Here is a 60,948-nt window from a genome sequence, read left to right as displayed (position 1 = left end):
ATAAGATAAGATAACCTTTATTAGTCCCACACGTGGGAAATTTGTTTTGTCACAGCAGGAAGTGGACAGTGCAAAAGTTATGACGCAAAAATTAGAATACAATAAGAATACAGTACACAGCTGTACAGAATAGAATAAAATAATATACTATATACAGTAGAATAAAATAGAATAAAAATATACAATAAGATAAAAATAGAATACGAATGCTATATACAACTGAGTAAAAATACAACGATGCCAGAAAGGATTATTGCACATGTGTGGATGTGTGTGTTTGTTCAGTTAAAGTCTTTGTTGTGGAGTCTGACAGCAGTGGGGAGGAAAGACCTGCGAAATCTCTCCGTCCCACACAGTGGGTGCCGCAGTCTCCCACTGAAGGAGCTGCTCAGTGCTGTCACAGTCTGCTGCATGGGGTGGGAGACGTTGTCCAACAGGGATGACAGCTTAGCCGCCATTCTCCTGTCACTCACCACCTCCACTGGGTCCAGAGGGCATCCTAGAACAGAGCTGGCCCTTCGGATCACCCTGTTCAGTCTCTTCCTGTCCCCAGCAGAGATGCTGCCGCCCCAGCAGACCACACCATAAAAGATAGCAGAAGCCACCACAGAGTCATAGAAGGTCTTCAGGAGTGGGCCCTCCACCCCAAACAACCTGAGTCTCCGCAGCAGGTACAACCTGCTCTGCCCTTTCCTGTAGAGGGCGTCTGAGTTATGAGTCCAGTCCAGTCTGTTGTTCAGATGAACACCAAGGTACCTGTAGCTGTCCACAGCCTCAATGTCCATACCTTGGATGTTCAGTGGTTGCAGTGGAGAATGCTTGTGCCTGCGGAAGTCTACCACCAGCTCCTTGGTTTTACTGGCGTTGATCTGGAGGTAGTTCAGCTGGCACCAGTCCACAAAGTCTTGAGTCAGTCCTCTGTACTCCTTGTCGTCCCCATCAGTGATGAGGCCGACTATTGCAGAGTCATCAGAGAACTTCTGCAGGAAGCACTGGGTGGAATTGTGGGAGAAGTCTGCAGTGTAGATGGTGAAGAGGAACGGAGCCAGAACCGTTCCCTGTGGGGCCCCCGTACTGCAGACGACCCTGTCCGACACACAGCCCTGAGTCCTCACATACTGTGGTCGGTCGGTGAGGTAGTCCAAAATCCAGGTAGTGAGGTGATGGTCCACTCCAGAGTTCTCCAGCTTGTCCTTCAGAACCGAGGGAAGAATAGTGTTGAAGGCACTGGAGAAATCAAAGAACATGATTCTCACAGTGCTTCCAGCGGTCTCCAGGTGAGCGAGGGAACGATGTAGGAGGTGAATGACGGCATCATCCGCTCCAATGCCAGGCTGGTAGGCAAACTGAAGTGGGTCCAGTGATGAGCTTGTTAGGCGCCGAAGCTGAGCCAGGACCAACCGCTCCAGGGTCTTCATCAGGTGGGATGTCAGAGCCACCGGCCTGTAGCTGTTGAGGTCCTTGGGGCGTGAAGTCTTTGGCACTGGTACAACACAGGAGGTTTTCCAGAGCTGTGGGACTCTTCCCAACCTCAGGCTCAGGTTGAAGAGGTGCTCCATCACCCCACACAGTTGGTCCGCGCAGGACCTGACGACCCTCGAGCTGATGCCATCTGGGCTTGCTGCCTTCTTGCCATTAATCCTCCTCAGTTCCCTCCTAACCTGGGTGGTTGAGAGACAGGCTGGAGCCTTGTGTTGAGTGTGTATTGGATGCCGTTGTTGGGGGTGGGGAGGAGTGTCTTGTCTGCCTTAAGAAATGTTTAGGAATATTACAAATTGGGTGATATGCCTAATAGCTTCTCATGTGTTCAGCATTGTCAAAGGTTACATTTTAATTAAAACCACAATCTAGTAATGTTCTGTCTTTAACCTTCCTAATTTGTTTTTTGTCCTAACCTAACACTAAATTGCCAGTGAAAACAAAAATTACATAAATAAAGAAAAGTAAAGAAAATTACGGTCTCACGCAGGAGTCAAACCCTAGTTTCTAAATGATGTCAGTAATAGGAAATTCACCACTTTGTCAGCCTCGCTGGCGTCAAGAATCATTAGTATTACTCCTATGCTAAAGCTTTAGTAGAAGTTGCACATCAGTTGGTGTCCCCGCCCCTTATCCCCCTTAAAATCCTAACTTGAAGATGCAGAATTTTCTTCCTATTAATATGGATGTCATTCATGAAGGTAATACCCAAGCAAATAGCAATTTTATTATGATCTGTGCTGCAGTTGTAAGACCTGGCACTCGAATCCTTCCTAAAACCCTCTCCCCAGTCCCTACTGACATTGTCGTGATGTTACTGCTTTCTCACTGCAGTCATGCAATTTATTCTGTAAAAAGCTCTTAATGTTTTGCTTTTATTCCCCTTGTTTTTTAGTGTATTGCATTTATAAAATGAGGTTGCTGTTGTAAAATGTGTGACTTTGGGATATCCTTTAAGTGTGTGAGCTCTCATAAAAAGAAAAAAGAGATTTGTGGGATTAAAATATAATTGCATTTTATCATAAGAATCAAGAATCGCACTAACTGTACCATGACATAAAACATGTGGCATTTTACCCAGCTAACTATTTTAATTGGAATTATGTTTTGTAAAATATATTTTTTGTTTTTATTTTTTGTTTTTGAAGGCTCTGATAGGATGAATTTCTTAGACAACCAAGAAATTGAGGCACTAGTAGCTAACACTGTATTTTAAGCGAAAGCATAATTCTGGCAACCACTACCAATCAGCAATCAGAAAACAAAAATAAAAATAATGATGAGGAAAATGCAAATAGTTCATCCAATCTGGGAATCACATCAGCTTTAAGTAAATCATGCTAGCTCACTGCATGTGACAATCCCACCACCTCCTAACAACAGTATGTTGCTGTCATTAGAAGGACTACATTGTGTGATTATTTCAACAAGTGTCTGAATAAAATTTGACCAACTAATTTAGTTTGTGTGGCTATTTCTGTGTGTATAGATTAATAAAATGATTAGGTTCCATTCAGTAATCCAAATCAAGTGAGTAAACTTTGGAAATAAATCAAGAGAGGATACATACACGTAATTCGGTAGTAGAACGACTTTTAGCAGCTATATCTTGAAGTAATCATTTTCTGTATGGCTTTATCATCTCACATAACTGTGGAGGACATTAGGCCCCTCTTTTAACAAAAGAAACTGTTTATTGGGCTTGATTGCTATTTAAAAGTCGGTGCTATTGTTCAGATATTTTTTCTTTTTTTTACAGCCCATTTTTTGTGCTTGTTGCATTACAGTTTTACTAAAGTAAATGACTCATTGTCTTGATACATGCTCAATCATCCAGGTAAGTACATCCCCAAAAGTGGATTTTGTTCATCTGGACATAGCGTTTTCAGTGGGAAGAACCTTTTTGTCACTCAGCCAAGTGACTCCTGCAGTGCAAAAAACCGACTCATTAAAATATACTAATTACAACAGCTAATATTCATGCTTTAACATTCCCACATCTTAACATACCTATCTTAAAATATAAGTAAAGTTATTTTTATTTATAGCATTAAACATAACTGACATTTTGGTGCATAGCAAAACTGTCAGTCATACAGTCATAGAGTCATAGAGCATGGTTAGCACCCTCATGACTTACCATATTTGCAATGGGCAATTAAAATTGGTACACTCATACTTTGAGGTATAGTAAATATGTTTCAATTGATAGTCATTAATTAAGTATGAGATTTCTGATTATTTGGCAGTCATTGAACGTGCCACAATGCCGTGAGCATAGCAGCCACCCAGCCCAGCTCTAGAATTTTCTTTTCCTCCCTTGATCTGATGAGGAGTGTTGTTCTTGTGCCCACTGCCAGCTGGAAACTTGGGTACATTTAATATGAGTCGCTGTAGATAAGTTTATGAAACATTTGTACTTGAAACTGATGTTTTAATGTGTTGTTAGACAGAGAAGTCATGAGCCGAATCCGACAGGCATTGGCCATTGCATGAACTCCTCTGGGGAGTTAGCTTGCAGCACATGTTCAAATTGAATGTTCTGGGTCTTATTATGCTGCAGCGAGATTCAAATCCACAACTGCGATGTTTTTGTTAAGGAAGAAAGCTAAATGTTGTAAAAAATGTTAATGAAGTTATTACCGGGCTGGATAGCAGACTGTTAGCAAGCTAGCAGCTAAGGAAACCTGGCTACCTTTCCAATATGGCGGCTGATACAAGGTCAAATATCAAGATTATGTGTTTTTGCCTAAGAAAATTTGGTTAACAGCATTTATTTTTTCTGTTAATATTTTTTATATGGACCAGCCTGTATCCTTATGATGTTAAGACTGCTAGATGAGCTGTTAGTGACACTGAGTTAGTCATGACTATGCTTTCTGTGTTTTTTCTCTCTCCTTTTGGTATCCTGTTCCTGCTGGATGAACCACTTCATGATAATCCTCATCTGATGACTCCGCTGTGCTATCCTGCCTGGTAGATTCTCCTTGCTGCAGGTGTATGCTTCTGCCAGCTGGATGCTGTTACTGGATAGTACACCGTTCCAATGGCGCGGTAGGAACAAATTGAAACACACTAAAAGAAAAGGGTTATTGCTTAAAATTGTGTTTTAATAAATGTGTTAATGTTAATTAAGTGTTCATTGTGTGCTGGAGGTCCTACTGGTCCTATGGTGGAGCAGCTATTACCTCTCCTTTAAGAAACTTGCCTCTGATGGGATACAGATATTTGGGACACATTTCAATTCTTGTAAGGGTTTAAAAAATACACAAACTTGGAAGAGTTGGCTGGATTTGTACAAAATGAGATGGCTGGCAATGGAAAGATGCAATTCGATTGTTACATGTTTAACCCTTTAAAGCCGGTCGGAGCAGGCACGCTCTGTTTTGCGTAACTATTTTTAAATCCCTGTAGAACCGGGAACCGCGTAAGCTAGCGCAATAATTTTTTTTTGCATATGAAACCAGAGTTGTACGTACATCTTATGCCATCAGCTTGTCCTAAGTCACGGTTTCCTTCCACATAAAGCTTTGCAAAAATTGCATGAAAAGAGCTTGCGGGAACAAAAACATAATATTCTAGAAACAGGCTTTGCCGATCTGATCAGCTGTTCGTAACACTTCCCACATTGAAACAGATGTCAGTGCGAACGATTGCATGTCCACCATTTCCTGCCCGAAACCGGAAGTGACGTCATTTTCGCGGAAAATGTAGTTTTTTACTTGTAGGCCTTAAGAGCCTATACTGGTGTTTTTATAAGTCATGTTTGACTTTATGCTTTTCTGAATAGTTGCTGGGATGCTTAGAACTCGAAATGCACTGCTTAAAATAGTTTATTTTGATGCACATGCTGTTTTCTTTGCAAATTTGCATCATAGGATTGTTTGTCGTTTTTCCTACAGTATATAAAAATTGGTGTATCTCAAAAATAAAACTATGAAGACACTCAAAATAAATTTCCTGTTGTTGTAAACTATTTTTTGCAACTTTTTTGTATTTAAAGTTTTGAGGGATAAGCCTCTTAAATTTCTCCAAGTAGAAATATATTTAAAAAAACCAAAAACGATTTTCAATTTTTTTTGTAGTTTGTTGCACTTTTTTGCAATTAATGTAGTTACTATGGACTTAATGCATACATATTATTAAAATATGGGCGTCCTGTTGTCGTGCTCGACACTCCTGGACTCTTTGACTCGACTTTTGCTGGATACTGATCTGAAACGCTTTTTTTGCTGCGTCACGACTGACTTTTTAGCTAACGTAGGCTAAAGTGGCAGTTTCTATTTTTGTTTTTGACGCTGTCGCCGGTACGAGATTCCGGAATGGCACCACTTACCTCAACATCCAGCTGTGAAAGCTGCATCAACCTGAGCCAAAAAGTGATCGAGCTGGAACAAAGGATATCCACGCTATACCAAATCCAGGGGGCTGAATGCGAACTTGACACGATCCTCCTTGGCAAAGCTCAAACCACCGCTACTAGCGCTGAGCTAGCCGACACAGTGCACCATCCAGCTGCTGTGTCCCAAGATCCCGCCAACAGTCAACACAGGCTCTCAACTTGCGTCGCTGGTGCTTCTGCCAAGGATGAGAACTCCTGGTTTCAGCTAGGGGCCAGACACAAGGCTCTGGTCAGCTCCACTCCACTCCAACCAGCGCCATGGACCGTGGCTGAGACGCGTGGTGGCTGCAGAGGGGGCAGGAGGATCCGTCTCTCGCACCCTCACCCCTCCGGCGCGGTAGTACTGGAGAATAAATTCAATGTCCTGGATCCTGTGGACTTTCCTCCTCTGACCGCTAGCCCTCGCCATCCCGCTGTGTCGCTGAGGTCTGCGCCATCTCCACCACTACGCCCCCGGAGTCGCGGCGGGCAACCCGACGCTGTGGTGCAAACTCACCGCGGAGAGCTGTGCTTTACCCCGGCTCCTCGGAGAAGAGGACCCACGGCGCGGCTACCTGGGAGTCACTCACGCAGTCCGGCTGGCGCATTTCCATCTGAACACCCCCGGTGTCGCGGCGCGGGCGTCTCAGATGGCCAACAGCCCCTGGTGGCACCTCCTCTCTCCACGCTGGTCCTCGGGGATTCCATCGTCAGGAACGTGCGGATGAGGGGGGCGCTCACGCTGTCGTTCCCGGGAGCCACTGTTGTTGACATAGTGGACAGAATTCCCAACATTCTGGCATCCCACCCACAGGTTAACCGGCTCATCATCCACATCGGCACCAATGACATCCCCAAACAGCAATCTGAGCTGCTGAAGTTGGACTTCCTCCAACTCTTCAGCCTCCTTGGTCAGTTGCAGGTGAGTGCTTTTATCTCCGGGCCCACCCCCACCTGTGGCAGAGGGATAGGCCGTTTCAGCCGGCTGCTCAGCCTTAACACCTGGCTTTCCTCCGCCTGTGTCTCCCACGGCGTGGGTTTTATTAACAACTTTGATGCCTTCTGGGAGAGGAGGCATCTTTTTGGGGCAGACGGGCTCCACCTCAACGCCTGGGGACGCCGTTTGCTGTCCGCCAATTTGGCATTTGGCGTACAGCACTCCCGCACATCGCCCTGTCACTACCCCAAACTGACATTACCTGCTGATCCGTCTGCCACTGACTGATGTCCCCTTGGTCCCAGCTCCTATATTTGTTCCACTTTTAACAGTAATACACAAAACTCTGGACTAGGACCTCTCTCTCCCACAGTCAACACAATACCCGTCATAATCACAAACAGAGAGCAACAGAATTATCATAAATCCAGTTACTCCAAAAACATTAATAACCTCCGGCCTCTTCAAAAATATCAACATCCATCCAACTCTATTGTCAAAAATCCACCAGTCTCAATCAGCATGGCACTTTTAAATGTACGCTCTCTGTCGAACAAGTCTTTTATTATTAATGATTTAATTTTAGATAATAAACTTGACTGTTTATTTTTAACTGAAACATGGCTGGGCTCGGATGCACCAGTTGTTCTCACTGAGGCCTCCCCACCAAATTTTAATTTCTCTTTTTCTATTAGAAGTGGTAAGAGAGGTGGTGAGACTGCATCTTTAACCAACAACACACTCTCCTCCAAACAAATTTTATTTGATCATTTTACCACTTTTGAATTCCATGCTATTGTTTTCAGCAGCCCTCCAGTTTTATCTGTCACAATTTATAGACCACCTAAAGACAGCGCTGCTTTTGTCAAGGAATTCTCAGAATCTTTAACAAACATACATTCAAACTATAATATGATAATTTTAACCGGTGATTTTAACCTGCACATAGATAATCCTTCTGACCCTGCAGCAAAAGAATTCTTAAACATTCTTCACTGTTTGGATTTTACCCAGCACGTCACGCAGCCGACTCACAACAGAGGACACACTCTGGACCTGGTCATCACCCATGGGCTGTCCACCAGCGTGTCCTCTGTTGTTGACTTGGCTGTCTCTGACCACTACTGTGTGTTTTTTTAACATCACCGGTTTTATTCAGCGGGAGACCTCGGTGCGAACTGTGAGGAGGCGCTATCTAACCTCTGAAGTGGCTGCAAATTTTACCAGGGTTTTAGACGAATGCCCCCCTGTGATTTTACCTGCACCCTGCGATCTGATTTTTAATCATTTCAACAGCAAACTGAAGAAAAGCCTTGACTCCGTTGCTCCACTCACCACCAAAAAGATTAACGTAAAACATGTATCACCCTGGAGAAACGAAGAAGTCAAAAAACTCAAAAGAAATTGCAGGGCAGCAGAAAGGAGGTGGAGGAAAAATAAAAATACTATCAACCATCAAATATTTTGCGAGCAACTTAAAATGTACAATAATACATTAAGGAACTCAAGAAATTCATACTTCGCCAAAATAATCAGTAATAACAAAAATAATCCCAAGGTCCTCTTTTCCACCATAGATCATTTATTTAACCCTGATTTTAACAGCTCCTAAAGAACCCCCACAGACTCACTCTGCGAGCAGTTTGCAGACCACTTCAGGGGAAAAAATCAGCGCCATCAGATCTGATATTTTATCTAATCGCGATATGTTTGTAAACACATCTGATGGCTCGATTGTACCTGAGGAGACACTGGACAGCTTTGTCCTGGTTAATGCTGAGAACCTTCAGAAAGTTTTCTCCACAGTGAGACCCACCACATGTCTTTTAAAGAGTGAAGAAGGGATTGGATCTAAAACACTTTATGGATTTTGAGGCTGAGCTTTTATACATGATGAATTGCTCTCTTCAGTTGGGTGTCTTCCCTGCTGCCTTTAAAACGGCGGTGGTGAGGCCCCTTCTGAAGAAGAGCAATTTGGATTGTAATGATTTTAATAACTACAGACCTGTATCCAACTTACCATTTTTAAGTAAAATCTTAGAAAAACTTTTTACTCAGATTACTGATTTTCTCAATGATAGACAGATCCTGGAGATATTCCAGTCTGGATTTAGGGTGAACCACAGCACAGAGATGGCTCTCCTAAAGGTTTTAAATGATCTTAGATGTAACTGGGACTCCCAAAAGCTCTCAGTCCTGGTGCTACTGGATCTAAGCGCAGCCTTTGATACAGTAGACCACGCTATTCTTTTAAACAGACTGAAACACATGGTGGGCCTCTCTGGTGCTGTACATAACTGGTTCACTTCCTCTCTCTCTAACAGAACTTTTATGGTGAGTATGGATACATGCTCCTCTAAGATCCATAGAATGACATGTGGTGTGCCTCAAGGGTCGGTTTTAGGCCCTGTACTTTTTAATTTGTATATGCTCCCTCTCGGCAGTGTCATCAGGAGGCATGGAGTGAACTTCCACAGTTACGCTGATGACACGCAGCTGTACATCTCCGTGTCTCCTGATGACACCAGACCAATGGATGCCCTTTTTAACTGTATCTTAGATATACGATCTTGGATGGCAGAAAACTTTTTACAGCTTAACCAGGACAAAACTGAAGTTTTAATCGTCGGTCCCGAGGCTCAGAGAGAGAAACTCTTGTCTAAATTACAGGCATTTTCACGATGTCCTTCGCTACAAGTGAAAAACCTGGGTGTTATTTTTGACTGAGCTTGGTTTTATCCCACATGTTAAACATGTAACCAAAATTGGATTTTATCATCTAAAAAAATATAGCCAGAGTCCGCCCTATTCTCTCTCGGGCCAACACGGAGATGCTGATGCATGCTTTTATTACCAGTCGCATTGATTACTGTAATGCCCTGCTCTCTGGTCTTCCTAAGAAGAATATTTCAACTTTACAACTTTTGCAAAACTCGGCAGCTCGTGTGCTGACGAAGACCAGAGGGCGGGCCCACATTACACCGGTTTTAGAATCGCTGCATTGGCTCCCCGTGTGTTTCAGGATCGATTTTAAAGTTCTTTTATTGGTTTTTAAATGTCTTAATGGTCTTGGGCCTTCTTATCTCTCAGATCTGCTTTTACCATACGAACCCTCGCGGACCCTGAGGTCCTCTGGTGCTGGCCTTTTGATTGTCCCTAAAGTCAGGACACATACTCACGGAGAGGCAGCTTTTCAGTGGTATGGTCCTCGTCTGTGGAACAGCCTGCCGGAGGAGCTCAGGGCCGCAGAGAACGTACATATTTTTAAGAACAGGCTCAAGACCCACCTTTTTAATTTAGCTTTTACTTAGCGTTTATTTATTTTATGCTTATTTATTCTATCCTGTTATTCTATTATTAATTTAGACTTTACCTAATATTTATTGATTTTATTCTTATTCATTTTTTAACCTTCTTACTCTATTTATATTTATATTGTATCCTGTTCTTATTTTATCATTTTACCCTGTATATATCCTATTGTGTCATATCTCCAGTGTTTCCTCAGAGGGCGCTCTCTGCACTGGGGCTGTGATCGACTGTGGCTGCTGGGTCTCTGGGGGTCCTCTCAGCCTGGCTGGGGGGCTCCTTGGCCTCCCTCCTGCTGTGTGCCCAGCCTGGAGGTGTCACAGTCCGCTGTGACGGACCGAGTGGAGAATGCGTGTAATGGACCCAGGTGCGTACACAAGTGAACAGACGGGAGTGAGCTTTAACAGAAGGCGAGCCTTTAATATGGCTGAAAACAAGGTGTGCAAATACAGCAGGGATGGCGTGGCTAAACAAAAACCTAAACTGGGAACAAACTATGGTGAGGCTATTGATTGATTGGTAATTTATTTCAACATGTGAACAATATACAAGTACATTTAGAAAAGAAATGAGAGAAAAAAAATATACTATACAAATTACATACAAAAAAACATTCTGATTAATTTACATGTTGAAAGGGAGTGGGAAGAAGTATACACTTATTTAATCCCACCCCTGTCCCATAAATTATCAGTGAATATTTAGTCAGCTTCCTTACTGATATAATTTGTAATAAAAATAGTGAACAGATTTCTGATATACTATATACTATAATATCACATCATGAATTTTTTGTTTGTTTGTTTTTAAATAGAGACATTCACTTAATTTAAATATTTTCCTTTTCTTTATAGATCGAGAAGATCATATTTTTATAACTCTTTTTGAACAGTTTTATGTTTGGACATTGCTTTAATTCCATATTCAGTTTGTTCCATAGTTTCACTCCTTGAACAGAAACACAAAAGCCTTTTCTTGTAGTACGTACCTTCATTGTTTTGAAGTTACAAAAACCCCTTAAATTATAACTTCCTTCTTTCAAAAAAACAAAAAAAAAAAAAACAAAAAAAAAAAACAAAAAAAAAAAAACCCCCCACCATACTCTGGATATTACCTGGCAGTTCTTTATTTTTTGCTTTGAATAGAATTTGTGCTGTTTGGAATTTCACTATATCGTCAATTTTCAATATTTCAGACTGCAAAAATAGTGAGTTTGTATGTTCCCTATAACCTGCATTGTGGATGATTTGAATTGCTTTCTTTTGAAGAGTAAAAAGTGAATGTAATGTGGTTTTATAGTTATTGCCCCAGACCTCTGCACAATAGCTTAAGTATGGTGAAACCAGTGAACAGTAGAGAATATGAAGTGATGTTCTGTCGAATACCTGTTTTGCCTTGTTTAGTACTGCAATGCTTCGTGATACTTTGGAATGAATATATCTTACGTGAGCTCTCCAGTTAAGTTTTTCATCTATTATTACCCCCAGAAATTTATTTTCACTGACTCTTTCAATATCAACACCATTTATTTGAATCTTTGCATTTGTATTTAAACTACTATTTCCAAATAACATAAGTTTAGATTTATTCAAATTTAATGATAATTTGTTTTTATCAAGCCAGAACTTCACTTTACTTATTTCATTAGTCATATCCTCCAATAAATTCTGCAGATCATCACCAGAGCAAAAAATGTTTGTATCGTCAGCAAAGAGAACCATTTTTAATACTTTGGACACTTTACAGATGTCGTTAATGTACAAGTTGAAGAATTTTGGACCCAAAACTGACCCTTGGGGTACACCACAAGCAATGTCCATACATAAGGAGCAACCACCATTTATTTTCACAAACTGCTTTCTGTCACTTAAATAACTCCGGACCCAATCTAAAACTACCCCTCTGACACCATAACGTTCCAGTTTTCTTATTAATATATCATGATCTATAGTGTCAAATGCCTTTGTCAAGTCTATGAATAACCCAGCCACATATTGCTTTTTGTCTATGGAATTTGTGACGTATTCTATTGAATCTAATAGTGCCGATGATGTTGATCTGCTTGATCTGAATCCGTACTGACTCTCAGTGAGTAGTTTATGTTTATCTATAAATTTTTCCAGTCTGTTTTTAAACAGTTTTTCAAGAACTTTTGAGAATTGAGGTAGTAAAGAGACAGGCCTGTAGTTTGTGAAATGGTGTTTGTTTCCAGATTTGTATAGAGGTATAACTTTTGCTATTTTCATTCTGTCTGGAAATCGACCAGTTTGAAATGATAAATTACAGATGTATGTAAATGGTTTTATAATAGCCTCAATGACTCTTTTAACCACTATCATATCAATATCATTACAATCCAAAGATTTGTGATTTTTACATTTTTTGACAATTTCAAGAACTTCATTTTCATCAACGGCTGTGAGAAACATAGAATATGGATTTCTGTCAATCAGTGTATCGGGTTTTTCCTGTGCTTTCCCAGGATGAGTGATTGTTCTTGCTAAATTTGGTCCAGCAGTTACAAAGAATTCATTGAGACTATTTGCCACAACATCCATATTGTATTCTTCATGGTCATTACAAATGAAATACTTGGGATAGTTCTTTTGTCCAGTCCCACATTTTATAACACTGTTCAGGATTTCCCATAATCTTTTATTATTATTTCTATTTATATCTAATTGCTTCTTATAGTATTCCTTTTTACTAAATCTAAGTATATTAGTTAACCTATTTTTATATCTTTTGTATCTGATTTCAGCATCTTTAGTTCTCGTTCTTAAGAACTCTCTGTATAGAGCATTTTTCTTTATACATGCATTTTGCAGACCTTTTGTTATCCATGGACAGTCCATATATTTCTGTTTCCTACTATATTGCTTTATTGGACAGTTGGTATTGTACAGCAATGTAAATATTCTAAGGAATTTATTATAAGCACTATTAACGTCCTGTTCCTGATATACTTCACCCCAGTTTTCCTTCAATAAATCTTTTTTAAATGCATTCATTCTTTCTTCTGTTCTTACTCGTCTGTACTCTTTTTTACTGTCCATTTTATTGATCTTGTAATTCCTATCATAGATTGTAAAAATTGGAAGATGGTCACTTATGTCGTTAATCAGGAGTCGACTTAGTCTTATTTTCAATGTCATTTGCAAAAATGTTGTCTATGAGAGTTGCACAATGTGATGTAATCCTGGTAGGTCTAGTAATTTTAGGGAATAGATTCATACAGTGCATTGTGTTTATAAATTCCTCAGTGGTTTTATGTTTATTTGGGTTTAGCAAATCAATATTGAAGTCTCCACAAATGAAGACTTTTTTGCGAGCTATTTCAATAAATGTTTCTTCTATCCAGTCTTTGAATGTCTCAATACTACTACCTGGAGCTCTGTATATACAGCTAATGATTACATTTTTACTTTTTTCTTTACAAATTTCAACTGTAATACATTATCAATCACCATCGTCATCTTTTCCACCACATTAAATTTCAAGGATTTGTCCACATACAAGGCCACTCCTCCTCCTTTGTTTCACCTAGTTATAAATGTGAATTCATAACCCTCCAGTTCAAAGTCTGTTCCTTTTTCCATATTGATCCAAGTTTCTGATAAGGCAATGACACTAAATGGATGTGAAAACTGGTTAAGATATTCTTTGATATGACTAAAATTAGCATAGAGACTTCTACAGTTAAAGTGGATAATTGATAATTTATTCTCAGTTTTAATCCTCTGATTGTAGTCTTTATTTGTATAGTAGCAGCAATTGTTAGATGAGAAAAAGTTGTTGTCTGGATCTATTTCATATTCCAAGTCGTGTGTATTGTGATCCATATAGTTAAATGTTTTCAGTTCCAATTGATCATATTCTGCAACTGTCTGACTGATGCAGCTGATTCTTCCAGATGTATCTGAGTTCTTCCTTCCAGTGTGTGTCATAAGTGAGTGTGTGGTTGTCTGTTACCTTGTTTGCCGTCCAGATCGTGTTGCTCACTGATATTTTTCGAGATCCGCCATATTTTTAATGGTCAGAACTTTGGCTTCCTCTGGTGATCCGTTTAGTTTAATGAATATTTTGCAGTTCGTCGTCCAAGTGCCTTGGATTTTTCCCAGCTTCTTAAGGTGTCGCGCTTTTTTGGCTATTTCAGCGTTGTGTTTGGTTAGATGTTCATTGATAAAGACATTAGATCCTTTTAATTTTCTTCCTTGTTTCAGCAGCGTAATCTTGTGCTTTCGATTTACAAACCTTAATATAATAGCCGGTATGTTGCCGTTCCTCCTGGGAAGAGGGTGGCATGCTTCGACAGAGTTACAGTCCAGGACAATCCCTTTGGACCGCAGGAAAGCAGCCACCTGTTGTTCCGTGGAGCTAATGTCAAGCTCTCCAGGTTCCTCGTTGCTGTCAGCGGTCACCGCCTGAGCGTATGACCGGGGTTTAATATGGAGCCCAGTGATGATGACGTCGTTTATCCTGGAGTATTGTTCCAGGTCAGCGACCTTACTTTCCAGGTATGCAATCTTTTTATCTTTTTCGGCATTTTGGATGCGGAGGAGCTTTACCTCCTCCACAATTTCAATGATATTTTTCTGCTGCAACCTGATAGTAGAAATTTCCTCCATTATGAAGTCAAGGGACTTTCCCATACGGTAAAAAAATAAATTTTTCCTGGCCAAAATATATTTCAAATATATGGTAAATATATTTTGTATTTGTGATGCTCCAAAAAAATATATTTTTGAAATTGAAAATGTATTTCTTTCAAACCAAAATACATTTCAAAACATATTTTAGGGTGAAGAAAATACATTTCCAACCTTACAGTAGAATGTATATCAAAGTATCCTTTACTTAAAATATATTTAGTGCAATAATGATGATAATGATAACAATACTAAAAGTAACATGTTTTATGCACATCTGCAAAAAACAGTTGGATTCAAACAAAACAGAGTCAAAGGTCTATCACGAATTAGGTTGTTTATTCATTTGCTTACAGTATTTCACATTACACAATATCTCACTATAATGTAGCGTTCATTGACTTTGAAATTATCTGTCAGTGATACAGTAAACAAGATACAACAACTGCTATGTACACTTTAGTTTTTGACAATATATACAATTTAGTATTTAAAGGAACACACTCCACTGTTTTGGAAATAGGCTCATTCTCCATCTCCCTCAGAGTTAAAAATGCAGCGTCTTCTTTCTAGATCCGTACGTTAATAGGGCTCTGGAGCGTGATCTTACGGGATGGGGCGTAGCCACGATTTTTGGTCAAGGCGCCATATTAGCAGGCCAAACAAATGCTTGCTGTGTGGTCGGTTGTAATGTTAGATTGCACTACCGACAAAGGAATAAGCTTGAAAACAGGCTCTCTTTTCATTGTTTCCTCACCTGGAAACATCATGAGGGAGCTTATGTGTTGGATGTTACCAAAAGAAGGCGTCTAGCCTGGATAGCAGCTGCGAGACGAGCTGATATTCAGTTCTCTACCAGCCACAGATATCTGTTGGTGTGCTCCAGTATTTTCATTCAGGTAAGTTCTAAATAAGTTCATATTATTATTTATAGCCTGTTAATTTTATTTTCAATAGCACAAACTTAGAACAAACATGCAGAACTACCTTCTATTTATAGAGTTGCTAACTATTTGGCATTATTGCAACAAACCAGCCTATGAAATGAATGAAACAAATGCTGACTGGGTTCCAACACTACACATGGGGCACTACGAAATCCCTGCTTCAAACTACATGCTACATACCACCATGCCAATCAGATTACTTCTTCCATGTGTGGGTAAAAAGGTGACCTTCCTGGATAAGATGGCAAAGGTTTGCTGCGTTTTGGTGAACATGTGCCCCAGTGTGGTAGTAAAACCAGGGAAAAATGCTCTTGTTAAATACTTTTAAGTCTTGTGCTGTTTATGTAGTGATAAGTTTTCAAAAGAGACAGTAAATTACAGAATGCTAGTAGTGGGTGATATTATACAAATGCTGTCATGATTTTATGTGAACATTTTGTCATTTGTAAACTATACATAACATTTTTTCTACATTGTAACTGATGTGATGTTCGACAAAGTGCTTTTAATTAAAAATAGGCAAACATTTCTTTGTTTCTTTATTCAACTTTTGAACAGTGGTATTTAGTAAGTACATATTCAGTAAATGCAAAGTATTTACATGGCCCCCTAAATTAAAACATTATGGGTTATTCAGAACAGAACTATGCTTGGAAAAATATTGTCCCATCAGTTGATCCAACTCCTCCACAGTAGCAGGTGGAACTTTTCTTTTTTGAGGATGGCTTCTTTTACCTGTCACAACGAATGGTCTGTTTATGTTTTGATCAAGAACCTTTTTTTTGGGCAGCTGAAGAGGAGAAGTCTATCTTATGGCCAACCTCTGGCTGTATCTTGGTCATATTACCCAGCAAAACCCAGTATGCAGGTTCATCTGTAACAGTCCTTGTGCCACAGATCCTCACTGTTGCTTCTACATTAAACAGAAGAGCAGTGACATGGCTGCAAGTCTCCACGACTCTAGTCATACAGCTGCAGTGGGCGGCTTCAACCTTCCCTGTGATGCTCACAATGACCTGTGGCTGCAATGCTGCAATTCAGTCTTTAAGAGTGCAGGACCTAAAACACACACAGACAAAGTTCATTTAAAGACAAGAACTTTAATAAGCCAAGTCCGACACAAATGTGTTTTATTTACTTTCAAATCCATTTATCATAAATGTAACAAATAAAGTGTTTTTATGTATCCATCTATAGAACGCTGCATGTTATATTCTAAATCTGCATGTTTCTTTTTAGAAACCTATCAGCAAAAAATGAACCTAAAGTATGTAATGAATGTATTTTTAGTGACACAGGACACAAACAAGGAAGCAAATCAAATCAAATCACAAATCAAATCACTTTTTATTGTCACATCACATGTGCAGGTACATTGGTACAGCACATGTGAGTGAAATTCTTGTGTGCAAGATGTGTAATTAGGATTATTTATAATAAATATGAATTAATTAGGGCAATTTCTTTAACCATAAAGAATAACTAAATCCTTCAGGACAATGTCACATCAATGCACTGAACTCACTATGTTATCCCTCTAACAGAGCCTCTACATGTTCTCACTGTAATTTCCCCCTCACGAATGAATTTTTACTAGCACTAATTTGAATGTTGGGGGGAATCAAACGCATTTTACTCGCAGTACTCAAGCTGACTTACCTTTGCTTGAATGACGGCGTACTCACAACGTGGAGGCTTAAAAATAGCCAAATCTTGTACCCAGTCCTTGGTGAATTGGATGTGCGCCTCCAGAGATTTATAATTGCGAAATTGGTGCGCCGTGTATGCTCTGACTCCACAGACATGGTATGAGAGTAGATCATGCTAAGTCAATAGCGGTTTGGTCTTCAGGGTTTCTACTCCATGGCTATATTTCATACGGGTCCACATTTCAACAATCAAGTACCGTCTCTTTGCATCTGGACAGAATCTGTCTCTATACCGTCATTTTCTTTTGAGCTACGTTTCAGAATGGTTCGTAGCAATCTTGTTTTGATTCGTGACCTGCCAAGATGGTGCTGCGCTCCCACAATGCATTGCGACATTACGTCAACTCCAAAGCCCTTTGCGTGCAGGAGTGTATGCGCATGCGCATTGCCACGGTGGTTTAAAAAATAAAGATATAATGAAAAGTAATTAATAAAAATTAAATATTTAAACATTCCCACAAATGTGCAATGAACGTGCAAAAACTCTCTTTAGTAGTTGTTGCTGTTTCTTTCTTTCTTCTTTTTTTTTTTTTTTTTGAAAAATAACGACGTCTCTGAGGCGCGAAATCTGACAGCGAGAGGAACGGCCGGATACAGGAGACGGGAAGAAACAAGCCGATTATGTTCGCGTTAATTAAGTGGTTGGAAGATGTAAAATTCTCAATTCTGCCAACTGAACATATACGAGATTTTAATGAGGATGAATAATTAGCCGGCATGGAGGAAACGGACCTTTATTTCATGGAGTGGCGACAAGAAGCCAAGGCGGGTGGCCAGTCTAAGAAGCCTCCATCATCAAGCTAGCAGGTGCCTTTTCCCATATAATATTACTTTATTCTCGTGTATTTGGAACGGAAGCGTAGAGCTGCCACCCAGGCAAAAGAGAAATATAAGTATATCACGTTATAACGTGAAAAGTTTATCGTTCTAACAATATACTATCATGTTTGAACAACATGTTTGAACAACATTGTACGAAAAATGTACATAATTATCACGTCCGTACAATATTGTGCGAACGTGACAATTATGTATATTATAATAACGTGATATTATATTATACAAACATGAAAAGCATAATGTTAGAACAATAAACATTTCACGTCATAACGTGATACAGCTCTATTTTTCTTTTGCCTGGGTGGCAGCTCCACGCTTCCATAATTTGGTAATCAAAATATGTAACTTAATTAATTATATTGTGACGTACTTTTGCCTTTTCTTATTATTCTGCCTTCTCAATAACTATCAAAGCCTATTCACATTTAATTTGGCTTTCACAGAAATCCTACCTCTCCTTCTGGCTACAGAGTACTTACCAAGGTTAGAAACAAAGAACAGTTATGCTTTATTAATGTTCGCTAATTACAATGTTCCACATTTCCTTGCTTTTTAAGTCATTTTTAGGCTTTTTAGAGTTTTTGTTTTTTATTTTTTTAGCAGTAATGTTTCTGCCTATTTATTTCAGCCCATGAAATCGAATGCAGATCTTCCTAATGTGAGATTTACATAAATGTAAGTAATTTTGTTTGTCATTGTCATTAATGTTGTTGCTGTTGTTGTTTTTGTGCAGTTTGCAATCATATAAACCTAGCAAGCATCAGTCAGCACAGTGACTAACCTAAACAGATTCTTGCTTTATTCACATATATTATATGTAATTATATATACCTGCACATTGTACCTAGGGTTGCAGCCACTTGGCCCCACCCCATTGTTGTGACAGCCCTGATTGTACTTATACACTGCATCTGAACAGGGAACAGTCTGCCACATTAATGTATTTTTAAGTGACTTGTTTGTAATACATGAATTTGTTTTTTACAGATGTCAAAGTCTCAACCTCATGCTGCCCTCCCCCATCCTCCTAAAGTAAGTATTTGTTGTTGTAGTTTTTTTATGCGGTGTCTGTGTCACATGCTAATCATAATTATTGAAATAACTGTTTTCTAACAGATTTTCCAAAACACTAGTTATGTTTGTTGTCATTCAGACCAATACTACTGCTTAGACATTGCATATGCATAGATACAGTCGTAGTGCTTGACACATGCAAACAGCAGTAGATGTACTAAAAAGGAAATAATTACAATCATGATGTTGATTGCTGATGTCAGTATATATATTTTAGAGGAATGTTTTGTTTTTCACCCAAAATGAACTATATTGCTTCAGAAGAGATTTATTACCCTACCGGACTCTTATATATTGTTCTGTTTTTTGTTTGTTTTTGTTATTTTCAGGTTCAATGGTGCGTGTTCTTCTAATGGCCGCCTTCCCACTGGAGGTTTTGATCCACAGCAATTTAAAAGGTAATCAGCTTTGAAAGTCAGTTCAAATGGTTAGCTAATAGTACTTTAAAAAGCCTACAACTCTGTCACCAGTTTCTTTACCAAAAATTACCCATAAAAGTATCGCTCAATAGCATATATTGTAGTTCAAATGTTTAGTTGTACAAATATCAAATTTTTGGAAATCTAAAACTAGTCAAACACTCAAATGTTCATGCTTTTTATAGGAGGACAGAGCAAAACGGACATCGGCGCAGAGTGAAGAACTGCCCTTGATAAGGACACTATGACAGCCATATATAGTAAGTGAAGACTTTCTGTGTATCTAAAATTGCATACAGCACAAATAACTTACTTTGCAACCATTAAAATAGGTTGTAAAGTAAGTTACCAATACAAATAGGTGATGATGCATTGTAGTGGTTGGTCTCAGACAAAGAAGGTCAACAGATTTATGAATGCTGGAAGGTAAGGAGAGACGACCAAAAGGGGTGTTAGCATTACTGTAATGTGAATTGGATAGACTTCCCATCTAGGAAAAAAAAGAGGTAAAATTATGCGTAAAATATATCTGTATTAATATCTGTATCTATATAAACAGAAATATCTGTTTGCTAAATGAAGCCAGCTAACATAAATCACATTTTTATTTTAACTCTGATAAAAGTAATAGAACTGTGACTTTTGTTTGTTACAGTGGCGGTAAGGAAGGGGTTTCCCAGCGTGTCCAGAAGGGCTTTGAGGATTGCCGTGAAAGCTGGGGGAACTGAGACTGCTGGAAAAGGAAAAGAAATTACATTTTAAGTATGCTGACTTATGTTCATACAATCACACACACGTGTGTGTGTGTGTGTGTGTGTGTGTGTGTGTGTGTGTGTGTGTGTGTGTGTGTGTGTGTGTGTGTGTGTGTATATATATATATATATATATATATATATATATATATATATATATATATGTATGTGTGTGTGTGTGTGTGTGTGTGTGTGTGTGTGTGTGTGTGTGTGTGTGTGTGTGTGTGTGTGTGTGTGTGTATATATATATATACACACACACATATACACACATATATGTATATGTGTGTGTTTCTTTTAGAATGTTTAAGTATGTAATGAGAATAAACTTATAAAATGAATATTCCTTGCTTGATTGATATGCTATATGTATGTTTTAAACATCAAATAAAGATTTCTTTCAGATGTTACATGTGAATGTGTTTTCTTAGAAATATATGAAGGGTTAAATTTATATTTTTTTGAATGATTTTAAATAAATTTAAATTGTATTTTGAAATATATTTTATTAATATATTTCAAAATATACAAAAAATGGCCAAAAAATATATGTGCTAAAATACATTTTAAATATATAAATATATTTTAAAATGTATTTTAGCACATATATTTTTTGGCCATTTTTTGTATATTTTGAAATATATTTCAAAATGTATTTTAAAATATATTTTTTTACCGTATGGGTTTTAATGTCCTCGACTTCCTCAGCTGTCGGTGTCCTCTTCGGCCCCATTTTATCTGGTTACCCTGGTAGCAGGTTCAGTCAGCTGATTCCTCAGTCAGCTGTTAGCCTGGTAACGCGTTGGCTAGCCTGCAATTACCTCGTTAACTCAGTTAGTCCAGTCCAATATCCTGTATCAAAGTCGTAATCCAGACAGGGTTGTACCAAAAGTTCCAACAATGTGAGTAGTCTTTGCTCCAGAAATTGATGGCCAAATTTCAAAAATCCACAGGACACGATCAAAACACAACTTCCAAACAAATGGCAATGGCTTGGAAGACAACAGACCAGGCATGGAAACACGGAGGGTGGGAACACAGACGACGCGACACAGACTGTAAGAAACACAGAGACTAAATACACATGAGGGATGATCAGGGGAAGTGGCCACACATGGGAACGCAGCTGACATACATGAACTTAACGACAGGACAGGAGGAGTGAGCTGAATACACAGACAGTGAATGCAGGCCTTCAAAGTAAAACAGGAAACATGAGACATGAACCGGGGAGACGTAGTACAGGGGGAGGTGACATAACTGACAGCATGAACTTGACAGTACAAGACACACAGACATAACCACACGAAGGGCAAGGGAGACGTAATGCAAGGGTAACATAATTACAAAAAGGACTGGACTACCTTAAAGAACCTAAGCAAACAATAAACATCAAAATAGGTTAAGCATAACACACTCCCAGTAAACACCAGTATGTGGGCCCCACATGGGCTATGGGGGTTCCAAGTGGGGATGGGCTTACAATGGGCATCCAATCTGGGACCCACCTGGGTTAGCCAAGTAGGACCCACTTGAGCCAGCCCAGATGGGCTATGTTCTATGGGCACCATATGGGTAACATATGGGAAGTTGCATGAACAGGCAACTGAGTTTAACGATCTTAGTTAAGTATAATTATTAGTCATGTGTAAGTATAAACATGAATTAAGATGAAATAACTGATAATAAATTATGCCAGAGGCAGCATATGTATATTTAATTAATAACAAAATATACATATAAAATATATTAATATAAGTGAAACACAAAGAACAGATGTGACTTAAAATTGTAAGACGCTTAATAAAATAAAACAAATGGTTTTACATTTGAGTGGGAAAAAAATTTCACTCCATGTAGGAGTGCTTTTCGAAATCTCGCGTTATTTCATGAAATATCACGAGGTTTTCTCAAACTCGTCCCCCCATTCTGGAACATTCTTCATTTCGCGCCCTTGGACAAAGCTGACAGTTAAGCTGGCAATTTTTGGATTAAGTTCATCTTTGAGCTACGGACTTATTTTCTGCACTAACGGTAAGAACTTTTTGACTTAATTTGAATCCCTAAGTATAAATGAAATGTTTACAAAGTTATGATGCTGCAAAGTAATGTATGGCACAAGTGCTGGCGAACTTTTTCCTAGCACTCAGGCAAGGCTAAGCTAGTTTAAATTTTTAGGTAATGTTGGATTTAGCCAATTTTCAGTTTGAAAGCATTTTCTGGTGTCCTGTATACTGCTTAACTAGCACCAAAATTAATTACTGCGTGTACTTAACATCAAGTTGTACTTAAACATTATCTTGGTTTTTCTCTATGATTAGTATTAATAAAGGACTGTATTAGACCAATTTAACAAAGTTCTAGTTTTTTAGGAGGAATATGGGAGGGTATTTTCACTATCAGAGCAACCAAAATTGCTTTGGTGTTGTCTTTATTAGCTTCATTCCTCACGGCTAAGTGAGGAGGGTAGGCCATGGTCATGAGCAACTAGTCCCCAGCTTTTGCCCCTGTGTCAGGAGCATGCACAGCAGTCAGAAAGGCAGATCAGTGAGCACTCTATTTCTGTAGAAGACATAATCATCATTTTTCTTGCCATTGTTCTCATTTTTCCAGAAAAAGCAAAAAAGAAAATATAGGTATTCTTGATTTGTTTGGGGTTTTTTTTTTATACACACTTTAGTATGCAACTTTATATGTGTAGTTGTTTTAGTGAGAACTTCATCAGAAATACTGTACTGACTCAAGAATCTGCCTCTTACTGTTGTGCAAGCTCTGTACATGAGGGAAACTGATTATTTAAGCAGAACTGGTCGGTCTTGTTAGGGCCACAGTGCCAACTCCTTTTACTATGATTGCTGTGGCCCTCCTTTTTTCCTTTTTGTAATGTATATTTGGCTAGAATCTACACATTTATTTATTTATAAAAAAAAAAAAGCAATTGCTCTTTGGATGTGGTCCTAAAGATCTGTGATCTTTAAGTGTTTGTCTGATGCCTTATTTGTGCATGCGCGCTGTTATTTTAATTTGTTTCATTATGGCTTAAATTTGTTTGAATTTTGTGCATGCTCCTTTATCAGCCTTCCTGCATGGACAGCTTGTGTGGTTATTGGCCAGGAGGGTTAGCAATTATCTCAAAACTTGAGATGTTTGTTGTTTTGATTATGACTATGGCTACTTATAAATTGCATAGTCACACTATTACAATAATATGTTATTAATATCTGTATATTGGTTTGATTTTGCTGTTGGACAGTGGAGTGAATAGTAGCAAGGGTTATGTGTGATTTCTTTCTTTCTTTCTTTTTACAGACTTTGACATAAGAAGCAGTGTATATTTCAAAATTCATTTCTATTTAAAATTTGATGCATGCCAGAAATATACTTGTAGGAATCTTTTTTTGAGTTTGTAACAATTAGAATTGTTACTTTATAAAGTGATGTCAGGGTCTTTTATTGTAATACAACAGCTTTTAAGGCTGGTGTAAGCATCACAGCAGATGTCTTTATGCCAAAGTAACTGAGGATAAAACACAGAAAAAAGGAGATTTTCCTAGAGTGGCTTTTTAAATCAGATAGCCTTAGAAATATTCTGCAGTTGAACAAAAACTGAAGAAAACCATGAATCAATATATGAACATTACCTGATGCTGCTGAAGTAAAGCAGAGCAAAGTTACAGAAATTTTTTTTAGAGGTTTTATTAGTGAACAAGGTGAGTTTTTTGCAATTTGGCACAAAAAACAACTGACAACAGCGCTAAGCACAACTGTACACTGATGTATAATAAGCAAGGGAATAATGTGGAAAACATATTTCAGATGGGGAAACTTTTCTTGAAGTATACTACGAGAGAGATGTGCAAGAAGTATGATGTTTTTTGTTTTTTTTTTTGTTTGTTTTTTTCAATCGTGGTGGAAACAAGACAGGAAGAGGGAATTAATGACAGTATTTATCAAATGTGAAGCGTAGTTTGGATCTTCTTTTGCTGCTGGTTCAGTTAATTTTGAATTTTGATTGGAGAGTGATGAAACCTGGAGCTTCAGAATCTGTGAGCTGTCTTTCAGAAAGCAATGGAGCAATCTCAGAGGACAAAGAGCTCAGAAAGTTGTTGAACATTTTAGTTTCGTTTCACAGTAAAATGAGTCAGAGCATCATCAGGACTTAATATTGTACTCTGATTCTTTTGAGAATAAAACACTTGAGGAAGAGCACTACGATTGCGATGAACATGCTAAAGATTATGTTATCATGAAATTTCTGTTGACTAAAGGACTGATGAAACTTTGTGCTATGGCCAACAAAGAGCACCAGGTTGGGGTGTCACTTTGAACGAGCTGGGTGTGGGATATGGGGGTAATGCGCAAGCTTATTTATCTTTGGTTAAAAAGTCCCCGAAAATGCAGACAGTCTACGCAAATTCTAACTGATTTCAGCATTCATGGTTTCTGTCAGGCAATATCTTCCTTAAAGTTTTGCAAGGAAACCAAGGTCTCTCATTGAAATTAGCACGTAGAAAGCAACTGAATTGAGACAAGTTTTGCTTTACACAAGCCCAGTTCTACTGAATAATATACCAAGCCAAATGTATAGATACTTTATACTGTTATCTGTATCTACAAGAATTCATCTAAGTCCTGATTTGTATATTGATAACTGACTGTGATTATGCAGAGGATGTTTTGAAGCAGTTTGTGAAAGATTTTGCTTTGATTTATGGTCTTGACTTTGTTGGTTATAATATACATTCTTTAATACACCTAGCTCAAGATGTACGGAAGTTTGGCCCTTTAGACAGCATTTCCTGCTTCCCATTAGAAACCTTCCTTGGTGGAATTTATTTGGATTCTGGAAGCAGATTGGGAAAGGGAAGCGGAAAAGGAGGTAATTGTGTTGAAAACACCTTAAAAGCAAAAAATTATTGAGATTATAAGAAAAAAAAAAACCTGACAGTTTCTTTAGCAGACACTTGCCTTGCTGCTCATCAGGTTCAGATATGATTTCAAAATCGCTCGGGCCCCTTTGGAGGTGGGGTGCCCCCGGCCTCTCGGCCTGGGGCTCGGTCACTCAGGCACAGCTGGGGGCCGGCGGAGCTCACGGGCGCGTCACTGCAACTCCCCCTGACTTCTGCTCCGCGGCTGCTGGGCGAGCCCTCATCTGGGACTCTCCTCAGCTCTTACTGGAACAGTGGCGCGGCTGCCCCTCTGTTGGTCTTCCATGGTCTCTTGTGTTCTGGGGGCCTCTGGATGTCTGGAGTTTTGATCTCCTCCATACCCGCTTCACACCCTGGAGGACGGGGCTGTGGCCCCCCCACACTCCCTAGCAGATCATTACATGGAGAAACCTTTGGAATGCAAGCATGCTGATCCACACAGGTATGCACACATGGGTATTCACAGACGCGGACTAAAGCTTTCTTTGCTGCTGCCTCAAAGCACACTGTGCGCTGTCTATCTTGCGTGCTGCACAATATCGTTTATTATTTAGTAAATATTGATATCTATGACTAGCTAGTTTATTGTGATGGTGCTTTGTTTTCTCTATTATTATGTTGCTCTTTGTTGTTTGCTGTCTCCTCTGTTTGTTTTTTTTGTTTGTTTGTTTTTTTTCTCCATACAGGTGACCCAGGAGTTCTTTTTTTTTTTTCTCTCTCTTCCCCCCCCTTCTCACCGTCTCTTCTCCCCTTTGGTTTTCTTTCTTTCTCTCCCCCTCTTTCTCTCATTCATTCCCCCTGTCCTATTTATTTAAAAAAAAAAAAAAAAAAAAAAAAAAGACAAAGGATGAACTGAAGCTCTGCCATCACGTAATGTCGCATACTGCTGTTTCTGATGTCATTTAGAAAAAAAAGAAAAAAAAAAAGAAAAAAAAAAGATATGATTTCAAAATAGCGCTTTATAATTTGTTGACTTTTAAAAATCTGTTTTAGACTTTTTTTTGATGCCATTATATACATTAATGTTTTTAGTTTGTAGGACTAACCAGTACCCTAAATTATGTGTTTGGATTATTATTTATTTGTGTGTGTATGTTTGTTGTATTTTGTTTGTTTGTTTGTTTTAAGGCCAGTGATCCCGTCGAGCTCTGATGAGGATTGGGACAACACTGCGGAACAGCCAGAGACCTCACCACCATCAGCAATGGAGAATAGACATTCAAGTGAAACTCACTTCCTGAACATCACTCATCCATTTGTTCAGCCGCTACAACCCTCAACTCCTTCATCTGTGGTTTCACAACCAGTTCCAAGACAACTTCTACAAGCCACCAATACGAGCATGTTTGTACGTGTTCTAACCCTCCTGGAAGACATTAAGGACACTCAGAGGGTCCACAGTCGAATGCTACAGTCTCTCCTTACACAACGTGATGGACCAGTTGCTGCAGTATTACCCGAGGGTGCTGTATTTCCCATCCGGACAGTAGCAGATGTGGCAGCACTGGAGCAAAAACTGGCAGACCCTGTCTTCCTAAAAGAAGTGGTAAATAATAATGATGTAATAACAATATTCAATGATTAATGCCTCAATCAGTCTGTGTTTCATGCTAGCAGTTATGATCAAGGAAAGTTGCTGTTTGTTCGAACATGGTCAGTGCAATGAAGGAGTGGGAGGAGAGCTGAACAAAAGTTGCTATTTTTGTTAATAAAATAACTTCTCCAAACATTACCTAGTTATAAGTTGTGCCATGCCAAACCCAAAACTTAAGAAATTACTTTTGGTGAATCATTTAGCTCTTTGCATTCACATCAGACAGTGTTTGACTTTGACACCTAACTCTTTCTCAGTCAATTAGCATCAATATTATAGAGCCTAATTACTGTGTAGCTGTGCTTGCTTTCTTTTAGGTGTGACTGATGGTACTACTGTCAGTAAAATTATTGTCCTTGCGTGTCCTAAGGTTGCTGTTGTGGCAGAGATCAGAGGGAGCACTGTTGATGAAGCCACAAGAAGAATGATGGCCTTCATTATGGACAATGCTCTTTCCAGGCAATATAACTTCGTTGGGTGCCATGGAAAGCGGGAATTTCGAGGGCTTAAAGTTTTTGAAGTGCTATATGGTAAGTTCATTAGTTGTAAGATATTTTGTTGATGTTTGAATAACGGATGCTCACTACAGCTGCAGTCATTCAGAAACAACTTTTCTCTCCACCATTGTGAGCGGCTAGCTTCGCAATAACAGAAGTTTGACTTGATTGACGCGGGAATGTTCCCAGTTAGCCTAGCGGTCAGCAAGGAGGCTTCAGCGGTGCATTATGGGATCTGTAGTTTGTATATTATTAGCGCCTCATATCGCCGGGCCATGCATAACAATAATAGTACATCTATATAAAATGATCTTGCGGGCCGGATATAAATGTATGCCGGGCCGGATGTGGCCCGCAGGCCTTGACTTTGACACGTGGTTTAGATAGACTGTACAAATTGTGGAGATGAAACCATCAGCTCATGTTGTTCTGGAGGTTGGTGGCTGCTGGCAGGAATGACCACGTTTCTTTCTGGCTTGTAGCATACTTGAAGAAGTCTCTCACTAAACAGTTTTTTGGTTGCTCACAGAATGTGAATAAGCTCCAGGAACTCCAGAGCCAGCCTCTATTTTTTCCAGTGTAATTAGTAACACACTGATTTATCTGATGGCCCTATTTTTGATTTACATGAAAATAGGGCTGCCACAAACGATTATTTTGATAGTCGACTAGTCACCGATTATTTTTGCGATTAGTCGACTAATCAGATCATCATCCATTGGACGTAAAACTACAGCTTATTGCACCAGCAGCATCTGCTCTTATATAACTATCATTAGCTTACAGCTTTAAGTGTTTATGGTCTGTGCTAACTAAAAATAAAGACAAGATGATAGTTTATTCAATTTTAATTAAATTTGCAGATTGTTTCGGTGAAGTTTAATAAACTCCTTGCTATCTAAAATATAACAGGACACCGGAGTATATTCTGGAGCATCTCACACTTCTGATAATCAGTTGTCTGCTTGACGTTTATTCAGCTGTGTAAAAGCTATAACTTTAATCTCAGACAAACTGATTTACTCAGGAACAAATAAAATACTAAAAAAAAAAAAGCCAAACAATAACATTTTAAGTTATCTAAGTGACTCATATATATTTAACCTGAGTAGCGAAAGACGGCGGTGGGTTTGAAAACGATTTGCGGGGAGTCCGGTGTTCTCACGGCGCTAGTGAGCCTAGCCCCCGGCTCGCTAACGAGCTAGTGGGTAACAGATGTCTCCGAAAACGTCGGAGCGCTTTCGAAAATATGTGGTGTCCTGATAAACTGAGCAGATATTTGAGGTTTACACAGCTACATTCTCGCCTGAAAATATGTTAAACGTTTATTTTGTGACCCAGAAAGAATAATAAGAGTAACATTAAAACTAACTAGCTGCCGCCATTGTTGGAAACTGCGCTGGGCCGCGCTATGAATTCTGGGACACAGCTGCTTCTTCTTCTTCGGGGTTTAACGGTAGCTGGCATCCTTGTACATGCAATGCTGCCATCTTCTGTTTCAGTCCGTTATTACACTCTTAAATCCTGCCACTTATTCCTGCGTCTTTTGTGATCTTACAAAGCTTCAAACGACTCGTCGACGATTTTGATAGTCGACGTAATCGTGACTAGTCGACAAATCGTGGCAGCCCTACATGAAAATTATTGGCGCCCGCCTGGCACACACCTCAAGAAGTGGAATCTGTTTTCTCCTTGGTAGATGTAGCCCTTGTTACATTTTACTATTTTGTTTTGTGTTCATTATGAGGTGCTGTACCATGCAAAAAACTGGTTAACCACTTGCCTGTTCTAAGCTCTGTGCCAATCACTGAGACAGCCCACAACACCAGTTATCATTGTAACTATGTAGACATCTTTTAAACATTTGTCTTAAATGTTTTAAGGTAAAATGTTTCACATTAATTTAATTTTTGAGTGCCTACTTGGTAAATCATTTTGTAAATAGCTTTTCTGTTTCCATGAATACTCATGGTCTTCAAAGAGTTCAATGTAGGAGGTCAAACAACTTGAACAGCACAACCTCCAAAACAACTTCAGTACTATCGCAAATCTGATTTTGTTTGTGAAAATGCACTAATTTTTTATTTTATTTTATTTCTTTCAGGACCAATGGATTGGTGAATGAGTGAGAAGCTGTGGTTTGCTGCATTTGTTTTTCCTTTAAACGGTATAACATTTATTTGTTATTGTTTTGTGTATACTGTGGACATTTTTGTCAACATGTTCTCCAAACAAAAAATGTATTATATAAAAAAGCATACTGTTTTAAAATTTCATAGTAATCAGTATTAATAAAAAAGATAAACTGGCTTTGTTGTACAGGTGATTTAAATTATAGCTTACTTACATTATCCAAAATTCCATCTGGGCAAACACACTTGGGGCCACCATGGAAACTGAGGACAAAAATAGCTGGGTCTCAGGTTGGTAACCCAAGTGGGCCCCAAGTATCAGACCTGCTTCTATCCATCTGGGCCCCATACTCATTTATTGTCTGGGGCTGATTTGGGACCCATCATTAACCCATCTGGGAAAACACATTTGGGGCCATCATGGAAACTGAGGACAAAAGTAGCTGGGTGCCAGGTGGGTAACCCAAGTGGGCCCCAACCATCAGACCCGCTTCTACCCATCTGGGCCCCATACTCATTTGTTGGCTGGGCCTGATTTGGGGCCCATCCGGGTCCCATCAATAATCCATCTGGGCAAACACATTTGGGGCCACCATGGAAACTGAGGACAAAATTAGCTGGGTCCTAGGTGGCCCCAAATATCAGATCTGCTTCTACCCATCTGGGCCCCACATATTTTTTTTGACTGGGCCTGATTTGGGGCTTATCTGGGACCCAGCATAAACCCATCTAGGAAAACATATTTGGGGCCACCATGGAAACTGAGGACAAAATTAGCTGGACCCCAGTTGGGTTTCCCAAGTGGGCCCCAAATATTAGCCCTGCTGCTCCCTATTTGGGCCCCACATATGTGTGTTGACTGGGCTGGGTCACACGACCCAGGACCATGACAGGAGGCTGCGGTCTGTGACCGGCTCCCGGTGCAGACGGCTCCCTGTTATAATGTTTCCTCACTTGGCTCATGCGAGCCCAGCCCAATTTTTACTCTTTAAGTGTGCGCGTGTGTGTGTGTGCGTGCGCGTGTGTGTGTGTGTGTGTGTGTGGGGGGGGGGGGGGGAAGATATGTGTGTATTCACATCATATATGTTAATGAGAGTGCGGGGAGTGAGTTAGAGGGTGGGGTGGGCTGCTTTTAACTATGTAAAGCACTTTGTGCTACATTTTTTTTTTGTATGAAAAGTGCTTTATAAATAAAGATTGATTGATTGATTGATTGATTGATTGATAACAGTTGTATTGATGTATAGCAACTTGAAATGCTCCCAAAAATGGCACTACAGCATGTAAAAATATAAAGTAAGCTCTGGCGAACTTGGTTCTATGGTAGGTCTTAAAGGGTTAAACAAATAATGAAAGGATAATGAAAGAAAGTTTAATGTGAAATTACTGAATTATATGAAATATTATGGCTTTGTCTGCCAGAGTGTTTTTCTTTAAACTACTTGGGACACTGCCTTTTAGTGATGTCACTAAAAGGCAAGGTTCTAATGTTGTGTTGCCATAGTCTCCGGAGTTTACTTTTAAAGCTCACTTACAGAACTGACTTATACAGCTTAGTTAGAAAAGTCAAGCATCCAGACATTTGAAGGACTATTCACTCATTAAGGTGACATTTTCTATTTTAAAAGTTCTCAAAAAATTCAGATGAAAAAGGAAACAAGAAAAGTTACGACTGAGGCAGATAAGAAAGATCCAGGAGATCAAAGTAAGTAAAAAAAAAAAAATCCCCCAAATAACAGAATCGACATTTCTAACAATGTTGAGGCTCTGTGTATAAAACGATTCATTTTTAGAGGATTTAAATCCTGGTTTTGATTGAAACTAACCTAAGTGCAACATGTCTAATCAAAGAAAGGTTACTGGGGCACTTTGTCTTTTGGTAAAATAATGTGACAAGTTTATTCTTGGACTGAGCAGTGAAAACAGAGCAACAAGTGTCATCAGTATCTAGACTTAGTAGATGGACTCGTGTTGGTGTGTTTTTTATCAAAAGGATAAACTTGTTATTATATTGTAAGCAATACTAATTAAAAATTCAGTGACATCAAAATCCTTCTAGTCCTGATGTCGAGCGCTCTTTTTCACTAATGTGTTGTTGTTGTTTATAGATTGTAAGAGCAGGATGGCTAAAAGAAAGGCCAGTCCTGAAAAAACGACCCCCATAAAAAGAAGGAGGGTCACTGAGCAGGCTGGTCCTTCCACCAGCTCAGATGCTCATGTGGTCAGGGGAGTCAAGCGAAAGGTCCAACAAGATGAAGCGGGGACAGCCAACACAGCAAAGAAGCGTAAACTTCTTGACCATGTGAGCGGTGACAAGGGGCAGGCATCTTCCTGGTTGGACACTGGTAAAGGTAGGCTAATTAGTTGAGTGAGGGGTAGATTAAGTGTACATCTGGTTGCTAGTTTGAAGATATTAGTGTTTGGGAGATATTTGTGTCTATTATCTAATAAGCTGACGTGCTTTTGGTGTTTTCCACATCTGCAGACTGCAGCATAGAGATTTCAGAGAGCTGCAGTAAAAACAAAAAGGCTGGCAAAAGGAAAGCTGCGGGAGACACCAGGGACCCACCTAAGAAAAAGAAAGTGGACCAGGACAAAACCAAAACTGTTGCCAAAAAGTCAGTGGCTGAACAGAAACGTAAGTAGCAAGCAGCTTGGCTTTTATATTCAGGTGAAGAGCAAAATGAACATTTAGGGTACAGCAGAGAGTAATTTGTGTGACAGCTGTAGTAAAACCCAATTTGTGTTTGTCTGTTTAGGTGACTTCCAAGCGAGATACGTGGAGGAGCACCGGCTTGGAGAAGGAGGGTGTGGAGCAGTGTTTGCTGGCTACCGCATAAAGGATCATTTACCAGTAAGTGTTCAGATGGTGGTAGTAAGACAGGCAGTAACGCAGATAAGGGATAATATCGTAAGCTGTTTTACACCTTTAATTATGTCATACTGAGGAAATGCTCATCAATGCCCTGTGTCTTTTAGGTGGCCATCAAACACATCCCAAAGGGGAAAGTGTACTGCAAAGTGAAGGTAAATATGCAAGACTTGAATTGCTTTTACATTAGTGGATTGCATGCAGCGTTCACCTGTGGAACGTCTGTGCCTCATCATCCACTTTGTTGAAATATTTCAGGATGATAACGGGAAGAATGTGTCAGTGGAAGTTGCCATCATGCTGAAGCTTGCAGCTGAAGCAGATGGATCAGTGGAAACATCAGCCCCAGTGTCTCTGTTGGAGTGGTTTGACTTTGGCAGAGAGCTGATCCTGGTGATGGAGAGACCTGTCCCCGCTGTGGACCTGGATAAATATATAGAAGAAAATGGAGGATTTTTGCCAGAGGACAAGGCCAAGGCAAGTTGACTTGCTTTAGAAGAGTCTTAGACTGTACATCATTCAATCAAAGCACAGAGTGTTAGAGAAACATTAACCCATTGATTGATTATTGTCTTTTTCATCGTTTCCAGGTAGGGCTGGGCTATATCATACCATTCACGGTAATACCGGGGTAATTTTGGGCAACGATAGGAAAATGAAATATCGCGATAGAATATGGGTAAAACGCGCATGCGCAGTGCCTTTGTTTACATACGCACATGGCGGTGACGCCGCATGAATTCTGGTTGTGTTTACTGACCTCAAAACGATGATGCACAATGAGAAGAGCGAAAGTGGATCGTTGAATGAAACGGATGAACCAGAACTGGTTTGTAAAAATGCTGCAACTTTAGTGGTGTGGAACTGGTTTAGCTTTCGTCCGTCAGATACACAACAAAGCACAATTTTTGGGAGCGAATGCTAGCGGGGCGTCGTTATTACCGTGTTGTTTGGAAAATACGGCACACTTAAAATCAATCCTTTGATTTTTCTGAAACTCGACAGTGCCCCTTATAATCCCGTGTGACTTATGTATGAATTCTGGTTGTGTTTACTGACCTCAAAACGATTTTATGTACACGGCGACTTTGCTAAGCTACAAAGCAGCACCGCTCGATGGATTGTCGGAGCATTACGGCTATCGTAGGCAGGCGCCTCGCGGAGTGATACGTACTGCACCTCAACATTATATTACCGTATTGTGTGTGTATAACCTCTTTTTAAGTTTTGTGGATATTATACATGGTTATGCTGAGGATATGTCGGCCAATTTCCACTGGAAATGCCTTTTGGTTAAACTGTCAGCAAGGAATTTGCACTGTTACATTTTTATATAACTTTAATGGACATAAAAAAACAGCTGCTTGTTTAAGTGAAAATACATTGATGGGGTTTTTTGCACTAATAGTTGTGGAGTTGTAAAGTATTTTGTCTAGTGTCAATTATATCGTCAGTTATATCGTTATCGCAACTTTTCAAATGTATATCTTGATAAATATTTTTGGTCATATCGCCCTGCTCTATTTCCAGGTCATTCTGAAGCAGCTGGTTGATGCTGCGAAGCACCTGGAGGATAAACACATCTTTCACCGGGACATCAAGAGTGAGAACATTCTAATTGAGACCGGCTCAGATGTACCGCGTGTTCGTATCATCGACTTTGGACTGAGCTGCTTTGTTAAGGAGCAGTCGCAGTACCGCGTCTTCTATGGTAACATATTCTGCTCTTGCTCTTCACAGATGTCACAATTTTCGCCTTTTGTTTTAGAAGAAATTGCAATTGTGTCTGTTTATTAGGTACAGAAATTTACTCCCCTCCCGAGTGGTACGGGCGCAGTTGCTACAGGTGTGGACCCACCACGGTATGGCAAATGGGAGTGGTTCTGTACGAAGCGCTTCATGCGGGAGACTTTAACACCACGAGCTTCCTCAAAAAGCGCCTGAAATTCAAAAGACATCTGTCCAAAAGTAAGAAAACGTCACACTTCAAGACTGACTGATGGCTTGGACCACTGGAACTATCATCTTCATGTTTTTTCTCTTTCCTTTCTTTCCAGACTGCCGGGATTTCTTGGACGCGTGTTTAACCAAAGTCCCGGAGACGCGGCCGACGCTGGAGGAGCTACAGCATCACACGTGGCTGAGATAAGCATATCACACACACACACAAACACACACAATTCAGACGTTATCATTTATGTGTGATGTATGAATTACCTTGCTTTTTTTCAGGAAATAATTTTTTTAATTGGCCCACTTTAAATTTCAGTGTTTTGGAATTCCTGTAACCCCCCCAGCCATCCCAGGAAAGGGGATCTCTCTTTGAATGGGCTTTCCCGAGGTTTCTTCCCGTCAATCTGGCCCCCCCAGGGGAGTTTTTCCTCGTCTTCATAGAGAGCTTGGGCTGGGTCAGGAGCTCCATCAAAACTGTCTTTATTTAATTACTCTAATGTAATCATATACTTTAAAGTAATCAAATAAAAGACAGTAAAAATCTGAAGACTTGAAGTAAACTTCCATTAAAATAAAACTTGTTTAATTCATCTTTGCTGAGGATACTGTGTTATTACTATTTCAAGGGTCAGAACCGGTGCGATACTGGTACCCATCCCTACCCATCACTAGGGAACAGAACAAACCAGACATCAATTACAACAAAAATGACACTAAACAGTTGTGTTTTGTTTTAACTTTAACATATCATAATTTGATTGGTAGCAACTTTTACAACTACAGTGAGCCAATCACTCATAATTCCTAAACATGTCAATCAGGTAGGAATGAAGTAAGACATTAATAGAAATAAAGAGTTGTATGCTGACATGTAGCCCTTTCCTTGCTTAAATCATTAATATTTTTGAAAAATGAATCTGTGAGAAGACATAGCTTATCAAGATAGAACCATCTAACTAAAGATGAACCAAACTGTTCACAGTTTTATCTAACTCTGTTTTTATAAAGGCTGGTGACCCCTGTTATAGAGTCTGACAGCTGCAGGGATTATATACAAATACTCAACTATACCAGAATTAAACCAGGTCTAAATAAAAAGGAGTGAGTATCACTACAAAGATTAACCTACATTGGTCCTAATACCAGTTTGATATCAGCAAACACCGAGAGCATACATATGGCACCACAGCCATGCTATCGTTGCAAACACTGATAACAGCATAAATTGAATTAAATCAGGACTTGATGAGACATTTCGAGTATCACTAGAAATATTATAAACAGTTGTCTCCGTACCACAGTTTGCTATCAGTAAACACCAACGGCATTCATTGATGGCATAGCACATCCATGTTAGCAGTCTATAAACGATAGTTTAGCATATTAGCACAGGTATCAATAAAGGACTACCGTATTAAACACTTTTACTAACCTCAGGCAGACGGACAGGCGCTCTGCAGGTGGGATTGAGCGCCTGTAGTCGGTGTCTAGGCGGGCGATTCTTGGACCAACGCGGGACAGCAGGTCCTCAAACTGGGCGAGGGGAAGACGGCGATATCGCTGAAATCGGCCGTCATCCAGGCGCAGCTCCTGGAGCAAGTGTTGAAACTCACCAAACTGCTCACGCGTCTGGAGGACCTGATGGACCCAGGTACGGCGAGGACGTCCTTAACGCCGCTGCTCTGCTCTGCACAGTAAATAGAGAAGGGAGACTCTCTCTTCAAACGCTAGCTCGACAGCTGACAAAGATACCGGTCTGGCACAACTTCCTCCCACATTTCCGGTTCACGCACGTCAAAATATGCAATTTTGAGGCGCGATGGATTTTTCTTGGTCACGCGTTGAGGTGCGAATGTGCACGCGTCAAATTAGGGGCGTTTGGGGCGTTTTCGTTCGCGTCTATCGCGTTCAGTGTGAACACACCGTTAATGTTTTGCTTTTATTCCCCTTGTTTTTTAGTGTATTGCATTTATAAAATGAGGTTGCTGTTGTAAAATGTGTGACTTTGGCATATCCTTTAAGTGTGTGAGCTCTCATAAAAAGAAAAAAGAGATTTGTGGGATTAAAATATAATTACATTTTATCATAAGAATCAAGAATCGCACTAACTGTACCATGACATAAAACATGTGGCATTTTACCCAGCTAACTATTTTAATTGGAATTATGTTTTGTAAAGTATATTTTTTGTTTTTATTTTTTGTTTTTGAAGGCTCTGATAGGATGAATTTCTTAGACAACCAAGAAATTGAGGCACTAGTAGCTAACACTGTATTTTAAGCGAAAGCATAATTCTGGCAACCACTACCAATCAGCAATCAGAAAACAAAAATAAAAATAATGATGAGGAAAATGCAAATAGTTCATCCAATCTGGGAATCACATCAGCTTTAAGTAAATCATGCTAGCTCACTGCATGTGACAATCCCACCACCTCCTAACAACAGTATGTTGCTGTCATTAGAAGGACTACATTGTGTGATTATTTCAACAAGTGTCTGAATAAAATTTGACCAACTAATTTAGTTTGTGTGGCTATTTCTGTGTGTATAGATTAATAAAATGATTAGGTTCCATTCAGTAATCCAAATCAAGTGAGTAAACTTTGGAAATAAATCAAGAGAGGATACATACACATAATTCGGTAGTAGAACGACTTTTAGCAGCTATATCTTGAAGTAATCATTTTCTGTATGGCTTTATCATCTCACATAACTGTGGAGGACATTAGGCCCCTCTTTTAACAAAAGAAACTGTTTATTGGGCTTGATTGCTATTTAAAAGTCGGTGCTATTGTTCAGATATTTTTTCTTTTTTTTACAGCCCATTTTTTGTGCTTGTTGCATTACAGTTTTACTAAAGTAAATGACTCATTGTCTTGATACATGCTCAATCATCCAGGTAAGTACATCTTTTTTCTGTTAATATTTTTTATATGGACCAGCCTGTATCCTTATGATGTTAAGACTGCTAGATGAGCTGTTAGTGACACTGAGTTAGTCATGACTATGCTTTCTGTGTTTTTTCTCTCCCCTTTTGGTATCCTGTTCCTGCTGGATGAACCACTTCATCTGATGACTCCGCTGCGCTATCCTGCCTGGTAGATTCTCCTTGCTGCAGGTGTATGCTTCTGCCAGCTGGATGCTGTTACTGGATAGTACACCGTTCCAATGGCGCGGTAGGAACAAATTGAAACACACTAAAAGAAAAGGGTTATTGCTTAAAATTGTGTTTTAATAAATGTGTTAATGTTAATTAAGTGTTCATTGTGTGCTGGAGGTCCTACTGGTCCTATGGTGGAGCAGCTACTACCTCTCCTTTAGGAAACTTGCCTCTGATGGGATACAGATATTTGGGACACATTTCAATTCTTGTAAGGGTTTAAAAAATACACAAACTTGGAAGAGTTGGCTGGATTTGTACAAAATGAGATGGCTGGCAATGGAAAGATGCAATTCGATTGTTACATGTTTAACCCTTTAAAGCCGGTCGGAGCAGGCACGCTCTGTTTTGCGTAACTATTTTTAAATCCCTGTAGAACCGGGAACCGCGTAAGCTAGCGCAATAATTTTTTTTGCATATGAAACCAGAGTTGTACTTAAATCTTATGCCATCGGCTTGTCCTAGGTCATGGTTTCCTTACACATATAGCTTTGCAAAAATTGCATAAAAGCGCTTGCGGGAACAAAAACATAATATTCCAGAAACACGCTTTGCCGATCCGATCAGCTGTTCGTAACACTTCCCACATTGAAACAGACGTCAGCGCGAATGATCGCATGTCCACCATTTCCTGCCCGAAACCGGAAGTGACGTCATTTTCGCGGAAAATGTAGTTTTTTACTTGTAGGCCTTAAGAGCCTATACTGGTGTTTTTATAAGTCATGTTTGACTTTATGCTTTTCTGAATAGTTTCTGGGATGCTTAGAACTCGAATTGCACTGCTTAAAATAGTTTATTTTGATGCACATGCTGTTTTCTTTGCAAATTTGCATCATAGGATTGTTTTTCGTTATTCCTGCAGTATGTAAAAATTGGTGTATCTCAAAAATAAAACTATGAAGACACTCAAAATAAATTTCCTGTTGTTGTAAACTATTTTTTGCAACTTTTTTGTATTTAAAGTTTTGAGGGATAAGCCTCTTAAATTTCTCCAAGTAGAAATATATTTAAAAAAAACCAAAAACGATTTTCAATTTTTTTTGTAGTTTGTTGCACTTTTTTGCAATTAATGTAGTTACTATGGACTTAATGCATACATATTATTAAAATATGGGCTATAACAGTTGTATTGATGTATAGCAACTTGAAATGCTCCCAAAAATGGCACTACAGCATGTAAAAATATAAAGTAAGCTCTGGCGAACTTGGTTCTATGGTAGGTCTTAAAGGGTTAAACAAATAATGAAAGGATAATGAAAGAAAGTTTAATGTGAAATTACTGAATTATATGAAATATTATGGCTTTGTCTGCCAGAGTGTTTTTCTTTAAACTACTTGGGACACTGCCTTTTAGTGATGTCACTAAAAGGCAAGGTTCTAATGTTGTGTTGCCATAGTCTCCGGAGTTTACTTTTAAAGCTCACTTACAGAACTGACTTATACAGCTTAGTTAGAAAAGTCAAGCATCCAGACATTTGAAGGACTATTCACTCATTAAGGTGACATTTTCTATTTTAAAAGTTCTCAAAAAATTCAGATGAAAAAGGAAACAAGAAAAGTTACGACTGAGGCAGATAAGAAAGATCCAGGAGATCAAAGTAAGTAAAAAAAAAAAAAATCCCCCAAATAACAGAATCGACATTTCTAACAATGTTGAGGCTCTGTGTATAAAACGATTCATTTTTAGAGGATTTAAATCCTGGTTTTGATTGAAACTAACCTAAGTGCAACATGTCTAATCAAAGAAAGGTTACTGGGGCACTTTGTCTTTTGGTAAAATAATGTGACAAGTTTATTCTTGGACTGAGCAGTGAAAACAGAGCAACAAGTGTCATCAGTATCTAGACTTAGTAGATGGACTCGTGTTGGTGTGTTTTTTATCAAAAGGATAAACTTGTTATTATATTGTAAGCAATACTAATTAAAAATTCAGTGACATCAAAATCCTTCTAGTCCTGATGTCGAGCGCTCTTTTTCACTAATGTGTTGTTGTTGTTTATAGATTGTAAGAGCAGGATGGCTAAAAGAAAGGCCAGTCCTGAAAAAACGACCCCCATAAAAAGAAGGAGGGTCACTGAGCAGGCTGGTCCTTCCACCAGCTCAGATGCTCATGTGGTCAGGGGAGTCAAGCGAAAGGTCCAACAAGATGAAGCGGGGACAGCCAACACAGCAAAGAAGCGTAAACTTCTTGACCATGTGAGCGGTGACAAGGGGCAGGCATCTTCCTGGTTGGACACTGGTAAAGGTAGGCTAATTAGTTGAGTGAGGGGTAGATTAAGTGTACATCTGGTTGCTAGTTTGAAGATATTAGTGTTTGGGAGATATTTGTGTCTATTATCTAATAAGCTGACGTGCTTTTGGTGTTTTCCACATCTGCAGACTGCAGCATAGAGATTTCAGAGAGCTGCAGTAAAAACAAAAAGGCTGGCAAAAGGAAAGCTGCGGGAGACACCAGGGACCCACCTAAGAAAAAGAAAGTGGACCAGGACAAAACCAAAACTGTTGCCAAAAAGTCAGTGGCTGAACAGAAACGTAAGTAGCAAGCAGCTTGGCTTTTATATTCAGGTGAAGAGCAAAATGAACATTTAGGGTATAGCAGAGAGTAATTTGTGTGACAGCTGTAGTAAAACCCAATTTGTGTTTGTCTGTTTAGGTGACTTCCAAGCGAGATACGTGGAGGAGCACCGGCTTGGAGAAGGAGGGTGTGGAGCAGTGTTTGCTGGCTACCGCATAAAGGATCATTTACCAGTAAGTGTTCAGATGGTGGTAGTAAGACAGGCAGTAACGCAGATAAGGGATAATATCGTAAGCTGTTTTACACCTTTAATTATGTCATACTGAGGAAATGCTCATCAATGCCCTGTGTCTTTTAGGTGGCCATCAAACACATCCCAAAGGGGAAAGTGTACTGCAAAGTGAAGGTAAATATGCAAGACTTGAATTGCTTTTACATTAGTGGATTGCATGCAGCGTTCACCTGTGGAACGTCTGTGCCTCATCATCCACTTTGTTGAAATATTTCAGGATGATAACGGGAAGAATGTGTCAGTGGAAGTTGCCATCATGCTGAAGCTTGCAGCTGAAGCAGATGGATCAGTGGAAACATCAGCCCCAGTGTCTCTGTTGGAGTGGTTTGACTTTGGCAGAGAGCTGATCCTGGTGATGGAGAGACCTGTCCCCGCTGTGGACCTGGATAAATATATAGAAGAAAATGGAGGATTTTTGCCAGAGGACAAGGCCAAGGCAAGTTGACTTGCTTTAGAAGAGTCTTAGACTGTACATCATTCAATCAAAGCACAGAGTGTTAGAGAAACATTAACCCATTGATTGATTATTGTCTTTTTCATCGTTTCCAGGTAGGGCTGGGCTATATCATACCATTCACGGTAATACCGGGGTAATTTTGGGCAACGATAGGAAAATGAAATATCGCGATAGAATATGGGTAAAACGCGCATGCGCAGTGCCTTTGTTTACATACGCACATGGCGGTGACGCCGCATGAATTCTGGTTGTGTTTACTGACCTCAAAACGATGACGCACAATGAGAAGAGCGAAAGTGGATCGTTGAATGAAACGGATGAACCAGAACTGGTTTGTAAAAATGCTGCAACTTTAGTGGTGTGGAACTGGTTTAGCTTTCGTCCGTCAGATACACAACAAAGCACAATTTTTGGGAGCGAATGCTAGCGGGGCGTCGTTATTACCGTGTTGTTTGGAAAATACGGCACACTTAAAATCAATCCTTTGATTTTTCTGAAACTCGACAGTGCCCCTTATAATCCCGTGTGACTTATGTATGAATTCTGGTTGTGTTTACTGACCTCAAAACGATTTTATGTACACGGCGACTTTGCTAAGCTACAAAGCAGCACCGCTCGATGGATTGTCGGAGCATTACGGCTATCGTAGGCAGGCGCCTCGCGGAGTGATACGTACTGCACCTCAACATTATATTACCGTATTGTGTGTGTATAACCTCTTTTTAAGTTTTGTGGATATTATACATGGTTATGCTGAGGATATGTCGGCCAATTTCCACTGGAAATGCCTTTTGGTTAAACTGTCAGCAAGGAATTTGCACTGTTACATTTTTATATAACTTTAATGGACATAAAAAAACAGCTGCTTGTTTAAGTGAAAATACATTGATGGGGTTTTTTGCACTAATAGTTGTGGAGTTGTAAAGTATTTTGTCTAGTGTCAATTATATCGTCAGTTATATCGTTATCGCAACTTTTCAAATGTATATCTTGATAAATATTTTTGGTCATATCGCCCTGCTCTATTTCCAGGTCATTCTGAAGCAGCTGGTTGATGCTGCGAAGCACCTGGAGGATAAACACATCTTTCACCGGGACATCAAGAGTGAGAACATTCTAATTGAGACCGGCTCAGATGTACCGCGTGTTCGTATCATCGACTTTGGACTGAGCTGCTTTGTTAAGGAGCAGTCGCAGTACCGCGTCTTCTATGGTAACATATTCTGCTCTTGCTCTTCACAGATGTCACAATTTTCGCCTTTTGTTTTAGAAGAAATTGCAATTGTGTCTGTTTATTAGGTACAGAAATTTACTCCCCTCCCGAGTGGTACGGGCGCAGTTGCTACAGGTGTGGACCCACCACGGTATGGCAAATGGGAGTGGTTCTGTACGAAGCGCTTCATGCGGGAGACTTTAACACCACGAGCTTCCTCAAAAAGCGCCTGAAATTCAAAAGACATCTGTCCAAAAGTAAGAAAACGTCACACTTCAAGACTGACTGATGGCTTGGACCACTGGAACTATCATCTTCATGTTTTTTCTCTTTCCTTTCTTTCCAGACTGCCGGGATTTCTTGGACGCGTGTTTAACCAAAGTCCCGGAGACGCGGCCGACGCTGGAGGAGCTACAGCATCACACGTGGCTGAGATAAGCATATCACACACACACACAAACACACACAATTCAGACGTTATCATTTATGTGTGATGTATGAATTACCTTGCTTTTTTTCAGGAAATAATTTTTTTAATTGGCCCACTTTAAATTTCAGTGTTTTGGAATTCCTGTAACCCCCCCAGCCATCCCAGGAAAGGGGATCTCTCTTTGAATGGGCTTTCCCGAGGTTTCTTCCCGTCAATCTGGCCCCCCCAGGGGAGTTTTTCCTCGTCTTCATAGAGAGCTTGGGCTGGGTCAGGAGCTCCATCAAAACTGTCTTTATTTAATTACTCTAATGTAATCATATACTTTAAAGTAATCAAATAAAAGACAGTAAAAATCTGAAGACTTGAAGTAAACTTCCATTAAAATAAAACTTGTTTAATTCATCTTTGCTGAGGATACTGTGTTATTACTATTTCAAGGATTGTATTTTACCTACGATGTATTTTGAAAAGTAAGAAAATTAAAAGGTAAATCAGGTTCAGGTATATACAAAGAAAGTCACGCTACCACTGCTCTGGAGACTTCCATCTGTTGCCCTAACCCCCAACCAGTATTGACAGATTTCCTGGTTCTAGCAGAGGTTGCAGCAGTTTTTCCTTCCCACTGTTGCTGATTGTTTGCTCATAGTGGGCTGTCTGATTGGTGGGATTCTTTCTCTAATATGGTGGGTTCTCTACCTTACGATGTAAAGTGACGGATGTGATTTGATGCTATAGTTACGATTGAATTTATTTGTTAATGTCCGTTCAAGAAAGTTTGATATTTCTTAATATCCGTCTATGCTCAGTGTGAACTGTGAGCTGTTTGACTGATCACCTAATGTGTGACAAAAGAATGCGCTGTGATGCTAATGACAGTCTGCGCTCTCTTACCTGTCTGCAAAGGTTGGCCATAAAATTACTGCTGCAATTTATCGGAGATGTGCAGAAGCAGAGGGAATTTACCGGATTTAAAAATGATGTAATTCATGCAATATTGGTTAAGCTACTGTTAAGACATAACGTAATAATTTAACAAACTGTGTTTATTTATTTATTTCTATAAATATTTCTATATATATATGTGAATTCCACATTTGTTTATTGTACTTTCATTAATGCATGTCCGTTCACTGAATTAGTCAAGTCAGGTGTGACTTTTTAAAAACAGAACCACTGTTGTTAAGCTTTATGCAACAGTTGCCCTAGATTAACAGTATTGGTGATTTCAAAATATGTTTTTATGTTTCTGTAATAGTTAGATCAAAAGTATAATGCTTAAAATTAAGGAGCTTGGAAAGAAAAGCGTCTGGACTTCCTTAAGTTGCTTGAAGATGTTTCACCTCTCATCCGAGACGCTTCTTCAGTCAAATGGCGGAGAGTCCCATATTTAAACCCAGTGGGAGTATCCCCCCAAAGAGGGTCAAAGGACCCCCTGATGATCCTCTACCTAATCACATAAGCCAAGGTGTGAAAACAGGTGTGGGTCACATCAGCCAGGGTTTCAGGTGAGCTCATTGTGAAACCTGGCCCCACCCTATCATGTGGTATCAGAGAAACTCAGAAGAGTTTTCTCCAAGCACGACATCCCAGTACATTTCAGACTCAGCAACACACTCAGACAAAAACTGGTTCACCCGAAAGACAAAACTCCAAAACACAAACTTAACAATGTGGTGTATGCTGTACAGTGCAGCGAGGAATGCCCAGACCTCTACATTGGAGAGACCAAACAGCCACTTCACAAGCGCATGGCACAACATAGCAGAGCCACCTCCACAGGACAAGACTCAGCAGTCCATCTGCATCTAAAGGACAAAGGTCACCCACAGGACAGATGTTTTGAAAGAGGAGTGAAAGAAGCCATCTATGTCCACTGTGAGTGACCATCTTTAAACAGAGGCGGGGGTTTACGACACCAACTGTCTGCCATCTATAATCCAGTTTTGAGATCCCTTCCCAGACGTCTTAACACCCACTCACACCCTGGGCTGTTTGACCTCAGGAAATCACATGATAGGGTGATTTCCTGATCACCCTATCATGTGATAGGGTGATTTCCTGATCACCCTATCATGTGATAGGGTGATCAGCTCACCCGAAACCCTGGCTGATTGTGACCCACACCTGTTTTCACACCTAGGCTCATGTGATTAGGTAGAGGATCATCAGGGGTCCTTTGTTCCTCTTTGGGGGGATACTCCCACTGGGTTTAAATCTGGGTCTCTCCACCATTTGACTCTTAGAACTGAAGAAGCTTCTCGGATGAGAGGTGAAACATCTTCAAGCAACTTAAAGAAGTCCAGACGCTTTTCTTCCCAAGCTCCTTAGACTACGATGACCTGGATGACTGAGAACCTTCACAGACAATGCTTAAAATTAACATTTTACGAAACAAACAGAAAACATTTTAAAGCACAGCATTATTTTTTATGAAGATGCCACATTACATTCAATTACTTTCATTCCTGAACAAAAATAAATATAAAGGTTAAGTGGTTAAATTAGTCTCTGACTTCTCAGAAAAGTCCAATTTCAGCTATAAAAAACATAAATATTTGTTTTCATGACAAATTATCTTCTAAATTTGTTAGGCACTGTATGTGAACCATTTTCCTAATTAATAGAAGATAAAGTTGATAATGATGAAAACCTTTACCATTCACTAATACACTGAAATTCTACATTAGACTTAGTCATTTCATGTAACACACAAACAAGGCTTGACCCGTCACTGTGCAAACTGGAGAAAGGACGTGCTTGGACTTGAACCTCACATTTCCACTGTTTGCTGTAATTTTTATGTTTTGGTGGTGTCTTTCCTGGGAGGCTACATGGAAATCATTTTCGAATCTATATTTTTGAATAGTATTCTCATCCCTGAATGCTCTTAAAACATGAATTTATTAGACCACAACCCAATGTAATCCCATCTAATCCATCATTTTATTACTGATGACACACACGAAAATATTAATTAGCTGGGTGTTATAATTTTGTGAAAGTAATTATATAAAAAAGAACATGTTTTTCACTCTATTTGGAAAGATAAGAGGTACAAAACCCCGCAGCTAGTTCAGGGTAATTTCAGTGCATTATGGACAAACTGAGCTATATTAAAAAAAGGGAAAAAAATCATTATCGCTGTTTAATGAACATCCATTGTCATCCTGTGAGTTTAATATTTATACAATGTAGCAGTGATAAACAAACACTAAGAAGATTACAGATGATTATTTTTCTCTACTTTGTTTCCTTGTTTAAAAGACTATGCTTCCACAGTGTATGCTCATGACTGCACTGAATAAATTAAACAATAAAATGTAAAAATAAAGCTGTTTTTGCATGAACGTGAGTGACTCATTTTAGATAACAAACAATATTCATGTTGATCAGTGAGCTGATGTCATTAATGACATGGGAAGCATAAAGCAGTCAATCTACAAAAAAATATAAAGAAGTAATGGTAATTAAACATATGAGATGAGATTATGTATTAGGGAAATTTTTTAATATGTTAAACACTCACTGCATTTGTCTAAGAGAGAGTCTATCCTTGAAAGAGAATTGACATGCCATCGATGTTAGTGGACTCTTCGTGTTTTTGGCAAGAGAGTTAAATCCCTAATCAGTGATGACACTGAGAGATAGCCTGAGGCTTTATCGGGAACAATTAGAAGGAGACTGAATTTTTAAACTCAATTAACAACACCGAAATGAGTGTGGCAGAAAGTGCCACATTGGAAGATAACTTTCTCTTACTGCATGTGAATTATTCAAGGAGGATTTTTTTTCTTATAATATCGATTATTTTTGATGGAAACTGTAAAAGGTTATTATGGAGGTCTTTGGGGAGTTTCAGAATAAATGAAAAATGTGCCGTGGACATTGAATTAATCTTGATTATAACGTTGCTACAATGACCTGTGAATGGGGCGGTCAGTATTTTTTTTTTTTTTACTACATTCACTTCATTCCCTGTTGAATGGACTTGAATTTAATCGTGATTACATTTACAGTCAGACAGTTAGAAACTGTTCTGTATGAGAGATGTCAAAGTGTAAAAAATGCTGCTTCGTGATCTACTATTAGGCTCTTTTTATGACAAATCTTAAGCAGCATTAACTTATGCACCCACTACAAAGATAACATATTTCTGAGCGACTGAGACCTAGAAATTTATCAGACAAGCGTTAAACTTTTAAGCTTTAATTAAAGACACCATCAACAAATGCAAAAGGAAAATTGACCCACGTAAAAGTTGATGAGAAGCAACAGAGAGAACATCATTGTGTTATAGGCCCTTATGTACTTTATTAGATTATTTTTAAAAAAAAAATCAACATGCTGTAGTAATCTTCGTGTTATTGTTATACTGAGAGCGTGTATCCTGTAAAGAAGGCAGGATTGTGGTTTCCTGCAGTGCGTTTTTTGCCCTGCTGTTCTGTGTCTGGTAGAATTATAATTTAGACAGATTTACACACAGTGTGACACACATACAGATGAGTGCAGTTTAGTGATTTCTAAGATATTAGTGAGTCTGCATGTGCCCTCCAGCTAGCTGAGCTGACAGTATTGTATGGTATTCATTTGAAGTTCAAAGGGTCACAGGATGTATATAAAAACAAACAAACAAACAAGTGTGGATCACCCAACTAAAGCAAAAAAGTCTAACAATCTAAGAACTCATCAATCATTGTGTTTTTTCCTTGTGTGCAGTTTGCCATGTCAACTAATTCACAAGCTAATGTGTCTGGACTCTGTTTACAAAGTCCAGACACTGACATGCTGCATCATTGGTAGTTTAGCTCTTCTGAACTTCACAGGAAACTCAGTGTGCTTTTAGAAACCAAGTGTTTATACATGAGTTATTCATGTTTTGCCACCGATGGTGTCTGATGCATGAGTGTTGTCACTGTGACTGCTCATTTTTCGGTTAAAGCTTAAGCGCTTAATGTGGCCTTGCTGGAACGATACTTGGAGAAATCAACACTTTTACCACCACTGCTTTCATATGAATGAATGATAAAATATTATTGATATCAGGGGTGTTATTGTTTCTGCTTTAGTCACCTTCTTAGTCATCCTAACCCTCTGTTACTGATCAGATTTCTGTGTGAGACAAAAAAAACGTATACAAGCAATGTTTGTATTAGAGATGGCACGATACCACTTTTTTATGTCCGATACCGATACCGATATCATAAATTTGGATATCTGCCGATACCGATATGAATCCGATATAGTGTTTTTTAATCAACAAAACTGTTTTTTAAAATATCTTGCTGCATTTTGCAAGTCTGCAAGTTCATACTCAAGTTTAAAACAACAACTACACTAAAGCTATTCTGTTATACCTGTATACAAAAAAAATATTTCATAGTTCAGCAATACTGATCAATCTAATAAACTTAGACCTACACCATCCTCCCTATTCTGGTATTTTAAAGAGTACTTAGCGTAAATATTAAGCAACCTAACTAATAGGGTTCCAACTCCCAGCAACAACAAAATTAAATAAATAAAAAATGGGGAACCACCTCATGATGCTTAATCGACGTAATCAACCTTAATTTGATGCAGTGTGAAAAAAAATGCACAGAAATCAATTATTTTTCAAGAAATATTAAATAGATTCAACATCTTTCTTCAACAAAATTGCAGACTGCACAGATGGTACCTTCCCAAAGTAAAAAGTACTATAGCTTACTAGGGTATATATATTAGACTTAATAGTCACTATATACAGTAATTGACTTCTATTCATTTTACATCAAATTAAAACTTTGGGTGTCAGATAATTATTTATTAAAAGCTAGACATTTTAAATGAGAATAAGAAAGAAAAGTATGTCTTTGTGCCCCCTTTTCCCAGTTAATGCCCTATCGGCCCCCCTGGCTAAACTTTGCTAGATCTGCCCCTGCACAGTTACCAGCCGTCAGCTACGTAGAAAAAGATCCTGGTGTAGAAATTAATATTAAATAAATTCTAACAACAGCTTATCAAGCTTAAACGTGCTGCTGTTGTTCAGCCGCTGGTTTGCTCTTTCTGGCGCAAAGTGGACCAAAAACAAACGAGAGACGGACTCGCGACAGAAAAGCCGATCAGCTGATTTAAGCAGTTTCACGATTGAAGTAGCAGCCGGAGAGCGAGAGGCAGTCGCTTGTTAAGCTTAACGTGGGAATGCTTTACAAACATTCAGAGATGGACTTACACACTTGCTTTACTTCTCTCGGGGATAACTTTGTCGGAGATGAAATGCCAGGTTGCTAGCGAAGCTCCACATGCTATCCAGACCACCGACAGGTCCTGCATGCCACAGCTGCTCTATCACGTGATGCATATGTTCTGAGGTGAGTTACGGCGTGTTGCAAGTTTTGTGAGGTGCTTTCGTGATATTTAATGGATCGGATTACATTTTTTATTTTTCTCCGATATCCGATCCAATAATTTAGGTCAGTATCGGACCGATACGTAATATCGGATCGGTCCATCTCTAGTTTGTATTATCTTTCATTCTGAATACTGTTTGGAAACAGCAGAAAAAAAGGCCCCAGTTCTACAGTCCAGAGTTTGATTTCATCATCACTGTTGTGCAATTCCCTGTTGTCAGTAAAACATGCCAGAATTGATAAGAATTAATAAGCTTGGAGACGTACAGTTCAGATGGGTTAGAAAATTTGGCATCAAGTTGAGATTTGACATTCTGCATTGTGACACTTATTTGTCACTGCAGCTCTAAAGCATCTAAAACATTAGCTTTTTCTTTCAGAGTTGAGTTTTCTGATATACTGTAACTCCTAATTAAGACATGCAGTATTAACCATAAAGAGCTATAAGCAGGGGTTAAAGTGGGCCTGAATGATCCGGAACGGCATGCCGCCACCTTCATTTAATGAGTAATTAAATCTGATAGGCAGGTTAATGCACATTACTATTGAACGACTTAATTTTTCATGTGCTGCAGCCTGGCATTGCTTTCAGTGATGGCATGGAGATACTTGCTCAGTAATAAGAAAATAATGACATCCCATGGCCTGCTTATAGCTTCCACACATCCTTCACATCCCTGCGATGCGTTCATGGTGCATATGTAAAGTTGCATTCGCAATGCTTAAGCATCTGGCTAGCAATACAGAATATGAACAAGCATAAACAGAGTAACCAGAGTAAAACATGTCAGTGAAACATAGTGTTTCTGCACAGTTTGTCACAAAATGTGTCTATGAGCTCAACGTACAGTTGTTTCCCCAAAAATGTTAATGCTAATACAGGACTGACAGATGAAGAAAAATATAAAAACAGAACAGAGAAAAGGATGATAGATTATTTTCAGAGCCAAGCACAGCTCAACAAGTGACATGAGACTGGAAATGTAAAGCTCACTTGTAGTGTCTTCATTCATTTTGAAATCAGATATTAGATCTATAGATGATGTGACCCTAATGGTTTTGTAAAAATTATGCAAAACATATTTGAACACCCTGATTTCTGCTAATTGGAGGTTGCATGAAAACACCAGGCAAATAGTGGAGGAGTATACTAGTTTAATGCATTAATGTGATTAATTTTAAAGTGATGTACTATTTTAGTGCCTAGAGGTTGGAAATCAGGCATTTAGCTTACATAACATCTTCTTGTATCTTGTTAAATTCAGATGGCTAAATCCACAAAGATCAGTGGATACAGGAATATAGAATTTACTGGAGTTCAAGAATCAAGAATTATTTTTATTTTTTATTACTTTGTTGGTAAATCTTAAAGTTATTTCTTACATGTAAATTAGGCTAAATCACAGTCAGATGCTCTATTTTAGTCTTTTTTAGTACTTTATGAATGTTTACAGGTCTGAGAAAACTTTCAAGACTTCATACAAACAAATAACACTTTTTAGATTTTAGGTTAAATTATAATTCCAGATTTTGATGTTCAACACATCCACTAAGTATTTTGTATCAGCATTATTAGCTACACACTGTTTGTAAAAATTAGATGTATCCACTGTGCAGCACTGTGCTATCAGCTCAAAATACCACATTCTAAACTTTATTCACTGAAGTTTTCAATCTCTGTTTTTAATGGAAATGGCATTAAAGCACAGTAATTGCAAAGCTGATACCTACCTGATATCTAATATCTAGCATATTTCAAAAGCAGGTACTTTCTTATTTTCATGGATTGTTATTAGAGACCCTTCTCAAATGTGTTTACCATTTGCAATAAGCCACTTTCTTGTCACTGCATGTTCTGTGCCAGTAAATCTCTAAGCTTCTGCTATGTACTACATATTTGACATTTCATAGACAGAACCCAGCTACTTGTTATGTACAAGGATGGGGTGCTCATTGTCCTTTTCATTTTTAAAAAGGTTAGTGAGTGTCATTTACTAGAAAGTTGATTATGGTTTACAAGTTACTTAGATATGTTCAGAGATATATTTAGTTGACTACTGTTGTAAATAAAAAACAAGACATTACTTTAACTCAGATCAGCCTTAGATATGTGCATGAGATTTGAGTTAAAGCAGTGTTTTAACTCAAATCTCATGCACATATCTAAGTGTAATGGCTGTGGTGTAGTTCATGGTTTAGTCCCTGCCTACAATATTTTTTCATGCCGGTGCTACACATTTAAAAAAGGCTCATTTGTTTGATGTCTTTTAGAATCTAGTGGACTTACATGGAATGAACATTTTTACTTATTCAGGTGTCACAGTGGCAAACCAGAGCTGTAAATAATACCAATAGTGATGTCTGAATTCCAGTTATCTCCTTCAGTTGTGAATCCTGGCTTACTTAGTTATTTTTTATATTGAAATTTTTACTTGATAAAGTTTTCATACTGTGAAAACAGTTTAATGACACAGCAGCAAGAATGCTTAATGTGCTATTAAATGCATTTATTAATTTATTCAATTCAGTTTTATTTATAGAGCACCAAATCACAACAACAGTGGCCTCAATGCGCTTTATATTGTAAGGAAGACCCTACAATAATACATACAGGGAAAAACCTAATAATCATGTGACCCCTTATGAGCAAGCACTTTGGTGACAGTGGGAAGGAAAACTCCCTTTTAACAGGAAGAAACCTCCAGCAGAACCTACACCTATTGTCGCATAACTAAGGCAGGATTCAGGGTCACCTGATCCAGCCCTTACTATATGCTTTAGCAAAAAGGAACATTTTAAGCCTAATCTTAAAAGTAGAGATGGTGTCCATCTCCCGAATCCAAACTGGAAGCTGATTCCATAGAAGAAAGGTCTGAAAACTGAAGGCTCTGCCTCCATTCTACTTTTAAATTTATAATGTGTAGTTATGAATGTTGATATTTCTTATTATCGAGACAGATGAGTATTTTGTACTAGATGTACTGGGCTGAGTATTTCAGATTATGCTGGGATTTTGGTGAGATTGGGATTTTTCCAAACAACTATTTCCAGGATATTGAAGAAGATAGGATAGAGCGGCAGAAGAACACAATGGCTGCCACCACTGGGGGCTAAGGAAACTGAGGTTACAACTCACTCATTAAATTTGGACAGCAGGAGACTGGGAAAACATTTCTTGGTCTGAATTTCAATTTCCTCTGTGAGATTTGGATAGCAGTGTCAGATTGGGGGGTAAACAATATGAAAACTTGGATCCATTCTGCATTGTATGAGCAGTTTAGGCAGCTGGTGGTGATGTAGTGGTGTAAGACAGCGGTCCCCAACCTTTTTTGCGCCACGGACCGGTTTATGCCTGACAATATTTTCACGGACCGGCCTTTAAGGTGTCGCGGATAAATACAACAAAATAAAACTAGTACCGGTACCGAAAAAAAGATTTATTCATAACACACGTGAAAAGACCCAGGAAAACCGAGTAAACGATAAAAACGATAACAAAATAACGCTGAAAACCGATAAAAACCCTGAAAACCATACATTTCACACCTGAGCCTCAACTCTCGCAGCCCGGTACCAAACGACTCACGGACCGGTACCGGTCCGAGGCCCGGGGGTTGGGGACCGCTGGTGTAAGAGATATCTTCTTGGCACCCCTGAGTATCAACCCATTTTCATTTTAACACCACACCCTGTAAAAGCACTTTATTTTTTCTGACAGTCTCATCATGTTGTGACCACATTGTACCCGTCATGTGATGGGGGCTTTCAGCAGGATAACACACCATGTCACCAAGCTCAGATCATCTCAACCTGGTTTCTTTAATATCACAATGGGTTCACTGTATTGAAATTGACTCCACAGTGACCAGTTTTCAATCCAACAGATCACCCTCGAGATGTGGCGGAATGGGAGATTGGCATCATGATGTGCAGCTTAAATATGGTAGAAATTATACTGACATATGTTGGGCAGTGGGACAGAGAGGATACGAACTATAAATCACATGTGTACAAGCATCTACTGATAGAGTCATGTTAATGCATGTTAGTTCTCTAAACCATTAAGACAGAGTTATACTGCCATTGTTTCCAGAGAAAACAATTAGGGCATAATTTTGTTTTGCTACAGTGCTTTCAGACTAAAACAACATTTTGAATCCTCAAATTTATTTCCGCTCTGGCAGAAAAATTATACTTAATTGTCTATCGAGTGAACCTTTATCTTTCCTTTTTATCAACACCAGTGAGAGCAAGTTGCATTAGAAATTCCTCTCTCATTCAGACAAAAAAAAGGCTTTTAATGTGAGTGTTCATTAACTTCCATTTTGCATAAACTTTGCTTTTATTTGTTTTATAATGGGCCATGTGGACGTGAACTTGGCTTCCTGTTTGTGTGAGATGGATAGTTGATGAAAAAGGTTTTGTTATGGATAGAGATAATGTATTTGAATGGAAATGCCTTCCTTCTTTGTTTTGTGCAGCACCCGCTTTTTCCTATAAAAGCACTAGATTCCACTTCAGGCTTGTTAGATGATTATGAGCTGCACAATAACACATTCAGCATTGAGGGCCTGGGGTGAAACGTACCCAGTGTCAACTCCCTGCCCCAAACATGTTGACATCAGTTCAGAGGAAAGGGAGTTTGCAGCAATTTGCCAGCGAGACCTCTCTACATGGTGTGGGGAATGTTGTCGACAAAGGATCCTCTAGGGTCCACCATTACCTCTGGACATTTTCTTTCATTGGGTGTCTTTTACTCTTTGTCTGCTACAGCATTAGTGGGATTGTCTACCTACTTTGAGTTCCATCATATCACCAAACTTGAAGAAATCATAGTTTCTGGGAAAACCTTCCCTGCTATTACATCCTGTAATATAAATCCTCTTAGAAAGTCTAAATTCACTGCCTGCGACACAGAACGTCTGAGAGAGATGTGGGGTATACCTGCAAAGCTTACAGGGAACATCACAAGTTCTGTGTATGAGATGAATAGGGAAACTTTGAAATAGCTCAATGGGACCAAAGCAGTGCTTCCATGCTGTGGCCAGTTTGACTGGGAAAAGCTGTACGACCGTTCAGCTCACTGCCTGTGGGACATGGTGAAGTCTTGTCGCTTTGGAAAGACCAGCTGCACAGCTGAAGACTTTGAGTCTGTGAGTAATTTTCTCGCTTGCCTTTGAACTTAATCCTTTCAGTAGAGGTTTTGGCCTTAAGGCTCTCACAGTTGTATGGGAGATATGAATAAACCAAGAAATATGCATATAAACCACAGTGTATTGAAGAATCAAAGACTTTCACCCCTAATTTTTTACCTGGTTTCAGAGTGTGATTGGTTTCATAAGAGATGGACAGTAGAGTTATATACACACCTTTTCTTCCAGTATAGCAAGGACATGCATATTGCCTCAATTTCGTCAAGCTCGCGGAGACTTTTTTATCTGCGAAGACAGTAACTAGACATCAAAGCGGATTTTTTTTTCTGTTTAATATCTGCATCGTACTGTAGAATTTCCCCATTTCTCCATTGTATTTGTAGTTAGTTGTATCAGACCTGTGCTGGGTGCATTTTGTATATTCTGGAGCATCAGAATTTCTTGTGTTGAAGCTACTTTCAAAGTCAAAATGTCATATCTTTGTATATTTATAAGGCCATATTGCTCCCATTCTGTGCAGAGAAGTATTTTATCTATCAGCTGCACCAGTCTGCTAGTACAGTTTACCTCTCACCATTGCCACATCCTTCGTGTGTCCAATTACTGAAATTCACCTAGTGGAATAAACTGGAGTATCTTTTATTTAACCTTTTTTGATCTTCCTGATCACTCCAAGTTCTTTAAATTACAAGCCACATTTAACCATAAAGTTCTTTGTTTTACCTTAGTTCTTGCTGGATACATTTTTCATTTGATAATCACTACTTATGTGGAGGAATTGTAATACAGTAAGTTCTGATGATTCTTTTAAGTCTGTAGCTTTTATGAAAATCTGTTTTGCATGGAAAACTTCCACATCTAATATTTTTTTTTTTTGCAGATTAAAATATTTGTATATCAAAAGGAGAACATTAGAGAGGAGAAACATATCAACTTCTGGAAATAGTATTAAAGCATAGTGCACCAAAGTATGCACGGGGGTGGTGCTAAATTAGTTTAAAATGGGAAATCTAATTGACGAGAGCTATTGCTTGAGAAGCAGTAAAAAAAAAAAGGTTACTCAGCTACTATGGGATTTGTTTCCCCAATACTTATTCTGTGCCTGCAGTCCTATCCACTAAACTAATTGTATGGTTGGTACCTCATTGTATTACTCAGTCTACTCAACTCATACCTACAATAACATAACAAATAAGTGGTGAGATAAACAAAAAAAATAAATGCAAATGCACCATATGAGATTTGCTTTTTCTAAATTATTAATGGGTTTTTAGCAGCACTTAGTAACCAAAGTAATAGTCCCAAATGAATATTTACTACATATGCTCTAAGCCCAATTTGTTCGGATGAACTCTGTGTGTAAACTCTGAAAGTCATCTGACTCTTCACCACAAAGGTTGGGTGGATTATTCTGTGGTATTTACAATCTCTTCCCATTTGATTAGAGATCTAAGAGCATCAAGGAAGATTAACTGAGCCCCTATGGTGTAAATAGTCCCACGAACCTCCTCACATCCACGGCAGCAACTCACAGGGCATTAAGTTGTGAAAACTTTATCGATAGGTTCTGTCTTCGTGGGTTTAATTAAAACCCTTCTCACTTAGAAGGCAGTGTCACTGCTCTGAGATATCTTAGTCTGAAAGGGATTCGGTTTATCATCATATTTGTCACAACCCCATGTTAATATCTGCTAAAATCTTACTGACAATGACAGTTTTGCAAATCATGTGGATGACAGCCATATCTTAAAAATATAACACTGAGGAAAGTGTTATATTTTGCCACACTCTGAAACCAGGTAAAAAGTCTTATAAAAATCTGTGCTTTTTTGCTTACTTAATTTAATTTAAAGATGTTAAAAAGTTTGCAAAACACAGCAGCAGATATTTCAGAGAAAGAATTACAGTGATCTATGGAGGTGTCACCCTTTAGGGCCAAGTATAAAGTGGAAAAATTGTAAGTTTAAATTATTACTTTGGAGAAGTCGCATCTTATACTCCCCCCGAGCCAGGGAGAGTATGTTGCTCGACACTTCCCATGTTTAAATATACTACATGGGTATTTGCTTCTCTGACCTTGTGGTCTGTGGGTTGTAATTTACCTTTTGGTTCTTAATGTGAAGTTACCAAACCTTCAATTACTCAGATGAAAATTGTGTGCCAGCTTTTTTTATTCTTCTTACTTTCTCTGCAATATGCATGTATAAAACCGTATTATATAATGAAAGATGGTGACTCTGATAGAACAGTTCGAACATCATTAACTAATGTACACCATTCAACAGATTAGTATCTGTGATGTGAAAAATGCTTTTTCCACATTGCATAAGCTGCAATAAAACCAAGCTTGAATGTTTGAATATTTCACATTTTCTTTATTCTACCCTCTTAATTACCCTTTAAATTACCCACTGATTATTGATCAATAATGTAATTATAACTTACTGAGACGATATGATCTAATTTGAAGTCAGCTTGAAAGGTAGGCAAGCGCACTTAACAATCTGGCAATGAGCGAAACTGGACAGGCTACTGGGCAAGAGAGATGAAGGATCATTTTCCTGTAGGCTTCGATACAACTGGACTTCCTTTTCGAAAGTAGAGGAGTTGCCTCCTTGTGGCCAATAGAAAGAATTCAGGTTCCTGGCAATTTTGCATAGAGTCCACTTTTCACATTCAGATTCTACATCTGTCTTTTAGACAGTGTGTGAACACACCCTCTTGGAGAGTCAAACTTTTTTGTAGTTGACTCGGGGTGAACCACTAAATTCAATTTCAAATACTGATTTGATCACTGATTCGGTGAACATGGGGACACTGATGAGTTACTGATTATCTGTGAAACAATTTCAGAATGTGTGAAGAGGAAAGATGTAAGGTTTTTCATCCCTGAGCAATATGTGACACTAGGAAATTTGATTTACTGTGTATTAAATCACTTGAGACAGGTTTGTTAGTGCAAGAAAATCTAGTCATTTTAGAAATGAAGTTAGAAGTGTGAGCGTGCTGAGGGAAGAATAAACATGGCATTGGCTATGAGGTGCTACATGTGGCACTACATTAATAATTACTTAATTGACCAATTTTAATGTTCAGCTTGAATTTGCTTTGGTTTCGAAAACAAACAAATGACTTCAGTGTAGGTTGGTGTTTTTACAAGACACGCTGGTCCTAGTTAACTAATGAAGTGTTCTTTGAGCATCCCGTCACAGCTGTGTGCAAGATATAGTTATGAAACTTTGAAAGTGAGAGATTAAATTAAAGCTCAGGTCAGATTTATTAGTTTTTCATTTGCATTAGACGTTTTTTTCCTTTTATTTCATTCGAGCTTAATGGTTTTAATTCAGTTTAGTTTCAGTTACTGTCCAGACTTTATTTTCCTATTTTAGCATTTTTTGTTATTATTGGGAAAAAAAATAGTTTCTGTTTATTTATTGTATGGAGGACGTATGTCAGAGGCAAGATTTTGGAAACTCATTAGAATTATTATAATAAAACATAGTTTTTTGAAAACAGTTGTCTTGACACCCAAAGTTTAAAAAAATATGTCCATCAATGGTTCATCAGATAATTTGTGATAACAATTTTGTTTTGCCAGACTTACAGATGATAAAACTATTAGCTCTATATTTTAACTCTATATGAAAAAAAAATCATTTTTTTTAACGTTATTATTTTAGTTAACTATAATGCTTTTTTAAATATGTGGTTTTAGTTTTTAGTGTAGTTTTAGTTGCCTGTAATATCCATGGGTCAGACCTGCGAAGTCTGACTAACACAAGGTTGAAGTAGGGTGGCAATAGCGGATCAATAAAATAAATAATAATTATGATAATAAAAAAGGGGTGAAACCAGTCCAAAATATTTGGCCAGCCATATCGGGGCAGGATTTGTAATTCGCAATTCCTATATATTATCATATAGGAATTGCTTTTTATCATCATAAAAATATAATGATTTGGGTGCTTGAGTTAAGCCTCTAATTCTTTATATACAGACAAACATTATGTCTGTTAATGTCATGTGCTCTCCCAAAATGAAAGCACATAGTTTACCACATATACAACAAAATCCTGCTGCTGAATATTCAGAAGAAATCCATGTGTCCAGCTTCACTGGCAGGTACACACAGATGTAATGAATACATTTAAAATGTTGTCATGCTGGGTAAGCATCACTCTTTCCTGCTCAGCAAGTATCCATAGCAACTCTAATTTTGCAGGTGGAGCCAGATCACTGGTGGTAATTGCTTCAAACCGATGCATACTTTTACAAAATTGACCTTTATAAAAACCTTGAGACATATTAATCATCTGTTTAGCCCCCACTTAGGCTATATTCTGTCTTTGTTGAGCCGTATTGATTTATACAGCCGTCTGCAGGGAGGCACCAGACAAAAACTTTTCAAATAAAGTTGAATGACACCATTTGGTCCTGTTCGTCAGAGTGAATAAATAAATAGATAAACTGGTGAGATCATAATAGACTTTACTTTAAAGGCTTTGCTGTATTATATATGATTTTTGCACTTCAAATTTCAAGTGAAAACACTTGGCTTCTCTTTGAACGCTTGTCAGAGTCATCAGGGATTTTTCAAGAAGATTTAAATCATGTGCCTATCCAACTATTTTACAGACATTACCACTTGTACAGGCTTTACTGAATAAAAATCCTTGATCTTTTGAATTGCATAAAATGACAGAATGATAGTGTAACCCAGATCATTGGTTGAGTATGGGATTTCTGATTATTTGTGGTCGCTGAACGCACCACTGTGCCGTGCGCATAGCCACTCTCTAGTCCAGCTACAGAGTTTTTCCTTCCGTTCGTCCGATGAGGCGCATGCTGCTCTCGTGCCCTCTACGAGCTGGAAATTCGGGAAAAAGTCTTGTAGCGGTTACAAACGTGAAGCGGAGCTGAGTCCGACAGCATTCGCCATTACACGAACTCCTCTGGCTGGTTTGTTTGCCCTTTTGGTGCCCTGGATCCTACTGGATGAACTGCCTTGTGGAAGTCCTCATCTGATGACTCTGCCGAACCGTCCTGGCAAATAGATGGTCGTTGCTGCTTGCTGGATGCTATTATTGGATGCTACACCGTTCCAACAGAGCGGTAGGAACAATTCAAAGGGCCCCAACGATGCGCTTTATTTTTCCCTGAGCTCAGGTGATTTTCTTTTGGCCAAAGGACCTTAAAGGATACATATTTGTTTTTATTTATTTATTTTATTTTTCTTATGACACTGAGTGGAAAGACACTACAAAAAAAGGGGTTTATTATTTAAAATTGTGTCTAATAAATGTGTTTATGTTAAGTAAGTGTGGTGTCCATTGTGTGCTGGAAGCCTTATTGTTCCTGTGGTGGAGCAGCTACTACCAATCTCCTTTACGAAACTAGCTTCTGACAGGATACAGGTATTTGGGATACATTTGATTTCTTGTAACCTATTTTTAGAGAAACTGTGATTCTGGGTTAAACATCGGGGTGAAATTGATGACACTGACACCTAGTGAACTGCCCAAGGTCAACAGTCCTGATTTCCACGCATTAAAGGTTTGGCGTAAGTACAGATTGCGTTACAAGTGGCGAGCCAGCCAGGAGATTGGTGAAAAGTAGCACCTTGACTTTCCAGCTCACAACACCTACCTCTTTTCCTTGACCCTATTGTGTTGGACATGGATCTTTGCAGACGTTTTGATGTAGATGGCCAGTGCTCACTTTTTGTGACTGGCGTTGAAGGGATTTACACAGATGATGACATTGCTAGTGTTTTTTCAGTAAATGGTAAAGTTTCTCGGATAGTTCGAATTCCAGATGAATCAAACCAGCCAGAGGGTAGAGTCCTGATACAATATTTGTCCGATCAAGCCATTTCCAAGATCAACCCCCAGATCTTAGGCGACTTGCCGAGCCCCAAGGATCCTGCTATCGGTTGGTCTGTCAAAACCATTCGAGATGTTGCTCAGGAAGAGGTAGGCAAGGAGTTAGCTCGTAGATATTTAGAAGAACTGAAGGCTGTTGGAGATAGTGGTAAAGCAGGTTTCTTGAGTGTTATTCAGAGTGAGGTCAAAGAAGTTCGACATAACTCTGAGATTCCTGACACACGGCCACACACAGCTCAGGATGGTGACACATCCCTCCATGACATTGTAGCTAGTGATCATGATGAACCTAATCACTACACACAGACCCACAATGCACCTGATAGTGCTGTGGTGAACCCTGTTAATATCGACCGCAGTCTCCTTAACCCACCTCAGATTCAAAAAGTTGTCGTTGAGCACGTTATCAGAAATGACTCAACAGCCCCGTGGTCTACACAAACCAGACTGCGCACCTTTTCTGGCCGTGCTCCTAGGCCCAATGGTGAGGTAGACTATGAAACATGGCGCACACAAGTGGACCTTCTTGTCAGTGATTGCTCTCTTAGTGATGTGCAAAAGGTTAGGAAAATACTTGAAAGTTTGCTAAGTCCAGCAGCCGATGTTGTTAAGTTGCTTGGTGTGAGCTCACCACCCAGGGCTTATGTTAGGCAGCTCGATTCCGCTTTCAGTGTTGTAGAGGACAGAGAAGAGTTATTTGCAACCTTTCTCAGCTCCAACCAGAATAGCGGAGAAAAGCCCTCAGCATATTTGAACAGACTCCATAGCCTCCTTACTCGAGCTATTTCTAGAGGGGGAGTCTCTGTCGAAAGTTTGAGCGAACACCTACTCAGACAGTTTATTAGAGGCTGCTGGGACCAGAGTCTCATTATAGCTCTCCAACTAGAAAACAAAAAGAACAGTCCACCAACATTCCCAGATCTACTCCTTATGTTGAGGACCGAGGAAGGTCGTAGATCTGCAAAGCTAGACCGGATGAAAAA

At 39.0% G+C, this 60,948-nt stretch overlaps 2 protein-coding genes and 2 long non-coding RNA genes across 7 annotated transcripts; all 4 read left to right on the top strand.

Annotated features, from left to right (window-relative positions):
- Positions 1–3,752: 3,752 nt before the first annotated feature.
- Positions 3,753–11,148, top strand: LOC143413043 (uncharacterized). The gene is made up of 4 exons (XR_013093600.1): positions 3,753–3,851; positions 4,460–4,533; positions 10,295–10,473; positions 10,961–11,148. It is a non-coding gene; the product is annotated as an uncharacterized LOC143413043 (long non-coding RNA).
- A 6,947-nt stretch (positions 11,149–18,095) lies between these two features.
- Positions 18,096–20,539, top strand: LOC112435357 (uncharacterized). Its single transcript, XR_013093599.1, has 5 exons — positions 18,096–18,218; positions 18,695–19,283; positions 19,655–19,723; positions 19,930–20,004; positions 20,400–20,539. It is a non-coding gene; the product is annotated as an uncharacterized LOC112435357 (long non-coding RNA).
- An 821-nt stretch (positions 20,540–21,360) lies between these two features.
- Positions 21,361–35,019, top strand: LOC106676929 (serine/threonine-protein kinase pim-1). 4 transcript variants are annotated; one of them, XM_076875188.1, is made up of 15 exons: positions 22,422–22,530; positions 25,256–25,375; positions 25,480–25,866; positions 26,553–26,970; positions 27,389–27,548; positions 29,620–29,682; positions 31,276–31,352; positions 31,756–31,998; positions 32,133–32,285; positions 32,407–32,501; positions 32,627–32,674; positions 32,778–32,996; positions 34,050–34,230; positions 34,317–34,487; positions 34,577–35,019. In XM_076875188.1, exons 7-15 carry the CDS (start codon positions 31,292–31,294, stop codon positions 34,666–34,668), a joined length of 1,263 nt encoding a protein of 420 aa, XP_076731303.1. In that variant the 5' UTR covers positions 22,422–22,530; positions 25,256–25,375; positions 25,480–25,866; positions 26,553–26,970; positions 27,389–27,548; positions 29,620–29,682; positions 31,276–31,291; the 3' UTR covers positions 34,669–35,019. The 4 variants fall into 4 exon arrangements, with proteins under 4 accessions (XP_076731301.1, XP_076731303.1, XP_024661088.1 ...); XM_024805320.2 differs by lacking the exons at positions 25,256–25,375; positions 25,480–25,866 and having other exon boundaries at positions 22,423–22,530; XM_076875186.1 differs by lacking the exons at positions 22,422–22,530; positions 25,256–25,375; positions 25,480–25,866; ... (2 more) ...; positions 29,620–29,682; positions 31,276–31,352 and adding an exon at positions 21,361–21,554.
- Positions 35,020–35,897: 878 nt separating this feature from the next.
- LOC106676927 (serine/threonine-protein kinase pim-1) lies at positions 35,898–42,900 on the top strand. Its single transcript, XM_076875190.1, has 10 exons — positions 35,898–36,123; positions 37,577–37,650; positions 39,637–39,879; positions 40,014–40,166; positions 40,288–40,382; positions 40,508–40,555; positions 40,659–40,877; positions 41,931–42,111; positions 42,198–42,368; positions 42,458–42,900. The coding sequence occupies exons 2-10, from the start codon at positions 37,614–37,616 to the stop codon at positions 42,547–42,549; spliced, it is 1,239 nt and encodes a 412-aa protein (XP_076731305.1). The 5' UTR covers positions 35,898–36,123; positions 37,577–37,613; the 3' UTR covers positions 42,550–42,900.
- The last annotated feature ends 18,048 nt before the right edge of the window (positions 42,901–60,948 follow it).

Source organism: Maylandia zebra, linkage group LG16, assembly GCF_041146795.1.
Source record: "Maylandia zebra isolate NMK-2024a linkage group LG16, Mzebra_GT3a, whole genome shotgun sequence".
NCBI lineage: Eukaryota > Metazoa > Chordata > Actinopteri > Cichliformes > Cichlidae > Maylandia > Maylandia zebra.
This window is presented reverse-complemented; position numbering and strand designations above follow the sequence as displayed.

Bases quoted from the DNA above. Each gene is read 5' to 3' on its own strand.
- LOC106676927 (XM_076875190.1), top strand. From the start codon at position 37,614: ATGCTGTTACTGGATAGTACACCGTTCCAATGGCGCG. The intron at 37,651-39,636 runs GTAGGAACAAAT...TGTTGTTTATAG, and splicing joins TACACCGTTCCAATGGCGCG to ATTGTAAGAGCAGGATGGCT. The intron at 40,383-40,507 runs GTAAGTGTTCAG...TGTGTCTTTTAG, and splicing joins GCATAAAGGATCATTTACCA to GTGGCCATCAAACACATCCC.
- LOC106676929 (XM_076875186.1), top strand. From the start codon at position 21,425: ATGGCCAAATTTCAAAAATCCACAGGACACGATCAAAACACAACTTCC. The intron at 31,999-32,132 runs GTAGGCTAATTA...CCACATCTGCAG, and splicing joins CTGGTTGGACACTGGTAAAG to ACTGCAGCATAGAGATTTCA. The intron at 32,502-32,626 runs GTAAGTGTTCAG...TGTGTCTTTTAG, and splicing joins GCATAAAGGATCATTTACCA to GTGGCCATCAAACACATCCC.